At 36.9% G+C, this 71,000-nt stretch overlaps 7 protein-coding genes across 17 annotated transcripts; 4 read left to right on the forward strand and 3 right to left on the reverse strand.

Moving 5' to 3' along the window:
- The first annotated feature begins 8,603 nt into the window (after positions 1-8,603).
- Positions 8,604-11,171, forward strand: LOC137940238 (G-type lectin S-receptor-like serine/threonine-protein kinase At5g35370). Its single transcript, XM_068785185.1, has one exon. The coding sequence runs from the start codon at positions 8,604-8,606 to the stop codon at positions 11,169-11,171; it is 2,568 nt and encodes an 855-aa protein (XP_068641286.1).
- A 1,843-nt stretch (positions 11,172-13,014) lies between these two features.
- Positions 13,015-18,407, reverse strand: LOC137941996 (uncharacterized). Of its 2 annotated transcripts, XR_011110459.1 has the most exons (13): positions 18,249-18,407; positions 18,058-18,157; positions 17,852-17,960; positions 17,680-17,768; positions 17,328-17,384; positions 17,040-17,148; positions 16,864-16,965; positions 16,564-16,628; positions 15,149-15,252; positions 14,971-15,035; positions 14,385-14,439; positions 13,833-14,098; positions 13,015-13,247 (listed from the first exon to the last, which is right to left on the reverse strand). XR_011110459.1 is itself a non-coding variant. In XM_068787652.1 (12 exons), exons 1-12 carry the CDS (start codon positions 18,304-18,306, stop codon positions 13,938-13,940), a joined length of 1,074 nt encoding a protein of 357 aa, XP_068643753.1. In that variant the 5' UTR covers positions 18,307-18,407; the 3' UTR covers positions 13,743-13,937. The 2 variants fall into 2 exon arrangements, 1 of the variants encoding a protein (XP_068643753.1); XM_068787652.1 differs by lacking the exon at positions 13,015-13,247 and having other exon boundaries at positions 13,743-14,098.
- Positions 18,408-19,809: 1,402 nt separating this feature from the next.
- LOC137941035 (uncharacterized) lies at positions 19,810-27,669 on the reverse strand. 5 transcript variants are annotated; one of them, XM_068786247.1, is made up of 4 exons: positions 27,494-27,669; positions 26,092-26,136; positions 25,272-25,382; positions 19,810-20,453 (listed from the first exon to the last, which is right to left on the reverse strand). In XM_068786247.1, the coding sequence occupies exons 3-4, from the start codon at positions 25,316-25,318 to the stop codon at positions 20,195-20,197; spliced, it is 306 nt and encodes a 101-aa protein (XP_068642348.1). In that variant the 5' UTR covers positions 25,319-25,382; positions 26,092-26,136; positions 27,494-27,669; the 3' UTR covers positions 19,810-20,194. The 5 variants fall into 5 exon arrangements, with proteins under 5 accessions (XP_068642348.1, XP_068642349.1, XP_068642347.1 ...); XM_068786248.1 differs by lacking the exon at positions 27,494-27,669 and adding an exon at positions 26,805-26,825; XM_068786246.1 differs by lacking the exon at positions 26,092-26,136.
- Positions 27,670-31,980: 4,311 nt separating this feature from the next.
- LOC137941980 (FAD synthetase 1, chloroplastic-like) lies at positions 31,981-42,478 on the forward strand. The gene is made up of 5 exons (XM_068787631.1): positions 31,981-32,369; positions 33,776-33,828; positions 38,291-38,426; positions 41,494-41,669; positions 41,742-42,478. The coding sequence occupies exons 1-5, from the start codon at positions 32,158-32,160 to the stop codon at positions 42,248-42,250; spliced, it is 1,086 nt and encodes a 361-aa protein (XP_068643732.1). The 5' UTR covers positions 31,981-32,157; the 3' UTR covers positions 42,251-42,478.
- A 374-nt stretch (positions 42,479-42,852) lies between these two features.
- On the forward strand, positions 42,853-47,729 carry LOC137941200 (F-box/kelch-repeat protein At5g15710-like). Its single transcript, XM_068786512.1, has 2 exons — positions 42,853-45,645; positions 47,505-47,729. Exon 1 carries the CDS (start codon positions 43,043-43,045, stop codon positions 44,147-44,149), a length of 1,107 nt encoding a protein of 368 aa, XP_068642613.1. The 5' UTR covers positions 42,853-43,042; the 3' UTR covers positions 44,150-45,645; positions 47,505-47,729.
- Positions 47,478-53,279, forward strand: LOC137941202 (uncharacterized). 6 transcript variants are annotated; one of them, XR_011110374.1, is made up of 6 exons: positions 47,478-47,729; positions 51,209-51,286; positions 51,404-51,610; positions 52,031-52,135; positions 52,752-52,830; positions 52,951-53,279. XR_011110374.1 is itself a non-coding variant. In XM_068786513.1 (4 exons), the coding sequence occupies exons 1-3, from the start codon at positions 47,484-47,486 to the stop codon at positions 51,560-51,562; spliced, it is 483 nt and encodes a 160-aa protein (XP_068642614.1). In that variant the 5' UTR covers positions 47,478-47,483; the 3' UTR covers positions 51,563-51,610; positions 52,951-53,279. The 6 variants fall into 6 exon arrangements, 4 of the variants coding, with proteins under 4 accessions (XP_068642614.1, XP_068642618.1, XP_068642615.1 ...); XR_011110375.1 differs by lacking the exon at positions 52,031-52,135; XM_068786513.1 differs by lacking the exons at positions 52,031-52,135; positions 52,752-52,830.
- Positions 53,280-54,589: 1,310 nt separating this feature from the next.
- LOC137940239 (protein NODULATION SIGNALING PATHWAY 2-like) lies at positions 54,590-56,056 on the reverse strand. The gene has a single exon (XM_068785186.1). The coding sequence runs from the start codon at positions 56,054-56,056 to the stop codon at positions 54,590-54,592; it is 1,467 nt and encodes a 488-aa protein (XP_068641287.1).
- Between the last annotated feature and the right edge of the window lie 14,944 nt (positions 56,057-71,000).

The raw sequence follows: 71,000 nt of genomic DNA on the forward strand, positions 1-71,000 counted from the left end.
AGCAAACCAGTCACCCCTACATTTATGTTTACCTTCTTTGTATCCAATCCATGGCTTTCTTTGTCCTTCCTTGGAAACATTTTTTCCAATGTGATTCAAATCGCTGGAGATGGAACAGACATTTCTATTTTAAATTAATACGACACAGAATCATAGATATTTGATGTAAGAAAACATAAATTGATTGTGTTCCATGATGTCTACTGCTAGTTGTTGCAACACATACGACCGTAGATCAATCTTCATTTTTTTGTGGAAGTGCTTGTCCACCGCTTTGCTGTTACTTCTTCCTCTTCCCGTGATACATCGTCTTGTCCATTTTGAAATGGTGACACATATCTTCCTTAGGGGGTTAGTGCCCCAAAGTGGATTCTTGAAGATCAAGTCATGTCCAACATGAAGATCATGTCATGTCATGTTCATGAATATCAGGTAAGAATTTGTGTTAGGGAGGGGTTAGTGCCCCAAAGTGGATTCTTGAAGATCAAGTCATGTCCAACATGAAGATCATGTCATGTCATGTACATGAAGATCAGGTAAGAATTTGTGTTAGTGTTGACGACTTCATGTGCACTGGAAAACAGTTTCCAGTATTAGTGCCCCAACATGAGAAAAACATAAAAAACAAGAGAATTTTTAAACCTTTACGGTGCACTTAATTACAACATAATCCTTAAACCCCAAATTAGGTAAAACAACCATTATTACTACACGAATAAGTTATTGAATGTATAATTAAATATACTAATATATTTATTAATTGAATTAGATATTTTATTGTACATTAATATGGTAATTACATGAGCCAATGAAATACGTATATGATTAATTAAAAATAATAAATAAATAACATTATAAATAAAAAAAAGTAATACATTAAGTTATTAATTTATTCATAACATATGATATATTTTAACCTAAAAATGAATAATTTAAGAGAAAAAATTGATCTAATCATAACTTTAACACACTATATATTTGTACATAATATATTTTATGTATTATTAATTAATAATATATTATCACAAAATTTAAAACCATTGGTTTAATTAACTATAACAATCGGATAATTATGCCAAAATAATTTATCAAATATTTATTTTAACAATATTTTAATTATAACTATTAAATCACTATTTTAATATAGTAATTTATAAATAAAAATTATAAATTAATAATTTTTATGAAGATAGTTTAATTTTTCCTAACTTAGGAAAAATTAAACTATCTTCGTCTTCCTCAACAGCGAGCCAACAGGGCGACGGGGACGGCTAGGCAAAGGCAACGACCGGCGACGGCGGCAGACAATGCCGACAGAGGCGGCGCTCCGACGGTACGCCGAGAGGGAGAAGAGAGAGAGGCTGAGAAGCTCTGTAAATGCTCGACCTCCCGTGCTCTGCGGGAATGAGAGAGGGTTGCGGAAATGAGAGAGGGCTGCGGAAATGAGAGAGGGAGCAGAGAATGAGAGAGGGTTGCGGGAATGGAGACTAGAGAGGGTTGCGGAGACGAGAGAGGGCTGCGGGAACGGAGACGAGAGAGGGTTACGGGAATGAGAGAGGGTTGCAGGAAAATCGGAGAGAGGGAGACCGGAGAGAGACGGCGGTAGTAGAGAGGGAGACCGGAGAGAGACGGCGGAGACGAGAGAACGAGCAGAGAGCTTGGGCTTCACGGAGACGACAGAGGGCTGCAGGAACGAGAGTCGCTGTGTGCGGGAATGAAACGATTAAAATGAAAAAAAAAACAGAGACGGTCGAGCCAGAGAGAGCCCGCGCCAGAGAATCAAGTGGATGATTCTCAAAATCGGGCGGAAAGCACTTTCCGCCCGTTACTCTTTACACATGAACTCTTGGTTCATGTATATTCATGTACATGACATGAATTTTGGCGCCCCCTAACGACATCAGGACATGAACTGCGTAATGCGCTTGAATATCATGTCCTGAGTCATGTGCACTAACCCCCCCTTAGGTGGAGTGATGCCACATGTCATTGATGTGCCACCTTCTTTACTCGGTTGATACTCTCTTGCAATGTTTATATCAATTATGTGTTACCTCCTTTACTTATGTGACATTTAGGTGTCATTCTCTTTTAACTTGATTTTTACGATAGCCATGTATAATTGATTTCATCTAGGTTGTTGTTGGTTAGAGTTTGATCTCAATAATTAATTCAAATCTTGGCCAAATTTTTGACTTTGATTGTTGATCGTCTTTTTGAAAAAATCTCTATACTTTGATTACCGAGAATTTCAATTGAGACCATTGGTCAACTAGTAATCAAGTTCTTTTAATCGTGGTCATTGATCAATGTGATTGATTTGGACTCGATGATCAAATTCTTATATCTATATATTCCCCCTTCGAAATTTTGTTCATCAAGTGGATAGATAAGACTTGAAGCCTTTTTTTTAAAGCAACCAATGGTTCTCTTTGCCTGTCTACCATGGGTGACTCAATGGATCTTTGATAACTTGAAGAGTCGCAAGTTCACCTTGAATATCCTTTCGGTTAACTTGCTAATGTTTGCTTGTAATTAATGCCCTAGATTTCAAATTCTTGAATAGATGCCAAGTAATGGAACACTTGTGTGAAGTTCATTGCCTTAATCGGGAGAAGTATGTGATCTCTTTGTTTATTGAATCCCACGCAGAATTGATAAATCTAACCAGAACAAACATGGGTCAACATGACTTGTTGTAATTTCTCATGCCACCAACCATATAACTTTATCTCCTATAACTTTCAAATTCTAATCGAACTCAATTTCTAATACCACATTATCCACTTCCTTTTTTTTAAGAGTCTAACAATCAGAGATGATGCAAATACTCCTCTTGGCACCAAACTAAAGTTTCCAGACAGTACTTAAAATTCCACTTAGTTATCTTGAAACCTTATTGTGAATCAAGGAAGGATTCTATCAAGCATAAGGAAAGTTGCTTGTTGCTGCCATGTTAAAACCTTAAAACCAAGTTTTCGAAAAGTTGCTTGAGTACCAAAGGAAACTCATCAAATTATGGAGAGATAATAGGAGAGGACAACAAGGAAGGATTTTCAATAGAATTGACCTTTGGTACTTCTGATATTGATATCTTTCAAAATATAATACACGATCACAAACAATTTGTTGTTCAAGATACTAGACTAAAAAATCTTTAATTTTATACCCAATTTGACATACAAAGAATCATTCATGAATGTGTTTATGACTAGTTGATTTGCATCGTTTTATTGCAAGACCCTTGCCGACTTCAATGAGAATATCATCTTCCATATAGATCAGATTGATATGAAAGTTGATACTTTTGAAACTAGATTTTAATATATTTTTTTTAATTATAATATTTATTTAGAAAGTATACTTATTTTGAGAGAAAATTTTGATAGATTTCAGACTCTATTCTCTAGCCGAATGAGTACTCTTTCTTTTTTGGCTAACATGACCATTGACTCTTCCGATATTGATATTTCCCTCTAGAAAAATCAGATTGAGACTTGGTTTGATGGATTAAAAAATAGATATTACATATATTACTCCATATTAAGTTTCATTCTTGATTGTATAAAATGACCCAAAAGTTGAAACTTTCTATTGTTGCTTGAACCTCTCTTGCAGTCTAACCTTTTCTACTTCAAATATTGGTTTCTCCTTGTAGAAAACTTTGATTGTCAAAAATCATTTTTTGGTAAGTAGATTCAAATATCTTTCTGTCAATTTATAATTTATAATATTAAAATTTTAGTATGGAGGTACAAACACCAAAGAAACAATGGGTACATGGATAAGAAAGAAAGAAAAAGGTAGAATATGAACCCTAGACTACTAGAGATGATAAATCAGAAAAGGATCACATTATCTCTACGAGTTGACGAGTCAACTCACAAAACCTGTTGTGATACCAAGTTGAATTTCTAGTAAGGATAATACTTCACTTGTTGTAATTTCAGTACAATGAACCTCTATTTATAATTGAGGAAACAAGTAGAATCCAATTACAATTAAACAACAATTGTCCCATTTACACACAAAGTCAAACACTAAAAGATAAGTCCTAGAACAATTGAACAACTAAACATAAATAGAATACTAATATAACTAAAACATCTTTAATTGACGATGAGACTTCAGTAAGACTCCATATTAATTCAGCATCTGTGAGACTTTTTTTTGTGAGAGTCATGTAAGACCCTTTCATACCATCTATTCAACTGTGTATTCTTTAAGCCTAAAGGGGTGTCTATTTATAGTATGGTAGGGGTGGTTGAACCATCCACTTTTTTCACTCCTTCTCCCCTTGATTAACAACACATAAAGGGAGTGACACATGTGACAAGACTTCTTCTTCTTCCCACGAGAGCATGACACTTCATCTCAACTATTTTAAAATGGTGTCACTTATCTTCCTTAGGTAGAACTTTCCTAGGATGCAATTTGTTATTGATGTACCACCTACTTTGCTCAAGTGATACTATTTTGTTGCCATGTGTCAACAATGTGCTATTGGTCTCAAAATCGTCATGGAGAGAATTTTGATGATAACAAACATTCAAGTTAATGATGAGTGTTAAGTATATTGTACATTTCAATAAGCCCCAAAAGGAAATTTCTAGTAGCTTATCTGTTGGACCCATCATGGTTTTTCCTAACGGTCCACTCAAGAAGGGAACATGTAGCTCATGCTAGAAAACATATCATCCAAACAACCTAGCAACACTATTTGCTTAACAAAGAGAAATGAGGAGTTATTCTTTTTTAAAACATCTAGCTCAGAAGAGGCAAGAAGATTAAAATGGGCAAAAGGAGTTGACTTTATACCAAAGCATTCGAGCCACTTGCTTGAAAAGGAGTTGAATCCCACTTACAATGAGTTTTGAATTTAAAAAGGGAGTCGACCCCTGTACTGAAGTTATTGAAGGAGTCGACTCAATTAGATAAGCACAAAAGAAAAAGGAGTTGAACTCTACTAATAGTAAGTTTTGAATTACAATGAGTCAACCCCTAAATGGAAGAGCACACAGTAGGAGTCAACTACATGGGATGGAGTCAACTCTATTTAAGGAAGAACAATAAAAAGGAGTAAACCCCAGCTAAAGTAAGTTTTGAAATTAAAATAGGAGAGCAGAAGCTAGAGGAGTTGAGCCCAGGAATGGATTTGACTACACAAAGAGCTTTTGGAACCAAAACGTTTTGACCCCAAGCACAGAATCAACCCCATCTGACACAAATGCAAATATTTAGAATGTTACAAGTAGATTCAAAAGTTATAGGTCTCAAAATCTTATAAGTGACCTACCAACATGTTCAGCAACAATAATAGGATTTATTGATTTTTTTAATAATTTTTGCCCAATTTTTAATTTTTTTAAAATACCAAAAATGACTTTATCATTCATAACAACAAGTTTTGTAACATTAGTAATCGAGTTATTTAACCCAAAATCACCTCAAACAAAAATTTCTCCTTGCTATAGTGAAAAACAAGACTCCCAAGCCCTTCCACTCGTTTTGAGTAGTTTAACCCTCCTCCAAGCCTTGGAAAGCTACCAAAATTTGAAAATTTTCTTCAATGAGTTCAATATTTGAGTGATTATCCATTTAAATCTTGATTGAATACTTAGATATCAATTTGTTGAATGTGTATTACAGTATTTTAAGGTCAAATTTGTGAGCGATTGTGTGATTGATTACCACTCAAAATCAATATTAGTAGCCTCCTTTATTTTCAAATCATATCTTAAATGCAAATATTTTGACTTATTGAGGCATTTGAAAGGGTGTTTATAAAATATTAAAATTGGAGGATAAGATTTCAAATTTTAAGTATTTATATGCTCATACTTTGAGATAGATTGATTATACTTAGTCAAGTACACTGAACTAGAGCCATAGTACTTTGAAATCACTCATTAAAGTTCAGATTACTACTCGCGAGCTATGCTTTGAAATTAAATATTACATTAATTTATTTTGTGTCCATTCCCCAACTTGAAAAACCAATCCTTAGATTTACATTGAATCCAAATTTCCAAATCAAATCATCTTCAATTGCATATATTTTCAAATCTGGTCATTGAGGACTATACGAGTTGTCTTTACTTTAAAATTAAATCATTAAAGACTATTTTATGATGTTAATTACATTGAGCAAGTACTTAAGATTGGTGTCCCTATTTGTTTGAGCTTTAACTTATATTGGCCTATTGAGAGGCAAATTACATTAGGCTATATTATAAACAAGTAATCCTTCCAATTTGGGTCAAACCTTGAGTATGCAAATTACATTGGGCTATATTATAATCAAGTAATCCTTTCAATTTGGGAAGAATGCTAGATTGTTTACACCCCCAAAGAATTTGAGAGAAGTTGTTGTCATTGTGGAGTAAGGGCTAGAAATTTTAATTTGTCATTTTTTGAGTTGTAACGCCTTAGCCTATTCACCCCTTACTCCTTCCCCTAGGTTTGTTCCTTACCGGGCCTAACATGTGCCACTTTGTTTGCTTATGTGGTACGTGGGTGTCATTCTCGTCTAACTTGATTTTGACGATAGGACTGTAGAATTAACTTCATTTTGATAGTTGATTAGGGCTTTATCTCAATAATTCATCCAAGTCTTGCCTAAAAAAATGACTTTGATTATTGATCTACCTTTTTATAAAAAAATTATACTTTGATCATCGATTTTTTTTACTTTGACCATTGGTCAATTGGTTATCATGTTCCTTCAGTATTGGTTGTTGATCAATGTTTATGATTTGGACCATCGATTGGATTGAGGTTTTAACTTTGGTGATCAAATTCTTATGTTTACAAAGATAAATGCATTTTTGTTAATATAATGATGTGAATAGTATTTTTATGCAAATAATGAGATTTTTTTTTGTAAGAAAGAAAAAAACTGGATGCGACTAAGGTCGACTAAACTTGAGTTATTTTTATTTTTGACATATACATTAAATCGGTTATACTTGTTTAGATTTAACAATGGGTTTGATTGAAATCAAATGCCTTATCTATTTATTATTATATTTTCAACTACAGAACAATTCTCCTTGATTTGCTTTCATTTTTATTAACAAAATGTTACTTTAAATCAAATGCCTTTATCTCCTTCTGAATCTGAATTTGAAAGGGATTATGTAGATAAAGAGGTAATCAATGGCTAAAATAAAAAAATAAAAAATATAATATGTATACAATAAAAATATAAAAAATAATATTAAAAATGAATTTTTTTAACAATTATTGTTTAAGGCAATCCACAAACAAACTACACATGAGGCATCTAGCAAGAACTTTAAAAATCATTAAATAAAAAAATAAAAAAATAATAAATCCCAAATTGCAGCTCCTCATCTACTTATCAATAAACAAGAAAATAATAGTTTACACATACTAATGCCTTCTCCAAACATGCTGGCTAAGTCTTGAAAGGACTTAGTTGTTCCCTTCTCTCATCACCTGCCCTGTCCCATTCAAAGTCGGCAAATGTTAGGTCTCAATTAGGGGGGGGGTTTGACCCATCTAACCATAACAAAGTCTTAAGGGATAAAGAAGAGTCATGTTCACATAAACTTTGTGTTCAGACTTGACATGATTAATGAAACCAAAGACTAAAATAATTAGATATGACCTCCACTACATAAGGCTCTACCACATTGCTTAAATTATCATAAGTCAAGTGCACCATTGTTGTTGCCTTAATTGTTTAACAAAAATACTTTCTCCTACTCTTTCTATATTGAGGGTGACGGCGAAGGAAAGAATTAAGCCGCTTTATATTTTATGGGTGTACAACTTCAAATTGCACTAAAAAAAAGGTCAAGCGCCTATCAAAACCACCCGGCTGCCATTCGAACAATGTCTTCGAGCTTAGTAGAGTCGTACTTCTTCTCCTTACCTTGCACTTATAGAATTAATCCGCCTTTTTCCTTTATATTTTGGATGTTAAGCAGTAGATTTAGAAGGCATCTACAAGCTAATTGTAGTGGATATAGGATGAGGATATCGTATCCTCATTAAGGGTCTATTTGAAATCTTCAGAAAAGAAAAGAAAATAAGAATTTCAATGAAAATGAGATAATGGTTAAATTTTTGTTTTTACTAACTATTTTTAGGAATAACAATGGTCGAATTTAAGTATCACGTATGGATGATACGAATCGCATTAGAATACCCAATTATAGGGGTGGGTGTCATCAAAGAGGTATTTCCTCCCCCACACCATGTCATTCGCTATTTTTTCTATTTTTTCTATTTTTCAACGTTGACTTGTATGTTGTAAGACGAGGCACGATCGTATGCATTCACATGTGTCAACAACCCGAAGTCAAAAGTCGAGAGTACGACTGCTCGGGAGGTTCCCACTTCACATTTCTTCTTCTCTCTCTCTCTCTTTTGCTTCTGTTTTACTGAACTTGCTTTTGTTTTTCTCGCTTCAGTTTTTTCTTGTAAAAGCCGTAACTGTCACATTGAAAGATAATACGTGAATTCGTCTCCCCCTTCCAAGTCAACGCCTTCCCCTGAACAGAACTCATCGATGGCGGAGGATGACCAAACTAAGAACAAAACCAGTGCTTCCAGGAGCCGTATTTGCCTCTTCCATGGCGCGTCTTCTCTTATCAGTCGCCACCCTTCTCCTCTTTTTCTCTATCGCCACCGCCGGCCGCCTTTTTACTGAGATTCAGCCCAACTTCACTGCCTCCAACTTCCGGTTCGTCGACAACAACGGCGCCTTTCTCTCTTCCCCTAACGACACCTTCCGGGTCGCCCTCTATAATCCTCTCTCCCAGCAGTCCCGTTTCTATTTTTGCGTCCTTCATCTGATCTCTAACGTTATCGTCTGGGCTGGCAATCGAGACTCCTCTGTAACCAACACGGGTACCTTCAGTCTCTCCCCTGCCGGAATTCTCGTCTCCCACGTCAATGGCAGCATAGCTTGGTCTACTCCGCCTCTGCGGGCGTCGGTGGCAGCGGTTCGACTTGGTGATAATGGGAACTTGGTTTTGTTTGATGCCAACAATCGTTCCCTCTGGGAGAGCTTCGATCACCCGACGGACACCATCGTTCTTGGGCAGAGGTTGCAGGTGGGAAACCCTGTTTTCGGCTCCGTTGCTGCGTCTGATCTTGCGACGGGCATGTTTTCATTATCTTTGACTCAGAGCGATGCGTACTTGCAATGGAAATCTGAGTTGTCGTACTGGAGCTTGTCGACGGATGTACGCGCGTTCAAATTCTTGAACGCCGAGGTTTCATTTATGGAACTCAACAGTTCCGGTCTCTTTTTCTATGACGGCGTCCGGAACGTGGTTGTTTGGCACTTAGCGTCTTCTTCTCCTGCCGGATTCCGGGTCGCCGTCGTAGCTGCCGACGGGAGGTTTGTCATTAGAAGCTACGATGGACGAGACTGGAACGAGGATTTCGCGGCGCCGGATGATAACTGCCGCCTCCCGCTTTCCTGCGGACCTCTCGGATTATGTAGTGCATCCGGCTGCGTCTGCCCGTCTGGTTTTCATGCTTCGGCAGAATCTCCGACGGCAGGTTGCTCTCCGGTTGATGGGTCCAAGCTGGCTTCACCTAAATGCGATGGAGGTGGGTTTGGCACGTCAGTTTCTTACATAAGACTCGGCACCGGATCGCAATATTTTGCCGGCGACTACCAGAGCCAGGTTGCAGCCGTATCAACCTTCGGTGCTTGTCAAATTTTATGCTCGAGAAATTGCTCTTGTCTGGGTTTCTTCTTTCAGAATTCTTCATCTTCTTGTTACCTTCTGAAAGACGAGCTGGGGTCTCTGTTCTATAGCACCACAGAGGACGCAGATAGATTAGGCTACGTAAAGGTGATTAGAAATCCAGATGTCACTAATGATGATAACAAATCCAAAAAGAATTTCCCAACAGCGCTGCTGATCCTCTTACCCTGCATCGGAGCTGGATTGCTCATCGTCCTAATGACTACTCTGTTTCTCTGGTGGAGAAGATTGAAAGATGCGAAAACTCGAACAGTGAAACTGGGTCGACCCAACTCTTCATCTTCAGAAACGGATTGCATCGACATCCCCGGCATGCCCGAGAGGTACAAATACGAGGTACTCGAAGCAGCTACTGACGATTTCAGCACCCAGATTGGAGTCGGAGGATTCGGTGCAGTCTATAAGGGAACACTTCCGGATAAATCCCTCGTCGCAGTGAAGAAGATCACTAATGTGGGTGTTCAGGGGAAGAAAGAATTTCTAACAGAAATCGCCATTATCGGAGGCATCCGTCACGTCAATCTGGTGAGACTACGAGGATTTTGTGCACGGGGAACGGAGAGGCTTCTGGTTTACGAATACATGAACCGGGGTTCATTGGATCGAACCCTGTTTGGTTCAGGCCCGGTTTTAGAATGGCAGGAGCGGGTTGACATCGCTCTTGGGACCGCGCGTGGGTTGGCATACCTGCACGGCGGCTGCGAGCACAAGATCATCCATTGCGACATTAAACCAGAAAACATATTGTTACATGATCGTTTTCAGGTGAAGATATCGGATTTCGGGTTGTCGAAGCTGATGAGCCCCGAGCAATCCAACCTCTTCACCACCATGAGAGGAACGAGAGGGTACCTAGCGCCGGAATGGCTTACCAACGCCGCCATCTCCGACAAGACGGACGTCTACAGCTACGGGATGGTTTTGTTAGAGTTGATCAGCGGAAGAAAGAATTGCAGTCCGAGAGGAACAAGTGGGAGCACCGATAACGGGAGCGACGAGGGATCGGTGTCGACAGGCTATTTTCCTTTACAAGCGCTAGAAATGCACGAGCAGAGGCGGTATACGGAACTTGCAGACCCAAGGGTAGAAGGGAGAGTGATGAGCGAGGAGGTGGCGAAGTTGGTCCGTGTGGCTCTGTGCTGCGCGCACGAGGATCCAGGACTGAGGCCGACGATGGCGACGGTGGTGGCGATGCTTGAAGGCAGCGCGCCCGTGGGCGAACCACGGGTTCAATCTTTGAACTTCTTGAGGTTTTACGGGAGGCGGTTCAGTGAATCAGTCGGGGCGGAAGGGGTTGACGAGAACCGGGTGTTGTACCAAGGGTTGACAACCGGTTCGTCCAACAGCTCAACGAGCGGGACGCAGACGTCTGTGGGTGTCTCTTACCTTTCCTCACAGCAAATATCCGGTCCGAGATAATCGAGCTATGGACGGTTTGATCTACCACATGTGCTCGGTTTTGGTTTTAGTTTTGGTTTGTAAGTTTGTAAAGATATACAAATAGCTTTGGAGTAGATTGGAAGGAATGTATTAATTAGATTATTATACTTAATCAATAATTATATTCAAGATATGACCCACCTGTTGGGGTAACTATTAGTACCATAATATAAAATTTCAAGAGCACCAATTGAAGCTTGGTGCATAGTTGTTGGTTTTTCTTGATGCCATTGTTTGACAAAGGTTATTGTCCTATGATCACTCTTCAAAGCTATTGAGAAGGTAGTTCCTCCACTCCTGTTCTTCATATGGATTGGTTTTTGTTTTATCTCTTGAGCTTCATGTATCAAAGGAGGAATACTCAATAGTGATGGAAATTTTGAGGTTGTTAGAAGACATTTTTTAGGGGATGTTTTTGGATCATTCTTCCCCCTTTCCTTCTCCTAGCTCTCTTCCCACAAGACCATGCATCTTCTCTCTAAAACCAAATCATCCATAGAATATCTCCTAGTATTGTGTCATCCCTTCTAATCACAAGGAAAGGATAAAGGGACCTATTTATTCATGTAAATAGCCCCATTACATGTAATAGATTGTCTAATCTCCTTTTATGGCCTTTGGAATCCCAAAACTGATTACAAGACAATATTTAAGGTGGCCAACAAGTTGTCACCTGAATCATTATACAAAACCCAATATTAAATCCATTTCTTAATGGGTATTCATTAATAATCTTAATATTTTTTCAAATTTTCAAAGAGTGATTGTGAATTGTTGATCAAAGTTGTTAATCATAGTCATATTTTCTAAGGACATCCAAGGGAGAGAATAGAAGAAAATTTGTTGTTTATTAACAGTGAAATGGTTTATGATAATAAAAAAATAAAATAAAAAAGTTGAAGCAAGACCATTTGAAGTTGACACATGACCAAAATTGTGCTTTATGAAGAAGACCTGAAGACCTATGAGCTGATTTGAAGACATAATCAATAAGTTTTTTTGTCTCTTTATTTTGGCATATGCTGTATACACCAAGTTGAAGTTATAAACTATAACTTCAAAACGAGTGTTAGAAGATATAATATCTATTTACTTAGAATTTTTTATAAAAAATTAATAGAATGATGTGAGAGGAACATGGACATTATGTTTCTATATAAATTTTTTTATGTTATAAATTAGAGAGAAGCAACAAACCTAACCCTAACCTCCTTATTTCTTTTCTCACTTGAAGTCTCTCTTTGAAAAGTTTGATTTTTGTAAAGTTTGATTATATGTTTTAGAAATTTTTACAGCTATAGCATCAATATCATGTTCTTCTTAAGATAACCAGGGAATATACGTTGTATAATATTTGGTTGAAAAGATAAAAAGAAATCATTTGATATTAAAACACCAGTAACCTAATCCATCCAGGACCTGATAAGATCAATTGCTTAGAAATGAAAACCTTGACAAAAATAACAATATAAATCAAATAGGGCATAAATCTTTTCACATCTTAATAAGATAAGAATTCAACATTGAAAGGAAATTTGCTAAACTACAACTAATTAAGGAAAATGAGAAAAATTTATTACACTCATCCACATGTCTACCTATGGGAGAAGGGTTACCAGTTTTTTTAAAGAATTTTCAATCTTTAGCCATAATTCTAAAAAGTTGAGAAAGTAAATAACAGTAAATAAAAGAAAACCAAGGCAAGAAACTAAAGCTTTCTCCAAAAAAGAAATCAATACAAAAGCAAAAATTTACAAATCATAAAAATCTCTAATGCAAACAAATATTAACAATTTCTTGAAATGTTTTAGGATTTTAAATTTGAATTTTTTTCGCAGACAGATGTACTTTTAATAATTTTTCAACACTATCTTGAATATCTGCAAATGAATAGGCAAAAGTGTCTGATCTCATTATAATATTAAACTTTGTGCAATAAGATGAGCGAAGAAATGAGGTCACCCATTTTTGGGTAGCTCTGATTGGCTTTGTCTACAATTGATCTCCTAAAGCCCAGGCCCCACCTGATTATGCCAAAATGCACTGCAAACAGTACTACAGAAAACAGACAAGGAACGATCAACTCTGACAGAAAAATATAAAGATTACCCTAGAGTATATAGAATTCTAATTTGGTTATGACTAAAGTGATTACTCTGATTAGGAACATTGTCTGGTATAATTTGTATTTAGAGTTCAATTAAGTTAGAATGTCTTAGTTTCATTAAGTCCTGAGTAGACTCATCTTTGATAGAAACTCCTAGTAGATAATGTCCAGGCTAGGCATATTTAGCAATGACTTTGACTTTTTATCACCACATACTCGACTTAATCCCCCCCATTTTTTTTGCCAGATTGAATTTTTCAATAACCACTGAAAACTTAATCACCTAATGGACAACATAAGAACTATCTCTAACAGAACCTGTTATTTGATGTACTTTATTTACAACCCCCATTGCATGAAAAATATTATCACGTGTTCAAAATTCACAAGCTTTCACATAGAACCATGTTTTGAGCACTGAAGCATGCCTTTAGAGACTTTCCTCCCCACACAATATTAGGTGACCAAAATCTTTACTACTGTCAAATAGAAATTTCTAGCAGGCACAAATAGTAAATATACTGTCAAATTACCAGATATAATTGACTGTCAGCATCCTCTCACATAATGCAGAACAAGGTACGACTCAGATGATCTCTGATGTGAATAATAAAGGAGAGTATCTAGATGTAATTTTCTCAAGGGCAAGGATTTGGAAAGAGAGAATGCACTTTATCAATCTCACATAAAATTTCTTCAGTGAGCTCAACGCTACATGCATCAATGACCTCTCTCAGCTGCCATGGTTTAGTGACTCCAAAAATGGTACTGGCGACTAGAGGGTGTTTCAAAACAAAAGCTGCCAACAAGAACAGGAGGAAGGAAATAAGAGAAGAGGAGCATTATAAGATAACCATTCTCAAAACTATCAGTTAGTACCTAAAAGATTCATGCATTTTCAAGATAGTTGGGACAAGGCTCTGCCAATGCCGATGATGATATACAACAAACTATTAATTTCATTTTGGGAAATACTTAAATACGTAGGGCAACATCATAAAAAGATACATCAACAGTACATCTTGGTTTTCTTTTTCTGTCAAAATAGATTTTTAGAACATAATAATTGAGTTAGACCTTCATACCAATGGCAAGAGAAACAGGACTGAGGTTGTATCTTTTAGCAATGTCAATATATTCCTGAAAAATAACATACAAAGAGAACAGAGATCAATGCACATATTTCAGTACACAGCATCACAATTAATAACACATTTCAATTTTATCTTCAATGTTTAAAGAATATAGACCCGATGTAATAACTTAATCTTCAAGAAAAAGCAGCTTAGACTTTCAATGTTTCTTCATACATCTAAAATGTGTTTGTATTTGGCATTTCTCAGCAACTAAGAGAAAACATCCAAGAAACCTTGAATAAAGAGCATTAAATTTTCTCTTCGTCGACCTCAACACAAGAAAATTCTCTCTTCGTTAATCTGCTTTTCACTTTGCAGTTAGTCATCCTCTTTTCAGAGTGAAAATGAGAGAAGACAAACCAAAGTGACAATTGACAAATAGGATTATTTATCATTTATGAGTGGATTTTCCCTCATTTGTTCATAACCAGGACCTTGACATTCCACTAAAGGATAAAAAGTGGATCAATTTATTTGCCTCATAACAGATACCACAAAGCAGTCTGCAGATTAATGAATAAATAAAGTATACTACCATAGTGGCAGCTCGAATTGTGGCATTGGACAAGTTGTATCTGGATTCCCCTTCAGAATACTTCCCTGAATGAAAACTCACAAAGCAAAAACCAAATGAATTTCAGCATAATATATTGTATGCGCTATGTAAATTATTCAGGCAAATTGTTCAACAAACTAAATAATCAAAGTGAAACCTCTAAAAAGATTCATTCGGCCATCAGGTGGACCCCCATCAAGAGAGAAGTATTTTCCGGTAAGAAGACCCATTGCCAAAGGACTGTATGCCAATAGGCTGATGCTGAAATTGAAACCAGACAAATTAGCTAGGATATTTCCAAAGTATATATGACACAACAGGGAAAAATATATAAGTATGATCGGTTACCTAAAAATGAGTAACACATATGATTGGAGGGTAACATTTACAAGCACAAAAATTCGACAGAGTTATCATAAACATTGAAAAGAAAAAGTAGAATCACAATTTTTAGTAGCTAGAACCAGTTTATGAAGTGCTTCCAGCCCAAACTGTATTTGTCATTGTTTTAAAAGGTCTAAGGCATAATAACGGTCTGGATAGTTTCCTGTTCCTGAATGTAAGTTACATAAACACACATGAAAATCCATACTCCTTTTAAAAAGTATTACTTGTCTAAGTGCACTGTGAACTAAATAGTTAAAAAAAATAAATGAAGATATTCCAGAAAAGTAATAAAAAATCATATTCCCCTCACACACCTTACCAACATTGAGGCAAAGGATATTCATAAAAAAAAAAAAAAAAACATTGAGGCAAAGGATTATAAAATGCAGCTGCATCTCACTGCTTCTAAGGCGTTTTTGGCACAAAACTTTTGCTTTTGTGCCTGAACATGTCTGTAAGTCTGTACTTGTGAGTGTGATTTCAAAGAACTACATGATGCTAAGAGAACTCTCCAGAGACAGATATGACAAAGGGCAGAACTGTATTTACTCATAGGCTACGCGCACAATCCGTTTCTTTGAACTGTCCGAACAAAATCAGTGCCAAGTGAATCTTTATGAAACAAAAGGCCAACCTATAACATGGGAAAGTCAAGGCACTTTATAAAATGGATGTCCAATTAAGGAGGACAAGCTTCTAGATTTTTTCTATTTGCAATTAAGCATGTACTCTTGCCAGACCTGAAAACATAGGCACATCCTATGAGGGTTCCAGTGATAAAGGAAGTTGTGGTACTTAAATATAACAGACAAATATAACACTAGTTTGTGATCCAGTAAAATCCAATAAATGGAGAGATAAATAACCGCATTATCTTGACACTGATTTGGTGCATCTAGATACAGCACAAGAACTTGTCAAAGTTGAAAAGAAAATCAGATGTTTTTCTTTTTTTTCATTTCGGTTTTATCCATTGGTACCAGGGATTTTACAGCTTAGAGACAGAACTTCTGTCCCTCTCAGACACCTCTAAATGTTAAGTAATTGCAAGACAAATGTGCTGTATGTATCACTTTGGAGTCTCAAGAAGAAATAAACAGAAAATTTCTCATAGAGATGGAATGTTAAAAAAATTGAATAAATTACCACATAAAACAAAATCTGCGCTTAAGCAGATAACCTCACCTCTCACAGTGACAGCATTCAGCCAATCCAGAATCAAAGGTCCGACAAAGTAGGCTATAGGCATTCTAAAACAAGAAAATTTTTTAAGTCAAGAAAGCATTGATGTGTTTGGTGTGCCCCATTTGCATCGTTAACAGAACTCTTTGAAAATGAAAGCCAGTAAAAGAGAGCAGATACCATGACCTGATGTCAGGTCTCGTGAAATTTCATTATGGGAAGATGTTAGGTGCAGTCAACAGCACAAAGACCTTAACAGTACAAAGAAATACCTTTATGCTCTGCAACTAAATGGATCCATACCTGCACAGAGACTATGCGAGGATAGCATCCACCATGGTCAGCGAGGTGCAGAAACTTCATAACTCCATATGGTGTTTCATTACTAAGTCCAACATATCTGATCTAGAAGCAAGAAAGTTAAAATATTAAAAAATATCTAATGTACAACAATGGCAAAAGCGTATCTCCAACTGTACCTTTCCGGCATCAACAGCTCTTCCAAGGGCATCAAGTTGTTCTTCTATAGGTACTGACATGAACTGTCTGCTTGGATCATACTCAATTTCTCCAAACATGGGAACATATCTGCAGGCACATGCACCGACAAAAGTTATCATAAAAATGTGAAGAAATTCACCGAAAACACAATCAATTTAATTGGATTGTTTCTGGCTCATGATTTGCTAGTACTTAAGTTTTATCTGAATTACCAACTTATAAACTGCAAGGTTTGTCCAAATAGGAATTAAGAATATCATACAGACCGATCAGGCCAGTGAATCTGATGAAGATCAATGTAATCAATTTGCATTCGCAATAAGCTGTGGAAGCAAAAGAGGAAAAATGTAAGAGAGCATAAATGGACATAGATTCAGTAACATGTAACAAATAGACCTGTAATCAGGTCACAAGGAAAAAATAAAACCTTTTAGGGAAAAAAAAAATAAGAATCTTATCGTATCTAAGCCTGTAAATTTAATATAAAGTAGAATATATAGCATAGCATAAGTTTTGGCAATCACGCACTTCGTAAATCATAGAAAGATAATAAAAGGACCTTATTTGAAGGGAATAGAGATAGAGACAAGAAATAACAAACAATTAACAGGTTCAAACCTATCATCAATAGCCTGCAAGATGTTTTTGGCATCCAAACACTTTGGTCCACCCCGGATCCAAGTCATTTGCCCAGAAGGCCCGGCGACCTGTGTATCAAACCTCATAATCAGCAACAAACCTTGAAAAAACAAAAAGCTCATGAAACATCTGTAAAGGCAAAGAGAAAGACTTTGGTAGATAAGACAACTCTATCGCGAGAAATCTTCCTATCTTTCAACCAAAGGCCCAAGTACTCCTCGCTCCTCCCATGCGTGTCCGCGCGCTGAGGCACGGGATACCTTAAAACAATACAGCTTCAAAGTAAGTAAATCAACTATTAAAATATAAGAAGTTATGCTTGGAAAGAGCAGCAGCGAGCAGCAAAGGGGCGAATACATCTCTGCCGTGTCAAAGAAGTTAATTCCGGCTTCGAATGCCTCATCCATGAGGCGGTAGGATTGCGTTAACGAGTTCTGCTCTCCAAAGGTCATGGTTCCTGTAAACATAAGGAGTAAATTGAGTCCAGAGGAATTACGGATAATCTGGCAGGACGTCAACGAGAAGAAAAACGGAGGAGAGGAAGGAACCTAAGCAGAGCCTGGAAACATTTAAACCAGGGGCGAGGTTGAAGAGAGGAACCGCCATATCCAAAACGCCGAGGAGAGATGCTGCACCTGCATCTATGATTCAAAGAAATTGGGAGGGAAAATAAAATAAAATAAAAAATTGGAACGTTCGCGGCGGCAATCTGGATCGAACCTGGGGATTTTCTTGTCGATTTAAAATCCAGCACAACAACCAGGTGGGGGTATGGAATTTGAAAGTCTACGTGGACAAATTTGGAATTATTTTCTATAAATGCATCATATAATGTTAAAAACACATATTAATTATTTATTTGAATTTTATGGAGGTCCAAATGTCATCCACTCCTTGCAAGATATGGTAGAGGTATGTGTCGAAGAAACTATTATTAAGAAATCGTAAAAAAAGAAAAGGAGAAGAAGAGTATAGAATCGATGAACATATCTCTCTCGTTATTCTTTCAAATCAATACTAAAATGTTTTCTATTTATCCTCTCTTTTTAAGGTTTCAAGTGATGTAAGGTTCATCTCTAAAGAGTCCTCTGTTATAATCCTGGGGTTAAGTATTTATGTTTTTCGCTCCTATCAGACCGGTCTTTTAGGTAGTATTGGCTAGGTACACAACATTTGGTATCAGAGCACTTTGAGGCTGCCTCCGGTGTAGGCCGTCGTGGGCATTTGCTCGTGAAAGTGGGTGTGATGTTATGGTCCTGGGGTTAAGCACATATGTCTTCCGCTCCTATCAAACCGGTCTTTTGGAATTGGCTAGGTACACAACATCCTCTAATTCCATATCCACTTACGAACTTAGTTTGTACTTAATTTTGTAGTTAGCCTATACTTGATACTTGGTAGAATATTTGATCTTATATTACGTCTAATAGCTCCAAGGATAACAATAGAGTAGTAACACAGAAAATTGTTTATTGCTACAAATCCCATAGCACTTCAGGTTGATTTGAGATTTGAGGTGTCGGAGTAGAACTAAAACTCTTCTCTTTTCATGAATAGTATTTTGATGCACTGAAACTCGGAGAAATTCTCAAACAATTTTCTTTTCCTAGACAATTTTTCTCTTCTAAAGTTTTTCCAAAAGTTCTGCCAAGAATTCCCCCAAACACCCAAGAGGTGCCTCTATTTATAGAGCGGTGGAGGTGGTTCACCACTCCACCTTTTTCTCTCCTTTTTGCTTATTTGAAATCCCAACTCATTTTACGTATGTGACATTAAGTGGCGTTTAAGAGGCCCTCTCCTTCAAACCAAGACATAGATCCTTGATGCATAAAATATTTTGTCAATAAATTGGCCTATCTGTTTTTGAATCACTCATAACCCAAACTTTCATTTGGGCTACATCTAACCATTTTCATTTTTGGATACTTTAATGTGGCTACTCACAGCTCATGACATCAAATTGGTGTCAAATAATGTTAATGTTACCAATTTAATAGATTATGGTTGATCATTAATTTGTAGGGTCAACCATTTTTGTCAAGTAGCCGAGTCAAGTTTTAAAGCCTTGGTTTCAACATTAAAAAAAAATGAAATAATCACATAAACACATAAAATTAAGCTTCTGGTTTTATTTTTGTACCTGAATATGGACATTAATTAAGTTGCATATTCGAGTCACATGGTATGAAACCTTCACTTACTCTAAACTGTTGGGACTACATAAAATGGACAAGCCAAGATTGAAATTTTGCTCAAAACCTTTCAGCTTCATTAGGAACTAAACGGAGTAAAATCCTTGGGAGTACCTGCCTACCTCACAGCCATCATGGAGGATGAAAACCTTATGAAAAGGAAAAATCCATGGGAGTTTACTGAAGAATCAGATTTACCCATGATAATTACTGGATGGACAAACTCAACTAGTCCTTAAATTCCCCAAGTAAAGTTACTTTGCTTTCGTTCAGATTTTGGGTTTTTAGAGCTTCATTTGGGATCACTGCATCTTCCCATCTACAGATCCTTGGAGTTCAGATTCAGTTTCCAGTGATTCTGTTCTGTTGAGATTCTGTTCCTCCAAAAGCTTCATCTGGCGTTCCGCATGCTCTCGTTCACATGCAGAGATCCCCAATATTATATCAATCATGGTTCCAGTTGTTCCAAAGAACACCAGAGGTGCCAGAGATTTACGCTTTATTCCAACTGGAATTGCAATCAGAGCCCCTGCTATTGAAAATACCCATGTACCTAGTGCACTGAAGATATTCCAACAAATTTCAGAATATAATAAAAAATATAACACAGTCGAATCCAGAGGATGCATGAGTAGCATTTTTTTTTTTTTTTGTCAGTTTGACACAGATTTTGGGTGGGTCTAGGCAGCCAACTCTGGTCTAAACCATTGAATGTAATTTGCTTCTAGACAGTATAACCAGCATCACCCTCTCTCTGGATATTTTGTTCAAGGATGATAACAATGCATAATCAAAGGTGAATTGTTTACACTTTTCTATGGTGGCCTAGCTTCTTAAAGGTCTGTTTGGAACCCCTAGAAAAGAAAATGAGAATTTGACCATTATTATTCCAAAAAATAGTTAGTGAGAATGAGATAATGATCAAATTCTCCTTTTCACTAACTATTTTTGGGAATAATAATGGTTAAATTCTCATTTTTTTTTCTTTTCTTTTCTTTTCCATGGGGTTTCAAACATACCCTAAATCTATTGCTCTACTCTCGAGTTATAATTCAACCATAAAGAAACACTCATTCGACCAATTTAGTTATGATTTCATGGCAAGGGATGGATCATGGAAAAGTTTCATGCTCAAAAGTGACTCAACAAGACATTAGTTTCCATCCAGACTATATTGGTTTTCCAGTACTTTTTAGTTTCAAACTACCCCTGCCAGTCTTCCCATACAGTAGGACGTGTTGACTCAATGACCATATTTGGTATCTCTATGGTGAGGTCTTAGAGTCTCACTAAGGTATGGTGTTCAACATTCATGAAAAAGAATTAAAAAAAAAAAATGAAATTTCTCGACTACAATTAAGTCAAAGTTTATACACAGGTGGATTAATCAAACAGTAAACAGTAACTCCACTATCTCAACAAACACAAACTCCTACATATGCCAATATATAAATTAACTTAAATAAAAGTACTTCTCAACTATAATTAAGTCGAAGATCACACAGGTTGATTAATCAAACAGTAAATAGTGGTCGTGTGCGCAAGTCTTTTAGAACTAATTGTGATGCATATATATATCACTGTTTCCAATGAACAGACAAGTTTAGAGTAGCTACTGAGAGGTGAAAGAGACTGCCTAAAATCACTTAACATGGAAGGCAAACTCCTTATAACTCCCAATCTATTGGAGACATTGGACCATATTGCAATTGGAAATTTGCAATGAAGGAGAAAGTGAGTCGAGGTTTTTTTTTTTTTTTTTTGAATGGAGTTTTATTTATTTCAATGAAAGAATATGGCTAAGGAACCTTCCAATGCAATGTTCGAGGCTCCCAATTACTATAGAATATAGATGGGTGAGAAAAGTTCTCTTTTGCCAAACTATTAGCTATACAATCCACTTCTCTGTGTGTATGCAACCATGTAAACTTTGGATCTCCTGAAAAACTTAATGCAGACAGCAGGGGGCTTAGCACTACCCTTCATCCAATGCACCACCATTGCTGAGTTGCCTTCAAACCACTAATGGGCCGGAAACATTTTGGAGATAGATGTTTATACCATCCAGTACTACCCTAATTTCAGATTTGGCCAAGTCTTTATGTCCAATAGGTCCCTAGAAAGTTAATAAAATTGTTCCTAGGTGGTCCCTAACAACTCGTCGCATCCCTGCAGGTCCAGGATTTCTAAAAGAGCTCCCGTCAAACTTATGCTTATTAAAACCAACTAGAGGAGGGACCAAGCTTAGGCAAGAAGTCAGTTGGGAGACCATGAAGTCCTTTGCATGCCTTCATTCAAGGTACAGTGGTCTGCAGTATTTTCTCAATTAAGCCCCACTTTGTCATGGCTGAGTTGTTGAATGTCCAATCGTTCCTCTCAGTCCATAAGCACCATAAAACTGCTGTCATTGCTGATTTCCAAAAGATCGAACCAGCATAAGGCCTCTTTTGTGACATTTTTTTACCAATGAAGTCTGTTATTGATGCCAGGAAGAAACCCTTGAGCCCAAATTTCCAATGGACAGAACTCCAGTGCATAAGCGAATGATCAACCTCCTCTTCATCAGCTCCACAGAATTTATAGAAAGAATTAACAATGAGCCATAGTTTCAATAGTGCCCAAAAAAAACTAGCATACATTAGATGGCAATGCCATGCACCTCTTATATCAAGATCATCATCAGTTAACATCTTCTCCAAGAAACCAAGATTTAAAAGCTAGACAAACAAAATTTCTCAACCCCACCTAGTGGAAGGAGCTCATCTATAAACACCAGCTCAATTAAGGACAATTCTCCACCTCCTGTGCCACAATCTTCTTCGTCTACGGCTCCTGACCTAAGTGATTTAGATCTTCCCATTGCTCTTCAAAAAGGAGATTGTATGTCAAATAGACATCCTCTTTCCTCAGCTTATTACTTGAATTATCCTCAACTTATTACTTGGTGCATAGCTTCCTCATTCAAGGATGGAGTTACTGCAGATTATCTTATAAGTCCTTATTGCTCTTAAGGACTTTTACTACCTATTGGTTATCCGCTGCTATATAACTGCCCATTTGGTACGTGTTATTTGGTCATTGCCTCATTACCGCGGCTACTATTATGTCTCTTTGATTGAGACATTATTATTGAAGACGGACTTCTCGGTTGTTGATTGTTGTAAGCATTGATTATTCTGATGAAGAAGAAAGCACATTGTGGCCCCAGAATGTTATCTTCCGGTGATTACCTTTTACCCCCCTTATTTGGCATTTTTAATCTTACCATTTGAGAGTAGGTGCCTTGTGGAGGGACATCGTGATGGAAGAGTTTATTACCACACTTCTGAGCAATGCCTATAGACCCACTATCAACAAAGGATAGGAGTGTCCAACATCTAGCATGAGTAAAGTCTATTATTCACCCAAGAGGTGTTTGTTTGAGCTACCCTGAGAAAGTGGGTAGACTCTGTGCCCCACAGTAGGGCCATTTTTCCACCTGTAAAATTGAGGGAAAATAGTTTTGACTATGACCATTTGATTGGAGTATGGAGCGATATCTTACGGCTAGGAGTGATTTTACTCTCTTTTATATTATGCCAACTAGGTCTCTAAGAGATCACCAGCTTGAGGGGGAGTGTTGGAAGATATAATGGACTACTATTTTATACAGGAAGATCGTATACACCATTTGCAGCAGGCTACGTGTTCATGATGTTCTCTTACCCCCAGCTTGAGGGGGAGTGTTGGAAGATGGGCCCAAGCCCACACGACCCAAGAAAGACCCACATGTCCAAGTGTGTGTAAGATGGGCTCAAACCCACAATACCAAGGAAAACCCACACATCCAAGAGAGGTGGAAGATGGGCTCAAGCCCACTAACCAAGGAGAAGGCCCACAAGTGATGGCATGATGGTAAATAAAGAATCATCTCATAAAAATGGCATTGATGTAATTAGTTTAAGTTCTAGGGGCTAAATTGTAATTTTTAAGGAATAGTCCTACATGAATTAGTGAGTACAAAGATCTTGAATTTATTAGTTGGCAAAGAGGATTCCTACTAGTCATTTTGGGACGAGCCTTGGACCCAACTTCACATGGTATCATAGCAGGTACTCATATGTGGGTCTCCACCTAAATTATCCACTTGTAGAGCCACGAAAGAGGGCTTACACCTAAAATTATCCACTTGTAGAGCCACAAAAGAGGGCCTACACCTATATTATCTACTAGTAGAACAAAAAAAAAAAGGCTTACACGTGAAGGGAAGTGTTAAAGAATAGTCCCACATGGATTAGTGAGTACAAAGATCTTGAGTTTATTAGTTGGGAAAAAAGCTTCTTAAGTTAACTAGTAATTTTGGAATGGTTTATTAATCTATAAATAGAGTTTCAGGGGGAGCGTAAAGACACAAGTCTATTACCCTAATCTTCCTCCTCTTTTCTCCAAATTCGTCAATTTTCCTCTTCTCCTCTTAAAACCTTCTCTCCACAACTCTTCTTCTTCTTCTCACCTCTTAATCCTCTTCTACTGTGATTATACATCATGGAATCCTAAGTTTTAACACAACCCTTGCACATATTTGGTCACAACTTGTGTAAGCAAGACCAAATCCTCAAGTTACATACATTGGATAGCTTTTGTGGTTGTGGATGAGTGTTGAAAATCCATTTGTGGGTCTAGGCTTCTATAGCCTAACTAGTTGTTATAAAACTCCTTTTGTGGGTCTAGGCTTATGAAGTCTAGCACCTCTATTGTAAGTCCCTTTGTGGGCATTGCTATAATTGGCTTTTGTAGCCTTTCTTGTAAGTTTTGATGGGCTTTTCTTAGTAGATTTAACTCCAAAGACTCGAGTCATTTTGGGAGAGGATGTAGCAACCTAATTTTGGGTTGTAAACCACTATAAATTGGGGTGTCCTTTGGTGCATTGTTTATTTGCATTGTATCTTAGTTTTAAATCAATTAGCAAACAGAATTTATATAGAAAAAAGGCGATCACATAAGATTTAATTGAAAAACTTTAAACTTGACACTAGAGTATGCACACCTATTCAACCCCTCCCCAATACACACACACACACACACACACACACATTCAGGACCTAGCAATCAGGATTTAACACACTGATTGCTATATTACAGAAGATATTACTTTTTCAACACTTGTCGCCAGTGCATGAGGGCTTCTATTTTTAGTGAGATAACAAGGCCCCTACAGGCTAGAATGGAGTATGCGCTTGTAGAGTACACAACAAAGAAGAAGGGAAAGAAGATATGAGTTAATACTTCCATCCAAGTTTAGGATCTGCAAAACTCACAATATAGTGGTTTCAGGTCCTGAAAGAATAAATAAGAAAGGACAAGATAACACACTGCAAGAGGGCAAAAACAGATACTCACTTGGCAACAGAGCATTCTTCCAGCTGCTTCTGATTCTGTTGAGCCATCAGCTCTCTCCTCCAATTTTTTTGTTCTATTCTGTAGCCTTTCTAGGAAAATTGATAGCTGAAACTGGAATGAGCAGCAAAAAAGGCAAACTTAGGCTGTGTTTGGTACGAGAGAAAATGGATAGAAAAGAAAAGAATAGAAATGAGGTTTCTTTTCTCTTGTTTTGTAGAAAGGAAAATGTAAGAAAAGAAATAGAGGAGAAACATTCTTTCTCTTGTTTGGATGCACGAAGTGGAAAAGAAAATGGAAAAAAACTAAAAGATTTTAAAAAAAATAAAAAAAAATCAACCTAAAAAAAAAAACACTCATTCATCACTGCAACATTGTTCGTGACAAACCCCAGCATCCCAAGTTGTTGATAACAAAGGAGATGCTAACACAATCGTAGATGATTGTGGATCAGATCTTAGATTCAACGCCAACCGATCTTCACCAGCTTCTCAAACAAAAGAAAATAAGGAAATAAAATAAAATTGTAAAAGGAGCTTGTAAACAATAGTACCTAAGTCATGAAATGTCATTTTTGTCATTGTTGCCATCTTTGATATCTGCTAGTATTATAATACTTTATATGCTACGCAAAGAAGTGATGTTTGTTGAAAAAGATCCCAAAATGTCCCCATAGTAAGTTGTAGTTGGTGATTTTGGATTCACAGACACATTCATAACATTCCAATAGAATGAGAAGTCAAGGAGAACAACTTAATGAAACTAACAGTTCTCTAAAGAGTAACAGTCATGAAAAAAAAAGATAATCATATCATATTATTACATTTAAAATTCCCAGACTAGATCCAGCGTCAACACCTGCACCAATCTGCACACTACCAACATAATTATCACAGGAAAAAATGCCAATTCACATTCTTTTCAGTATTTCAGGGTACAGAAACATTTTTGTTTTATGAATATCTAAGTTTAAAACAACATCATTTTTTACATGGGCTAATCAATAGAAAATAAGACAAACTGTACTTATTCCTTGACCTACACTGGCAGATGAAATAAGCTCGTGATCGCTTCATTTCCCATTACTAATGCCCAAAGCAAAAGAATTCCTTTCTTATATTAGAATAGCTTAATATTGTGCTTTGATCCACAAAAATGGACCAAAAGTAAGCTAAATGCAAACATGAAAAGAGCTCTTAGAACAACTTCAAAAAACAGAAAAAGTGGTCATCTTCTTTTAAAAGCTCCATTGAATTTTTTGCATTCATTAAAAAAGAAGTTTCACAATTTCAAGAAATATCTTCTGAAGAGATGGAAACTTAAAACAGCCGTACATCAATGTCTAATGAATGACAACCACAGAGCATCTGCTTGCATAAGCTTTAGCCAACGTATACTACCAATTACACAATGTAAAAGAAGGAAAATATATACAGGTAATGAAGTTTAAATCGTGGAAGAAGCGGACTGGAAATCCTAAGATTCACACAAAATATAGAGAACATGAACTTGCTCAATAACAGGACAGTGTCATACCCCTCAAGTTCAATATGAGAGGGAGAAGTCATTTGCCCCCATGATTGGGACCCAAATATTTTTTTCATACAAATGGAACCCATAATCACATAGTATACTGAAAAGAGCTAAATAAACTCCCAACTTATTCTGTCCAAGGTGGCTGTATTTTTCCTCTGTTGAACTTTTTGCACTACCCGCCGGTGGGAGTAGCCTTTGCACATTCCTTTCTTCTTAATCTCGATGATACTATTTCAAAAAATATAAATAAAAAATGGGTTCATCCATAATTCTGCCAAAAAAAAAAGTCAGCATCCACTTACAAATATTTTCCACCTAGTAAACTGGAATTTTTTTAAGCTAAAAGAAGATGACATAAGCAAAAACCGAACTGCCTACTATCCATAATTTCAATTGACACATAATATATGGTAATAACTTTTATCCATCCACAGAGACCAGCAATTTTCACTTCATGCATCCAGCGACAAATAGTAAAGGTTATCAATCTATAAACCACAAAGTCGAAAATAAAGTGCGACCAGGTAGGGCAGCCTTCCAAGTTAAAAGAACAAATAAGGTAGATAAACTCTTGAGTTTGCCAACCAAGACAACAGGGAAAAGATAAAAGGCAAACAAAGTCATTGGATTCTAATGAGGATTCCACCTAGAAGCCATTGGGGTGCCTTGTTTGAGGGAGAGAGAAGCACCTGTAAATCAGTGGAAATGGACACAAGATCGCGTGGCGAAGAGGCCCTCTTCCTTATATTTCAGGTTGGGTTATTGAATACTGTAGCTGGTACTAACAACAGCAACAGGATTTCCCAGCCCTAAAATCAGGATTTCGGACTCTGGGATCGGGACACGACTCGAGAACCCCAAACTGGATTGCCCGGCCTGGATTACCTTTTCATATTGGTTCATCTCTCGTATAATACAACATGTTTCATTAGCTAAATATTTAAATAATTTAAAGGGCATAAACTCATTGTTTTGTGAATCTAATGGGCGGTTAGTGCACATTGTAAGTGCGGAGGGAAAGTGGATTACAATGTGAAGTACTATCCATGTGGAAAGTGAGAGGGAATGTAAAGTATTTGTTTGTGTTAGTGTGCATAATTGAAAGTGTAGTGTAAAGTACTTATTGTATGTATAATATAAAATATAGTGTAAAGTATTTGTTTGTGTTAGTGTGCATAATTGAAAGTGCAGTGTAAAGTACTTGTTATATGTACAATATAACATATAGTGTAAAATACTTGATTGTGTTAGTGTGTACAATGGAAAGTGTGGTGTAAAGTGCACATAAATTATTTATTAAATAAAATATTTTGATATATCTGACTTTCAAAAAATTAAATTAATATTAGTTAATACATTTCACTTACGTTGCGCACTAACAGGGTCTATAAGTGATTTAACGTTTAGTATTAGAATATATTAATATTATTACTTAATAATTATAGTTTATTATAAATTAATACAATAATTATGTGCGACTAGGATAAATTATTAAAAATAAATAATAACACAAATGAATATAATAAATAAATAAAATATTTTTTAATAACATAAGATATATTTTAACATTAAAAACCACTAATTTAATACAATAATAAAAAAATATAATAAATAAATATATATTGATCAATAACATAATATATTTTTATCTATTATTAATTAATAATATATTGTCACAAAATTTAAAACCATTGCTTTAATTAATTATAGCAATGGGATAATTAAACCAAAACAATTTATCAAATATTTATTTTAACAATATTTTAATTATGACTATTAAATCACTAATTTAATGTAGTAATTATAAAATAAATTCATTTTCTTAACTTAGGAAAAATTAAACCATCGTCTTCCTCACGGCACGCACCGTCTTCCTCAGTGGCGGGAAACTATGGCGGTGGGCCAACAGGCAACGAAGACGGAGACAAATGGCCAACGGGCAACGAAGACAGAGGCGGTGCTCCGCTTGTACGCGGAGAGGGAGAAGAGAGGGAGGCCGAGAGGCTCTGCAATAGAGGTTCGACCTCCTGTGCTCTACAACGGAGGTCGAGAGGGAAAGGAGAGGGAGGTCGAGAGAGAAGAGAAGTTGAAGTTCGCACAACAGAGGGCAATTGAAATTGCCAAAGGTCGCAAGCGAGCGAGAGAGAAAAAAAAATTTCTCCGAAACCCTCGTTCGACATAGCCTCCTTCCCAACAGCCCGAGCCCGAGATGTAATTGACCGATGGTAAGTGAATTCACAGCTCGACCCCCATGAATTCACTTGCCATTGCTTTATGCCTAAAATGGTGAGAAGCGAAATACATCTGTGTTTAACTTTCCCCCTGCACACTGCGCACTAACAAGGCCTAAGTATATCTTTGACAACAAAGAGAAATAAACTTTGAAAAACTATTTATAAATAGAGGAAATACATGATAAGTTGATTAATTTTTAAATATTATACAAACATCATTGTCATCAGTTTAACATTAGAAATAAAGAATTAAGCTTTACTTGTACTTGTCATTAAGAATTAAGAATTGACCTGGTTCTCTGGTTAACATCAAAGTAATCAACATTAACTGCTAATGCATCAAATTGGTAACCCCTTGTATGAAGAATGTAGTTTCTCTAGTGCATTTGATATTGTATTAATGATAGAAATCTTATAACCTATGTTTCGAACATGAGAAAAGCAAGCCAGAGGAAGAAGCTACGACAGAAGAGTCCAACTTTGTAGATAATGCAAAGGTGATGCAAATCCGAGCAGGATCGCCCAAAAAATGGTTTTAACGATCGAGGAGACTCTATACTGTTGGGTGTTGGGATATCCCTAATTGCATCATCTTCATGACTCATTGTTTGTGTGACTCGTCACTGTCCCAGCGGCAATAGAATTTCCAACTACTATAGCCAATTTTTCATATAGTGGAGAACCTTCCCGCCTATACTTATAGGCTTCTCTATGCGCCTACATGAAAAGTTATCGTTTAAAATACTAAAAATCCTGATTAATAAAGCAAGAAACATAACATTTTATGTTACATTTACAAACTTTTATGTAGTCTTGCCACACTATCTTACTTGCAGTGACTTTCTGGGTTGTTGGATCCCACCCAAAACCGCTAGTGTTGAGGCATGTACTCACGATCAGATATATTTTTTTCCAAGTCCTCATGAGTTTTTTCAACTGTTCTATTGTCTTTTGGTTCATTGTGTCCAAATTAAACATACAGACACAATCGTTGAAAACTTCATGATTCCAAACTCCATTGGGTAATTTGTTACCCAAATTAACTTGCTCAATGAGCAAATCAAACATTTTACTGTCTTCGTCACACGTCCATATGTTGTATGCTCTCTTTATAGTGTCATCCATACTGTCTTTACCTTTCCTCCTTCCAGCCATCTAAAACTCATAACAAATAGACAATGAATCAAAAATAAAGGAGCGGGGGAGAAGAAAAAAAAAATAAGAGGGGGAGGGGAGGGGGGTGTGGTAAGAGATTTTCTAGCGAGAAGTGGAGGGATTTTAGTGTTAATGTGAGTTTTGGATTTAGATCTAGATACTTACTGGATCAAGACCTATGCATTCCAATTTTGGATACAGAATTATATGAGATGTAAAATTTGATCCCATAATTTACATTTAGTTTTTGATCAGATTCGGGTCCGATCTGTTTGCATCTCTCTCTCTCTCTCTCTCTCTCTCTCTCTCTCTCTCTCTCTCTCTCTTTCTCTCTTTTATACATTTTGCTGATTTTCATTTCAATCATTTTTGCCTCTTGGAAATGAAGACAGGGGCTGGGGTGGTGGACCCCTCTCCTTCCTCTTCGATTTACAGAGAATCAACACATTCTAACAGTTTAGAATTTCAATACAAATTTTTTGATAGTCATATGTTGGCTTATCAATAAATTTTTTGCTTTGTTCCACAAGTAAACTCACTTTTACTGTAAATACTTGCTTCCCAAACAAAATTACTTCCAGATCACTTGTTTTTGACTTGCCAAATTCAACAATTAACCTTCTTCTAAAATTACTAGTGTTACACTTCAACGATCTTTCTACAGCCATGGATGGCTTCAAAAAAAAATTTGCTCTGAATCTCTGATTGACAAGCAAACTCATTTACACAGCAAATGAAGCATCGGTACTTATATGGTAAACAAAAGTTACCACAGCGAAACTTCTTATTCCCTATTCAGTCAAGCCAACCGTGGACGAGGACTAGGGTATTGCAAATGAGAGACATACCCCATATACGCTTAACTATGTAAAATATATTGTTTTTATTAAATACTAATAATATTTTTTAATAGCTAATGCTCTAAACAAAGACATATAATGACCAATTAACAATCGATTTACAGGAGTAAATTTTTACCCTACTTTCTTCCAAATCGAGTCGGAGAGGTTGCAGAGAGGGGAGAGAAGTGACCGACAGTTGTTGGTGTTGGGGATGACGATAGGAAGAGAGTCAAGCGCTGGGAAGAGGCTGCAAAGGGGGCGATTGAAATCGCCGTAAGTCGGTCGCGAGCAAGAGAGAAATTTTTTTTCTCTGAAACCCTCGTTCGACAGAACCTTTCTTCCCGACAACCCGAGCTCTGAAGTCACTTTCCCTCCTGTTATGCCTAAAACGAGGAAATTGAAATATATTTGTATTTTACTCTCCTTGGCACTTACGTTGGATACTAACTACTTTTGGCATACTTAAGCTAGGCACTAACAGGGCCTACATTTCGAACTTGAGAAAAGAAAGCCCGAGGAAGAAGCTACCGCAGAAGAGTCCAACTTTGTAGATAATGCAAAGGTGATGCAGATCCAGGCAGGATCGCCCAAAAAATGGTTTTAACGATCGAGGAAACAAGGAAAAAGGAGTAATTGGTAGATCCACTCGGAAAATGGCAGAAACATACGGATTACCTTAATTTCTTTCGTCTCTTACCATTAACAATCAGTTGTTTATTAAAATATATTACAGTAACAAATTGCAGTCCTCGAAAACAAAATTCACGGTCACACAATGGAGCAGGGACCGTTTCTCTACCCATATCCAAGTCCCATCATCCCCGATACGTATCGGAATTTTGCCATACCCGATGTCGCATATATTTGATGATTCAGGGTTACCGTATTGGCCGAGGCATCCGATACGCATCGGAAATTCGAGACACGCCCATCACTTGTGATTATCGCCTGGGTTCTTGGTTAGAGATGCAACGCCAGCCGCGTTGCGGCTTGCTGCACTTCACTGCTTTCGACACCCCACGACCCATTCCCTCCTTAACGGAAAAAAAACCCAGAAATTTGTTTGGGTTTTGGTTATCTCCACACAGTTGAGAAGCTTTTCTTCCTTCCCAAGTTCTTGGGATGGAAAGCGGTTACCGTACATCTCAATATTTACGGGGCTACCACCTGGGCTTTATAGTCCGAATCCCAATTCGTCCCTGCTTTACTCCAGGGAAGTTTGTACAAAAAACTCATCCGAGCTCCGGCTTTAGGGGTTTGGAGAGACCTAGACTTTTCTTCTGTTGCTCCCGACTGTCTCCTGGAAAGATGCCTCTGCTTGGCGATTGTTTCAGGTTGGTTTTATCTTCTTCTTGGGTTTGAAATTATTAATCTCAAGTTAAAAAATTGAAATTTCGGTTCCAGCACACTTTCACTTACCCGGGCTTGTCTTTTCCTTTTAAGAATGAGTAGAGACGCAATGGAAAACGGATTAGCTGCAATCTGAATGACTCTCTCGCTTGAACTTGATTACTGTGATTTTTTCTTTTTAATCTTTGCTTTGGATTACATATTATTAAGAATTAGCTTTTGTTTTTCCTCCTTTTCTAACGAGTAGTAGAACGAGCTTGAACAATGTGGTTAGAAACCCGAATCAGTTGACATTTTAGAAATTAACATTTTTACATGCTTGCGACTTTGCGGAGGCTGCATGTCTGCTCAGTAAGGCGTGTGGAGGATCTTTTCAGTTTGGCTCCTGAGCAAAACGAACTTTCAGAAATCCAAACAAGAAAAAGAATAACGTTTTCTTCAATTCCTTTAAGTTTGTAAAGATAAACGGAAGGAATTCGTGTGAGCTGCATGTGGGCCTGTACGGCACTTCTATTATCTCTGGAACTCCATCATTTGGCTTGGAGAAGGTGATGGTTCACACCCTCATTCAATTATTTTACGACAGACATATGCTTTTGTCTGTTTCATGCATGGTGGATACTTGCATAGATCCTTTAGTTCTGCTGTTTTTCCAATTTGATGCAGAACCTACCTTTATAAGCGATAGCTGAATGTTTTTCCCATATATGGCTCGCTTGCGTTCAATGTTACTAGGTGTCAAAGATAGAACTGGAGGTTAACAAATTTGCTTATGTCAATGCCATGGGAAACGAGACCATCTATATCAGCTCATTAACAAATTTGTTTATTGTAATGAGCTTGCGATTGAACAGTGGATGGTTAGTGCAAATAATGGCTACTTGTAGTTTTAACCGCTGTTCTTGAAAAATCTTGCTGAACATGTTTTAGGTGTCGCTGATGGGTATGCATTGCTAATAGGTATCCAAAGCAAGCTTTCTGCAGGAAATTCTAATTTGGATTTTGGATCAAAACTTTGTTTGTGTTATTGCTATAGTCTGGGGATGGGGAGTGCTTATGAGCTTTTATATCTTCTGGCTCTTTTTGGTGTTTGAATATTGCAATAGCTATTATGTAGCTTTTATAATTTACGTTTTGTTGCTCTCACAGTCGTTTTTTGTCAATTATTACCAATTTGTTTTTGCTTCTCAAACAAGCCATTTTGAAAAAGATCTAATGATAAAGACGACTGTCCAAGAGATATGCAGATGCCATACCTCTGTCTGTACTTCATGATTGAGATCCTTCTTTTGCAACACTTTAAGATGTATCAATTGTGTATATGTCTCTGTAGCCATTCTTTTTTGTCTTGTGCTTAAATATCTGACTTTTTTATTTTTATTTTGGAAAGTCAACAAGAGGATGATCAAGAGTTTCATTCTGCTGAACCGTGCCAGGTGACAGGTTCAATCTGATTCCCATCTCGTATATATTTGTTTTCTTCCCCTTTTCGTGGGAATCATTTTATATTTCTCCGTCTTATGTTGGATCATCTTTGTTGTCCTCATTGCCCTAGACTCAACTATGGGCCTTTCTCTGTACTGCTTTATCATTTAGTATATCTATTGCTAGGTTTGCCTTTTTTACCTATTCTTTGCACTGCATCAGTCATCCATGGGTGACATTAATAAAAGTCCATTTCTTGCTAATCCCTGGTCTGACATTAAAAAACCCTTGTAACCACTTCATTGAAAATTCACAAAGCATCTAAAGTGACTATAAATCTTCTCTTTTAGTAGTGCTCCTCCTAATTGTTGTTTGAGAGGTATGTTTCTCATATCTTCTTTCTCTCTTATTAGAAGAAGTATCATACACTCAGCTTATATGTCTTCTTGTCTTTCTTTGATGCATTGAAATTCTATGATTAAGTATTGTGAATGGGATGACTGATTCCCTAGCTAAGGAAGGTATCTCTAGGCAACATCTTGTTGTGGGCAACTCTCTCTTCATATTTGAGTTGTCCCACTATTTTTTCTATTTCCTCCTCTTGATGTTAATTTCTCCTTTTGGGAGGAGTTCCATTTAATGATTGTCATTGCTATAAAAAAGATTAAATGTTTTTCTAATTCCTTTTTTTTATGTTTGTACTAACTATAGATGGTATAATTAGTCATTGATAACCCCCTTTTATTGAGCCTATTATCATATTTTATTTTAAATTTATTTATAATTATTTTGATTTTCCTTCCTTTTTTGTGATAAAAGATTTTGGCTGCCAACTACTCACACTCTACTTGTAATTGATAGATAGTGTATCAACTCATTTAAAGTGGAAGCAATGTTATAAGTTTCAAAACTGTGGATCACAAACTATATATCTGTCTGAAACAATAGCTTGAAATTTGTTTAAGAATAATAGGAATGCAAGCTGTATGTGTTTCAAAAGGTAATTCTTAATCTGTTTGTATGGCCCAGTTTTTGAAGCTTCTTTCATATTGAATTTTTTGGGGGGATTAGTGAGGTTGGATTTTGAAAGCAGAAAATTAATTGAATTTTTATATTTATGGACTTATAAAATCCTATGATTTTTTATAGATTTCAAAAGTTGGTGTTAATCGGATTCAATTGATTTCAAAGATTTCAGAAGTTAGGCATTAGCGAGATATGGTGGATTTAAAATTTTAAATCATTAATGATATTAAATCAAGTGGATTTGATTACATAAATTAATAATAATAATTAAAAAAAGCAAATGATACTATGAATTAAATATTTATAAATTTTAAGAATTTATGAATTAAATAACATAAGTTGTAAATGTGTAGATTTTTATAGATTAAGTTCATTTATATTTTGTTTAAGTAAATAAATTAAGTTGTGCGTATTTTGTTTAAATAATATAACTAATTTTATAATTAATTAATTAAATATCTAGATATGTTATTAAAGTAACTGTTTAATTTATTATTGATTTACATAAATAACATATTTGTTTCGGTTATATATTTTTAATTAGTTATCATATTTTTAAATGAATGAATTATTAATATATGCAACCAAGGCAATGTTATAAAAACGCAACTGGTTGGTTGAACAGAGTTTATCAGGTCCCTCATCCACATCATATTTTTGTTAGACTTGGATTGAGTTAAAACCTAGTTGACTATGCTAGGTTTGCCATTCAACCCATGAATCAGCTAACTAGGCCTGGTCAGTTTGGTTACTTGTGGAGCAGGGGAAATTCTTCCCTCTCTTTCAGCACTAGCAGGGCAGCCGCCCCTCTGCTCTCACATTTCTTATGCTGGCGATCGTAGATAGTGGGAGGGGTGGGGACTTCTCTTTTTGTATGCCAAAAATAGGGAGAGGGGCGCCAGGAACTTGACATTTCAACTCACTGTGATCCATGATATTCGAGGCACTTGCTACTGTATCTCCCAGTTGGTAGCTGGCATCTTCTTGCTTGAGTGGCATCTCCAAGCACACTATATAAGGCTTCAGATGGAATAAATTCTTAAACGCCATCGTCGCTTATCGCCCTCATGCCCTCAATCTTAGCCCTCATCCAGTGGCCCCTCCCTAATCCACCCCTCACACAACTCCACTCACTTCCACCACCACCACTGCCACTCACTCTCGCTAGCCACGAACCACCGCCCTCATCAAACCCAAATCACCGCCCTTATCAAATTTAAACTACTGCCCCCTTATCAAACCCAAACCGCCACCTCTTATCAAAACCAGAACACACCACATGGCCTCCCCACAACAACCGTCCAATGAAAACACATGACAAGCCCCCATCACCGCCACCACACCAGTCAATTCCAACCATACACCTCTGTCTCACAACTCTCTCTCACCACCCTCATTTTTCTACCAAACTACAATCAGACACCTACACCCCCTCCCACCCACCATAAACATTGATCCATCCATCAAGATTGTGAGAGTTGCGGCCTTGCAAAACTGCCTCAGTAGATCAACTTTCTCATCAAATGCTGAAGCAAACACGGTCCAAGTGTGGATCATGGCTCATTGACTCTCCTTTTCCACCTGAAATCTCTTTCTTAGGAGATAATAGGTGGCTCATTGCCATTAAGAATCAAGAAATTCTGCAGCAAATCCTGAGTTGCGAGATGTATTCCTCAGGGACTTCCTGATAGAACCTTTGAGCTGGGAGAAGAGTGAAGGGTAGATTGAGTGGAGAAGAGAAGAGAAAATAAGAAGCAGAGAGAGAGGACTCATGAGGAGAGAAGTGATTTGGGAAGAGAGAGAGCTAGTGAGGAGAGAAGAAAAGAGGGCAGCGAGGAGCCAAAATGAGAGAGCACGAGTTGGAGAGAGGAAAAGAGAACAAGAAGGAAAAAAAAGGGCTTTAGGCATATCCAACCCATACTCATGCTCTTCTATTTATAACTTTTGCAACTACATCACAAGGAAACTTCAATTTTAACTAGGACTCTTAAGAATTATGAACTCCTAAGACTATACTTTGCAATTACAACATATTAGGACTCTTAAGAGTTATGGACTCCTAAGACTCGAACTTGTTAAGACTCTATATCTCTTGCAAATATATTAAAAGGGAAACTTCTACTTCAACTAGGACTGTAATAAGCAACTTTAACTAAGACTCTATAGCTTTCTCTACTTTAACTTGGACTCCAATAAGCACCTCTTAGAGTTGCCTAAAATATCCTTGGAGGCTGGCACCTCCTAGGACTTAATAAAAATAAGTGTTGCCCTTTGGCCTTGCTTGGGGATCACTGTTACATTTCAGAGAAAAAGAAAAGAGGTACTTCATCACTTAAAACCTTTCCTGACTGTTCTGGACACTAACATGAATCCTTCTTCAAATCGCTCTTATTTTTTGGCTAGTCCCATTACTAGTTTGGGATTCTTATCGGCTTTCAAAAAAACGGCATGTTTATTAAAAGAAAAGGTTAATTCCTTTATGCCCCTTGAATGCGATATAATTACCAATTTCGCTTGGGTAAATGCACACATGTGCAATTTCATACAAAATAAAAGCACAGATGGAGCAGGGGATGAGACCAGGGGACTGTGGGGCCAAATTTATTTTTTTGTAATTTTCAGAAGGGATTTTGTGTCTTTTAATATACCAAAATTAACAGAAGTTAGGAGAGGGGTACATCGATAATTTTATTAATTTTAATTAACCTCCAAAAGGATTGGCCATCTTCAGGTCTTTTTTCACTGCCTTCATCTATGTTACATATGCATTCTCTATTTTATGTTGGTCCTCAAGTTTCCTTTGATCATCCACTCTTGAATTATGCATCGCTTGGTCTTCTTCAAGCTGTCCGGACTACCTCAAACGACTCTCACCTTTTATCTTTGTAATGATGCTATATAATGTCTCTGGTACATTTTTTCTTAATTTTCTATTTTCTAGTTTTATTGCATATCCACCTCAATATTCTCATATCTATCTACATTCAACATTTACTGCATAAGGCACAGATGCTTGAACACCCATCATGCAGAATATCGGCAACCGTTTTTCTTGCCTTTGACACCCCTATCTCCAGTCAATTGTCCAGCATTTAAGAATGTTTGACATCATTACACAATCCATTCTTTTGAATCTTGGTACTAAATCATTATAAATATCATCGAGGAGACTAAGTTATGATCCGTGATTGAATCTATCTACTAACTTTCTTGTTTCTCATACATTATCTGAAGATCTGATGATATCTAGTTGTTCACATTTTAGAGATAGTGCAGAATGAAAGTTTTATAACTTTCCATTGCTAAAGTTTCTATATGCCCCTCTTCTGTAGTCTATGTGTTGTCTTTAGTGCATGGAGCTTAATGAATGTTAATAATCATCTCTCTCAGTCTTCATCAGTGTATATCATTTCTTTTGTCAATATCTTAGCATGTTTCTTGATTAATTTTTTAGGAGGTGTAGTGGCATTGGGTAAGTTTGATGCCCTTCACATTGGTCATCGAGAGCTTGCAATACAAGCATCTAAGGCTGGGAGTCCATATCTCCTTTCCTTCGTGGGAATGGCAGAAGTTCTTGGTTGGGAGCAGAGGTACTGAAGCTGTTGATGCCCTAGTAAATGCTATAATCTGCTTTTCTTCTTTTGTTGTTTGATATGCATAATCTATGCTGGAGAACTTTGCATCAAGGTATGTGTAGGAGTATCTTTATGCTTACATGTCCGTTCTTTTCCTAGATTTCTTAGATATCATTTTAGAACTTGCTAGACCTGGTGCAGTCATTCTTGTTGACTTTTATAAATTTACCAGAAGTATTTATCAGTTAACTGAAGGCATCTTTTTGCATTTATATGTGTAGTTCCTATAAATTTGTTAAAATCAAGTTTCTTTAGGAAGTTTTACGAGTCTATGCTATGTATCATAGTCCATCTTTTATGTTTCATACTGAGTGTTACTCCACATGTAACAGCTATTGTTACTTTGGATATTTCAGCTATTAGTATCACCTTGACAACCTTGGATGCTTTCTGATAGTGAGAGGTATTTAAAATGGGTGTTCTATGGTTCAATCTTAATCAACATTTGCTAGTTCTTGATGTCTATCTTGTCTGTGATGTTGAACAAATAGTGATTGCTCAATTTGTGCAATTCTTACTCTCTTAAAGTGCTTGATTGAAAGAGAACTTCTATAGATGAGGGGGACTGTAAAACATTCACGTGCAATAAGTTATTGCATCCGATTCATTAAATACTTAATTTGAGGAGATTGTGGATATATGTCAGCCTTTGACCACTTGATGGGTACATGTTTCTCATAGCACTAGCCATCTGGCTAATTCCTCGGCTAGGCAGGGCATTTCCTTATAACATCTTTGCATTGGAGATTCTTTATTTTTTTTGAGAAAGTTGAAGATTGTTTTTACTGCCTTTTTAATTTATGTTATTCTATTTTCTTGTTGGAAACATTTGATGTTCCTCCCTTTAAGGAATTGTTGTATATATTCTGTATAAACCTTTTTATTTTCAAAATCTCATTGCTTACAAATTTTCCAAAAATTTCTTTGCAACTACATTAATATTGTACGGCAATTAATATGGAGAGCACATTTAGCATGGAATCATCTCCAGATTACTGGTGGCTGCACCAAGTATTTTTTCTCTTGGATGAGTAACATTTACACTGTTGCTAAACATTTCTTTGCAACTACATTAATATTGTACGGCAATTAATATGGAGAGCACATTTAGCATGGAATCATCTCCAGATTACTGGTGGCTGCACCAAGCATTTTTTCTCTTGGATGAGTAGCATTTACACTGTTGCTTTTTTTCTTTATATTTACTAGATTATTAGTCCATTTTATCATTTGTTTATTAAATATTTATAGATCAAATGGACATCAAACAAACAGGAGGGGGGGGGGGGGGGGGGGCATGTGTCGAAGATGCAGAAATGGAATCTAAAAGTTTCTACAGCTGAATATATTAGACTTAGTAACTGTCCCTCCTTTTTAGGTACAAATGCTAGTTGATCCTCAAAGAATGCATTTAAAAAAAAAGGCTATCGAATCCTTAAAAAGATTTTTTTGGGTGTAATGCATTTATGGATTTATACATATATATGCCATCTATTGTACAGTTTCTAGCCAATTTCAACAACTGCAAATCATGCATGCTGTTTGGAGACATGGGTAGAGTTGAATTATCAATTTACTAAAATGGATCTTGACCTTGATTGCTGCAGCCAATTAGGTGGATGAAAATTTGTTTATTAAGAAAAAACGATAAGGAGAGAACCCTGTAAATGGCTGATAAGTGTCTAAATCTCTCATCCATTATCCTCTCAATCACTGGTGCTAGTCTCCCAAAGCTTGGAAAGATGCTTCTCTCATGTTGCATTGGGCATATAATATGGGGATTATGGAAAGAAAGAAACAGGAGAAAATTCTAATTTAAACCTCCCACCACCAACGGGCCATTTCAAGCTAAATTTCGATGGGAGCGCTCTTGGCTGCCTTGTGTTAGGAATTCGACACCCTAATTCCAAACTAACGAGAGCAATAATAATAAATGCAAAAAAAAAGGGAAAAACAAGCATGGAAAAGCACAACAAGACTTATAGAGGTTCGCCTCAAGGTGAGACTACGTCCTGTCTTTCGCCGCTACTGTAATCCACTATAAAGATGAAATATTTTACAAGAGAAATCGCACACATACAGGTGTTTCTCTCTAACCTCTCGGGCTGCAACTCGAGATGCTCCTAAGATTAAGATCATCAAACCCTAATTGCGGCGCCCCCCAATTTAAAGAGAAAGCTGGGGCAACCGCATTACAAGAGTGAAATTCCCAAACTTCCCCCCTTCCAACCCCCTCGACGACCTAACTACGAAGGTCGATCCACGACCAACTCAGCGTAAGGCGTTAATTAGGCTCCACAACTTAACACCCTAGTCCTGCGGGTTATGGAGGAGTTATTAACGATGCAAACATTTATCTCTTTTTCTCCTTTACGGGGCCAATGGAGTCTCCAACTTCACAACAGCAGAACTCTCTGGATTACTGAACGGAATTAAAGTATTTATTAGCCGGCTCATGGGTCCCCTTTACATCGAAGGGGACTCAAAGACTGTCATTGATTGGTGTGCAAAATCTATCAGACCTTCATGGCATCATTGGGATATGTATTCAGAAATTTGTAATTTAATTTCTTCTTTAAATTGTAATTGGAAGCACATTCCTCGCTCTGCCAATCATTTGGCAAATATTCAGGCTAAGACGGGTATTTCACCCCAACACCTTGTTGTGGAGGAAGACCCTCTTAGCTAGGTTTGTTTGTACTCTTCACTTTCTTTAATAGTTTATACACCTCGTTTAAAAAAAAAAGTGTCTAACTTCTTTTCTTAACTTTAGTTTCAACTGTTTGATGTAGCTTGATCTCAAGTTCTTAAATCTAACCAGATAGTGCCACCAAGATCTCATCCCACAAAACTCTACTGAACTTCTTAATGAAAGCTTAAATTTTTAGCCATATGCAGTGGCCAGATTCTTATCTAGGTACTTCTGTGGTAGTTTGAAATTTAGTGCAGTCATTCACACTAATTGAAAATCAGTGTCTCCTACAAGAACCATGATAAATTTGAGACTTGATTCTTCATACAGATCCCCTATAGTTGCAAAATGTGACCGGGAACGTGTCCTAGCCTTGTGGGCTCCATGCTGTGGAAATATTATCCCAGTTGAATATCAGATTGAGTTTTCGAATGTGAGACATCTGTCTCCTCGGCAATTTGTTAAGAGGTTATCAAATGAGCTTGGAGTAAGTGGTGTTGTGGCAGGTATAGAACATCACGTTGCTAGAGTTTTTTTTTCCTTCTCTTTATCAGAGTATTAATGTGCTACTGTTGTAGGGGAAAACTATCGGTTTGGGTACAAAGCGTCAGGCGATGCATCAGAGTTGGTGAGGCTCTGTGAAGAGTATGGATTGGGTGCCTATATTGTTAGTTCGGTGGATAGAAGACAAATCTCCTCCAAAACTGGAAGTAATAGCGATGGTTTGAGGGAAAGTGAACAGGTATCTTCAACGCGCGTTCGCCATGCTCTTGCCATTGGAGATATGGAATATGTGTCACAGCTTTTGGGGAGGTCCCATCGTCTAGTGTTTGCTGTGGACTCAAAGTTTCTTATTACTGGAAATAGGGTTTCAGCTCCAAAATCATGTTTGTTGAACCAACCTCCCAGAGATGGGCAGTATGAAAGCTACCTTGCGGTAGCTGGTAATGTCTGTGTGGAACATTGCAAAGTTACAATTGATACCACACACGTCCATATTGAATTTCGTGGTGATGTGAACTTTCATGTCCTGGAGCTGTTTCGGAATTGTCATGTAATGGGTATTGAATTTGGTCACTCTAGATGAGATTGGGATGATGGATATAGGCAGTAACCTGCCATTTCTTCCTTGAGGTCTGCATCACAGCAGGAGGTTGCAGGGACAAAGAAAGCCATAGATGATCCAGTTAAATGCCTTGCTGATTATCATTTGTCCCTTGTAATTTAATTCTTTCCTCGCCCCGCCATGATATGTTTTTGTCTGCTGCAGCTAAAGATCCATTGAAAGGCTCATCATAAGGGTGGCCTAACTCAATAGTTGAGTCATCGCCAGTATCTGCTCATGTTGGCAATGAGAACTTAAAAAGAACTCTTAGTTGGCCTTCTCAGGGATGATTAAAATTGAAAATTGGAAGCACTTGAGCTTATATGGACTAATGCCAAGACGACTATTTTTCCATCGATTAAAATATATTTTTGTTTTCCAGTAAATAATAATTATGTAACACGGCTGATCTAATATGAAAGGTATGTAACCGGTTTTGTCAGCAACTCTGGTTGCCACGTACAGGGTCAGGTGGGCGACTCCACAAAAGGGGTAAAAGCGTAAAAAAAGTCATAACGCGCGAAACGGCAGATATAACGAACAACTACGATAATGCGCCTCGTGCGACCGAAAAGAATGGGAGAAAAGAGAGGTGGCGAGTCTGGCTCTGTGATTCTTTCCTTCTAACAATCGCTCAGAATCGCCATCCGAATTCCCTTCCTGTTGCAAAATATCGACCCGTTCTCTGTTTGTAGAAGCAATTTATAGACGAATCTATAGCTAGGGTTTTTCTCCGTTTTGATTTTGGTGTAGTTTTGTTTACAAAAGAAAGGAATGGTGGAAAGGAGCGTTTGGTACAAACTGCCGGATGAATTGATGGAGCGGGTCCTTGCGCTCCTCCCTCTCTCTTCTGTCCTTAGCTGTCGTTGTGTCTGTAAGCAGTGGAATTCGCTGCTGAAATCAAATTCTTTCCTTGATCTCTGGGGGGAGATCTCACCCAGGAACCTCTGGTTCCTCGTCTACCATACTCACTTCTCTGTGGCAGCCTTCAGCCCGGGGGCACACCGCTGGAACAATCTCCCCCTCTACGAGTGGTGTTCCCTGGATCCCACCCAAGTACTCCTCCTTGCCTCCTCCGGCGGTCTCCTCTGCTTCCGTAACCGTAGTTCCGATCACCCTACCTTGATAGTGTGTAACCCTGTCACCTCGTCCCAAAGGGTTTTACCCTTGATGTCCCAAATTCGCGAAATTGACATTGTCGGCATGGTTGCTGACAAGGATTCGGATTATTATCAGATACTCGTCACGGGGACCACCGAGCCGGCTTCCAGTGAGAGCATCACGGAGCTTTACGATTCCAGAACGGGCCGGTGGACCTATCACTGCCGTTCCAGTGAGGAATTCTTGCAGTTCTGGTTCGTGGTTCACGCAATATGGTACGATGGTTTCTTCTATTGCCTGGCGACACCTGTTAATACGTCCCAAGGTTACCGTCTGATTGCATATGATATGGAGAACCGGAAATGGATGGATCTAAATGTGAAAATGCCTTCGGGAGATCTGAGGTGCTTGTCGTTGGTTATATGCAGGGGAAGGTTGCTTTTGACTGGAAAGATTGTGGAGGATTATATAACTAGGAACATTTGCATTTGGGAGCTTATTTGGGGGAGTTTGGAATGGGTTGAGATAGGATCTATGCCAGACTATATATTGAAGGATATACATTCACCCCACTCGATCTTGGTACAGTGTCAGGGTCATGGAGATCTTTTGTGCTTTAGTACACACCGAGGGTGGCAGTCAATTCTGTACAATTTGTTGGACCGGTCTTGGGAGTGGGTGCCGGAAAACAATGCATGTGGTGGGAGTCAATGCCAGGCAATAGGAAGGAATAATCTGGTTGGGTTGCCCTATGAGCCGAGCTTGTCAGCAAGGGTTTGAGTCATCAGAGTGGAACAGTGTTTTGGGATTTATCTTTTCATGTCCGTAGGTCCATATCCTCAGTCCTAGCCAACATAAATAGACTGGTGCATGTGGGGCTGATCCTTTTTTACTTGCCATTTTGCATTCTATCTGTTACATATATAATTTAACTTATGGGTGAAGAACAGTGTAGGTTGAATCCTTTAATTGTGTTCAAAAGCTATTTTGTGCATAAGTTTTAACTTGTTCACCGTACAAATATTTAGGTGCATATGTACATAGGCACACACATCAGATATTGACCTGAATAGGCACACACCATATATTGACCTCGATCCATTCCTCACAATGCAATATATGAATCTGTTGACTTTTTTTTTATTAAATAACATCTGGGATATAAGGGGATATTAGTATGCAAAATAAGTTGCACTCACATGTTCCGCCGTCATTTTTGGAAGTTTTGAAAATCCACCGATCTTTGGCAGTTTTGGATGAATTATTTAGTTTTAAGGTATCTCAGAAGCCTTTGTGTAACAACTCTTGACAGTTCTGCTTAGCTGTTTGTAGTTGCACTGAAGCAGCTGTAAAAGATTTGGTTTTTATGCTTTTCTCAAGGACAGTGAATGATTAGGAAGCCTCTGGTGGATAAGACACCAAAGCTATGAGGATTTTGGCACTTACAGTGAGAGCTACTAAGATGATCTGGGTGAAAGCCTGAACAATAACAACCTCTCATGGGAAAATTAACTTTTAATATTTTAAATTAGTTTACCAAACACAGACCTTAAAATTCTTTCAGAAGCTTATTGACGCATCACAGGGCTTCCGATAAGGAATCTCTGACTGTTGTTGGTATGGACTTTGAAGACTGGAGAAATGCAAAAGATGGCATACCATTCCTTATTATGAGATAACCTGCTTATATTGGATTTGAGTTTAAGACTTGAATCATCAGTTAGATAAGTCATAGTTATTTAGGGTTTCTTGAGTTAACCAAGGGCAAATACGTTTTGGGTTGATGTGAGGCTTCCCTCAACTTTAGGACTTCAATGGGTGTTTATTTGAGGTATTGAGAAAAATTAAACTACCAGTGTACAAGTTTTAATTATAGTGAGTAGCACTGGTTCCTGATGCTTTTTTATGTCTCTGGACATGGAAGTGAACAAAGGTGAGGTTTAAAAATGCTGAGAATTGTCAAATATGAAGGCACAAAAAGAATTGTCACTGTTGGTGACAAACAGTGATGATCACTCATCTGCTGGCTGTCAACTACATTGTAAGTTGGAGATTGACCCGAAATTTTGTGAAAGAAGTCTGAAGGGATGCTGTTCATGGTGATCATCTAGTAGTCAGGCTCTGACATGTTAGTGTATTTGGAAGTGGAGATATTACCTACTGATGGAGGTATGAACCAGTTTAAGAACATTGCATTGTTCCCGAAACTGAAATGAAGAATACAGAAGCTTCTGAGGCGTATGGAGGTGTTTACTTGGGTAAGAAGGTGGTGACTGGTGAGTCTTACTCAATTGGTTTGAAGAGTATACTCATATCTTTTTTTTTTTGTGGTGCACGTTTTTTAGATGTCAGCATTGATTGGGTTTTCTTTGACAGTTACTCATGAAGTAATAGTGTTTTTGTGTTAGATAAAAATGCAAGCTAAAAATGAAATTGAGGTGTTTGAAAGTAAATTGTTATTTCCTGGAGGCAAGCCTTCCAAATCATGGGGTTATATGCACATGGTTCAGACTTTAACAGGACACAAGGTTCATTCAACATTAGGTACATTTGCCTGGAATCATCCTCAGAGGATGGGCAATAAGGTTCCATGGAGGTAGGGACCATATGACCCCCAGATTTGTGGTATTTGCATGACAAACATGTAAAGAAAAAATATGGGCTTTCTTTTCTAAAACACTAAGATATGATTTTGGAGAGAGCTTAGTTGCTACTTGTTGGTTTGGACTTTGCTTCCGTCCTAGATATATTTGCTCTCTTTTTTTGGTAGACTTGTTTGTGAAATTTTCTTAGCAGAGACCACTGCTTATTGCTTCTGCCTTTGCATGGAAAGAAGCAGAGAGCCCATTCACCTCCTCCTTTGGTTAAACCCTTCTCTGCTCTGACTGACATTGGAGGGCAGGAGCGGGGCCGTCCCTTCCCTGCTCTTTTCTTGCTGACCTCCTCCTCCTTCTGATTGTCTCTCTTTCCAGAGAAGCTAGAGAGGAGACCCATCAACCCTCTTCCTGCAGAAGAAAAAAGGGGAGTGGGCAAGGTGGTGGGAGGGCTTCTAAACTCTTCTAGCTTCTTCTTGAAAGCAAGTTAGGTTTTTGGCCTCTCCCCTCTATTCCCATTCCCCAACCTCTCTTTAGCCATCTCTATGGATGTCAACCTCTCAACTACTCAATAGTTTGTTAGATAAAAGAGCATTTTTTTTCTAAAGCACGAGTTCAACTAAAACTCACTAAAGTTAACTTTTCAAGATGATTTCGAAGTATGAAATGCTTTGGAAAAGGGTTTGGGTTACATTGGTTAGTTGCTATGGTGAAATGATGTGGAGAATCTCATAAAAAAATAAAAATCTATTTTTTTTAATTAGGTTTAGAAATCAATTTCTCTTGAAAAAATCATCAAATCCTCGATAAAAAAGCATAAGAAAATACTTAAAATTCTTGTTTCGAATTATTGATGAAAATGGTGGATCATTTACAAAGTTTGTTGAACTAACTTGGTGGGATCAAGACTCAAAATTCACCAATTCATTTCTAAGCTATCAGCATTTGATTGCTAGACTAGTAACATTCCAATGCCAGGCCTCTTAGCAATTGAATCCCAGCCACATCGACATTGGAGGCCTCTACATTTCTTGTTTTTTTGCTTGATTCTTTTCTTCCCAACTTTGAATGCACTTCCTCCATTGGAATAGGGGTGTTGTGGGTCCAAACTCTGCCAAAAATATATTATAAATATCAAATATTTATTATCTTCAAAATTTAATCAAAAAGGATTTTGAGGCCAACATCCATTTATAATCATTATAAATATACACTCTTCTAGTTGCATATGGCATTTAAACCACTAATAGCCCCAAAGTCACTATAGTAACTAGATGAACCCTTAGAAAAGAAAAAAAATGAGAATTTGATTATTATTATAAAAAATAGTTAATAAAAATAAAATAATAATCAAAATTTTATATTACTAACTATTTTTTGAATAATAATATCCAATTTTCGGTTTTTTTTTTTTTTGTCTTTTTCAGGGTTCCAAACAAACTTCACCTTATTTTTTAATGTATATACTAATTTTTAAATATATATAAAAAAAAGCTAGAACCAAATAACCCTGCTGGTTGATGTCAGTTCTACTGGTGCAGGACCAGCCATCGAATCGAGTACCTAAAAACCAAGGAAACGCAGCGGGACGAAGAGAGAGAGAAATAATGAGGGGTGTGGGAGGGCCGCTGCTTTGTGTAGGAGATCTATTGGCTGACGTTGGTGACGCCAACGAGGAGCACCAACCTTCTTTTCCTCCTCCTCCTCCGTCAGCTGTAGATCACAATGAGCCTGTTTCACCGTCTCAACTCCAACATCTATTTGAGGTACTACGATTGTCTTCTCATTTCCAGATTGAAAGAATGGTCTTTTCTTCTTCCGTTTTGACTTAATACTGTAAAATCTCATGGACTGGTCACGCCATCATAGTCGGGGTAATGATAACGCCCGATTATTTTGTTTCTCTCTTTTGCCTGTCTCAATTACAGTTCTATGGTTGAAGTTGTTGTACTTGTTTTTGTTAATTCTATCCCTGTCTTGATCCGTTGATGTATTCCACTTCTGCCTTCTACCTTCTACCTTCTACCTGATGGAAATTTAGCCGGTTGAGATGCTTTTTCGTTCTTGCTTTCGTGGAGGTAGTTATCATTTTAAGTGTATGAGGGTATTTTAAATTCGAAATACGTCCTATTTGAATGGAGAAGTGATCTGTGCATAATGATTTTTAAGTGCTTCTGTATTGAATTAACTCAACTAACTCAACCTAGTGGAAAAGAATTTTAAAACTTTTATCTGATGGGCGAGAGGGGCTAAAGGATCACTCACACATTTTTTTTTTTAATCATTTGTTTGGCAACCTCTTATCTCTTCCTTCTGGGGCTTGAGGTCTTGCTTCTCCCTTCAGTGGTGGTGGCGGTGGGTGGGTTAGTTAGCAAAACTACTCTTCTGATCAGGAGTATTACTGTGTATAGCCAAGTGTTGTGTATGAGGACTATAGGTTAAGGTGGTGCTGCTAAAGTTGTATACTTAACTAGATCAATGCAGAAGATTAATCCAAATGGCTAGGAATTCTCCAGTAAGGTCTCAAATATATATAGAAGAAGGGATTTTTCAGCCAAGATGGCCATGCTTGTTTGTCTGGATATTCATTTTGATTGTCACCATAGAAATTTCTCTTTGTGCATAGCTCAGTTAATTGAGTTTATGACCCACATTTGGTTGTCACCAAAATTTTATTTAGACATCTAAGATTACCATGTGACATGCATTGGATTATTTTTTGCTTTAAAATCTGTTTGAGCTTTGAAAATAATTTTATTGGTAACATTAGTCTTTACTTTTCTTTTCATAGGCATTAATGTTTTATAATGAGAGGTTCAATTTATTGTGTTGTCTCTGCCCCGTTAGTGAACCATTTGTGGTTCTATAATTAGGAACTCTAACATATGCTGTTATTATGTTACTTATGTACTGCTGGAAAATCAGCCATTTATATCTAAGTTGATATCTACTTGTATATGCATATATGTGTAAGTATACATGTAACTTGTATGTATCTATATATGGTAAAAAACATGGCATCAAGGAAAGCAAGAGGCAAGAAAAAAAAAACCAACTTGGAGAGGGAGAGGGATGCCGACTGCGAGTTGCTTGTAAGCCACCCTTTCCCTTGCCAATGTGTCAACTGTGCTTTTGGAATGCCTAGGAGTATGGGACCAAGTACTTCTCCAGTTTATACAAATATCTTCAATTTCACCAAAAAAATACAAGTGGCCAGCGGGCATTTTCCCCCTTGGCTCAACTAATAGCCACTGCAGATTCCCCTTCTAAAACAAAAGGGGCCTGGAATGTTCTAGTGTAGAGTTGCAAACCCTGGAGAAGGGCTCTCAATTCTGCCACTGTGACATCACATTGGCTAAACAAGAAAAATCTTGCTCCACGAGTCCCCAGTGGCTCCCCCTTCTAACTGGGCTGGGGTTGCCTCATGTGCTGCCATCAGTGTTAGAGTTAGCCAAGCTACAGGATGAGGAGAAGATTAGAAATGTTCTGGTCAACTTAGTTGATGATATCCTTCCAACTTCTTATAACTGTGCTTGGAAGATGGGAAGTGCCATGAAGTTTGTATGCCCAAAATAAAAGACAGTTAAATGTTGCTTCACTAATTTTCCCCATGGACGTTTGCTTATCTCAATGGTCTGTCAGTTTCTTTCTGTCTAGATATTCCAAATTATGGCTGTAAAGGATAGCATCCAGAAATTTTTCCCCATTGTTAGCCATGTTGTTGAAATCATTTTCTCAAAGAGGCAAGGCAAGGACCAAAAACATTTTCATATGCTCCAATTGTTTTGATCTTTTATAAAATGCTTGCATGCATAATGATGGCCTTGATCTGATAATGTTGTGTTTTTCTAGGTTTCAATCTTATTGATCAGTAGATGTCAAAGAAGCATGTAAAGTGCTTATTTTTTCTGTTATGGCACATAAACAAGTTTGTGACCATCTGTATTTCAGTTAGACTTCATAATCATAATCTTCTTATAAGAAGGTCATGCATATGACATTTTTCTTTCCTTCGATCTCTAAGCCTCTGGGCCCAGTAATTACTTTTCAGCAAACTTTTTGAAAAATAAAAGGAATTTTATCTTGTTAGATCAGTTGTAAATTGTTCAAAATACTTGTATCTATCTGTTAATGCTAAATGTGTTTGTGAAACTCTTGCTGACTGCTCTAAGAGTACACGCACGAATGCAAAATACTTGCACCAATGGATTGTCCAGGAGGTTCATTGAAGGAGACTCTCAGAATGTGATCCGCTGGTGCTCCACAGCCGCTGAACCTCCTTGGCACCTTTGGACGATTTACCACTCGATTTTGGACATTGTAGCTTCTATTTGTTGCTCTTGTTCCCATGTATTTCGTTCAGCCAACTCTTTGGCTGATTCTTTAGCTAATCGAGGCACCTCTCTTCAATCTCTCTTTGTTGAGAATGTGCCTCCTTAGTTGTAATGTAGCTTCCTCTTCTCTTAATAAATTTCTCATTTTCATTAAAAAAAAAAACACAACAAAGATATTTACGTCTAATAACATGTTTTGATGCTTGAGCAAACCCACTCATACAAAGACTACAGGAAATGGTATTTTGGAGCTATCGTTCTTTATAAACAACTGATCTCATTGTTTTTATGCACACTTAGATTGAGCTTTCTGAGAACTGTTTAGATATTTTCATATTTCTTTCTATTCCTTTATGCATGCACAAGTTCTAGAACTCTCAGGAGTGGTATCAAAGATGAGACACTAAGTGAGATATGTATGAGGTGGTTTGGCTATATTCAGTGGGAGTGGTTAAAAAGGGCAGAGCCAAAGTATGGGGAAAGGGAAATGGCATGGATGGTGGTACTGAGAGAAGAAGTGAAGAATGTGGCCTTAATAAAACGATAAGAAAATGACAGATCAACATGGAGCAAAATGATTCAGGTGATATGATGATGATGATGATGATCATCAAATGGCGGAGAGCTAAAGAACTTGAAAGCTAAACCCTAAGCTCGAAAGAGACAGATGACTTTCTTAAAGTTTTGTACTGGGGACAGAATGGGTGTCTGTCGTGATTTGCTGGCTAAGATTTCTTAAATCATTTTGCTTGTTTCTTCACCAAGTGGGCTTACCAATTCTGGCGGGATGTGCCTTGAAGCTGACGTGGTCTTTATGTTTCAACTGAATAAAACTTATTTGCTTATCTACACTCTTATGACTTCCATTTTATTTGTTTTTCTGATTTTTTTTCCTTCTGTTATCACTCTAGAAAAATTATTATGAACTAAAAAAGGCATTGACTGGGATGGAGCCCTCTGATCATTCATGGACGGCACTAACCCTGAAGGTAAGTATGCTGGGAGTGGATCTGTTTAATGTGCTATTCATTTTCAGTGCTTTTGATGCTACAAGCCTACAAAGTGTCTTTGTCTGTAACCCATGCATATGTCCTTGAATTTTACAGCTATGTTCTGCATTGGAGACTGCTGACAAATTGGTTCAATCAGCTAATACGAATGTTGAGGCGCTGGCGGAGAAGGTTGATTTGCTTGAGACCATAATAAAACGAGGAGATTCTTCTGTAGAAAGAGCCAGATCTATCATTTGTACGCAGAACAAGTGAAGGCATTTCAATTTATAGTCAAGTTGGTTGTTGCTTTGTGTTAGTAAGGTGAGCACATCACCTTTCTGATTTTCCTTTTAGAGCAGGTGTATATTATTGTTTCTGATTGTTGCTGAAGGTGAATTAGAGGATGCATTTGCAGCCCCCTGGAACAATTGTATCGATCTTTTTTAGATCCGTTCCACTGGATATGGTCTTCAAAAATCTTTAGAAGCATTTATTTGACCCTGCAATGATATTATGCCAACATTTTGAGTGATTAGCATCTCCTTTTGGACTTGAAATAGGTTTTGAAGGGCTCTAGCATGTAATCTATCCCACTGAGGTACTGCTTAGAAGTTCTAATAACCACTGTAGCACCCATAATATAAATATAATCCTGAATTTGAATAACACGAATGCAAATATACCCTCTCATGTTTGCGGTTGCTAAAGTTGGTAAATCGGTGCTCTTCGTTGGTGAAGCAGTGTCCACAAGCCAGCCAGGGAAGTGGGATGAAATGATCTCAATGCATTTCTTGTCATTGATTTTAAAGATTCTCCCATTCGTCAGAGAAGGGTGTTTTTTGCAAGGTAAAAAGCTACTTCTTGCATTTACGGGGATGAGGGAAAGGCCCTTAGTTAATATTTGCTTGGGAATAATGTAATAATGGAGAGTGTACACATTCCAGTTTTCATTTCAATATATGTAATAAATTTTTTTTCTTTAGTTTCTTAGTTGTAGCCTTAGAAGTTGGATCAGTTTGTCTCAAAATTATTAGCCGAAATCATGAAATTTCTTCCCCACTTATGAGGATTTTTTCAAGCTAAAACACATGTGAGAATGTTCTCCTCATGGAAGTTACAAATTCTTAAAATCAGTCTTGTGATATTTTTCTTCTGAAGAGAAATTCAATTAAAAACAGCTTTTTATCACCTCTAACGTTTTCAGAATAGTAAAAAACAATTGTATCTAAAAGCTGTTTATGTCTTCAGTGATGTTTTATCCCTCAGTGTCCACTAGGATATCGAGAGGATGAAAAATTAGGGGCAAAAGAGAACCCTGAAGTCTTCACTGGTAAAGCTAGTCACAATTGCAGTATGTGTCTTCAGGAACCTTCTGTCACCATTCATATTTTAACACAAAATGTTTATTCCCTCCCATAAATGAAAAAATCAGATTGATATTGATTGCACTTTTTTTGTATAGAGAGGTCCCCTTTACCCATCATGAAGAAGATCCAAGTTTTTAAAGCATCATGGAAATTTCAATGCACTTTAGATCAGTGGTATTCCTCCAATCCCCTTCAAGTAACATATTGATGGATGTTGGCCTCTTTTCTTGTGCAAAGTTGTATTAAACAAGTGAATTTTTTGGCTTGTCATGCATTAAAGATGGTTTGTGGCAGATGCAGCAGAATAAGTATATCAGTTTGGATGTTTAATCATTTGCTCATTGAGCAGATGAGTGAACAATTCAGTTTGTGCTGACAAGGATGAAGATTCAGTCATTGTGGTTAAACAAGTTCATAGGCAACTTGGCAGGGAGATACAGGAGTTCTCTTTCTCAAAGTAGAACTTTGCTTGATTGTTGAGAGCTTGTTTGTAATGAATCTTGTAAGCTACTTTCGTTTGTTACATTGAACTGCTCTTCTATTTCTTGAATAGCAACTCTTTTTTGCCTTTTTTGTTTGCATTTTACCACCATGTACAACAGGTGAAAAGACAAAAAGTTGAAAACAGGAAACCTCTCTTGGAAGTTAAGGAAGTACGAAAGTTGTTCTATCAAAATCCAAAAGGTAGCTCTCAGAAGGTAATCCATATATGTCCGTACAAAAGATTCTTGAATCTTAAAAAGTGATATAGAATATATTGTGTTTATATCACCAAATTGTTTATGAAGATATTATCAAGTTTCTCTTTTTCCATACATAGGCCCGAGTGAAAAATTTCTGCTAGTTCCCACAGATCTCTATTCCTTTCAAACTGATCTGTTCAATTTATGTTCACCAACTTTACATAAAGGAAGTACAGCAACTGCCCCACAGTTACTGAAGCGGACTTCACCCAATTGAATCCTGAGCAATATGATGTAAGAAGAGACAAAGCAAGTGCCTTCGTGTGCATGTCTCTCTCTCCACGGACTAGACCCCAAGGAGAGCTGAAAGTGAGTTTTCCTGTCATTCTCCCTGATTATCTTCACCATAAACAACGGAGTTATTATCCTAATATCATGCCACCTCTTCCCTGTTTGATTTTTTTCTCAACTCCAATGACAACACCAGAATCCAATATGTGAGTCTCTCTTTCTAGTACCTTCACTCTATTGGGAACCTAAATTCGATATCAAATAAAAACAAACTAGAGATATCAATTTGAGTTAATGATTCTGCTTTCTCATTTACCATCACATTTCACCTTATTGTGACTCTTTAATCTGTTTTTGAATCCCATGCTGCATTTGGTGGAGACACCAGTATGTCCATCTTAGTGGACCCACCACATACGATTCAAATTATTTTATAATTTATTTTTATTTTTAGTTTATCTTTCTTGATTTTATTGAATTTGATCAAATAAATTTTAATTTATTTTTAGCTTATCTTTCTTGATTTTATTGGATTTGATCGTAGAGTGATCATTAGGACACTGCAGGAGAGTAAGCAGATCCTATCTCTAACCAAGTAGGAGACTAAAAGTTTAATCTTTTAATATGAACTTGCTTGTCAAAGCTATGAGGACACTGCAATTCAGTAAATTAGCAGAAGAAAGAGATAATAATGAGGCTTTAACTGAAGATTATCAGCTTGATTAAACTCCCAAATACTAGGCAATCTGCATCAGAACTAGATTGTCGAAGCGGAATTTTATATAACCAATGACGATCAGAGATGATTATCAGCAGAAGCTTAAATTATCAAAAGATGAGCAGCAATGGCGGATTACATGTCCCTCCCAAGTTGTTTCCCAGTTTTCTTTTCCTCCATTTTCCTTTCTTATAGATGATTCATAACAGACAAGAAATGTCTGTCTCCTCTCCGGCTCCGTCTAATTAAGAAAATCGGAATGAGGAGGGGTAGTCTGTGAAGAAGTGGGACTTACTGGAGCGCCCCAAACCGATGCCGAAAGCAGCCGTCGAGATTTCCAGCCCAAAACAAGTCTATTGGCTCCCATTTCCTCCACTCTGTATCCGTCATTAAATAGCCCTGCTAAGAGCTTCGCCTGGCAACGATTGAAGTAACTGATCCCAACCGGTCTAAACCCCGACCTCGTCATCCACTCTGCCCAGCATTCTTCTCCTGTCCGGCTCCGATAACTCCGAGCCAACGTCCCCGCTATCCTCGGGCCCAGAAAGACCCTCTCTACCAATGCTCTCGCCCGCCCCTGCATCGGAAACCCCGCCTCCAGCGAGTCATAGACCGATGAGTAATGGTGCAGCGAGTCCATGAATCGGGCCACGAACCCGGCGTCGCCACCCACGTTGGGACCCATCTCCTCCTCCACCAGCGTCACCAGCCTCGGCCCCAGTTCCCGACCGCCAGCGAGGAAGTTCCCGACGGAGTCCGTCGAGCGGAAGGAGACGTGCGGTAGGTGGAGCATGCAGTTGATCACTAGCGCCTCCCCTTTCACCACCTTCACCGCAGAAGGCCGGAAATTCTCGTCTGGGTCGAGTCGGCATTGGTGGAACGAGAACGGCTGCCCGATCGACGCCGCGAAAGCTGTAAGTCTCCTGCCGGTTTCTTGCACTGTGGTAATCGACTTCCTCCCCGCCCCGCCGCCGCGCGTCACCGCCGTTATCCGGAGGCGGGGCGCCGGTGGGCCGTCTTTCCTTGACACGAGGGCCTGCATGAGAGACGCCCACTGGACACCCTCCATGATATCGTAATCGACGACATGGATCCGCCGATCGTGCGTTACCGCTTCCAAGATTGCCTGGTTTGCCGTGAAGTGGCCGAATTTGACGTACGGCGACATGTCCTGTAAGAGCTGGAACGCCGCCAGGACGTCGCTCTGGTTGTGGTGGGGCTCCGAGGGTTGTTTTCCGGAGGGAGCGGCGGCGCCGTCGAGCAGGCCCTGAAGGGCGTCGGCGAAGTAAGCCGCGAGGCGTTCCATGTTGGTCCCCGCGTTGGGAGAAACCAACTCCTTGAGCCGAACCAATATCACTCGAGCCAGATCCCGGCTCTTGTGCACCCCTGTCAGCGCCTCAGCCGCCGCCATCAACAGATGAACCAGCCTCAACCCCTTCACGTCCTCCTCCTCTTCCTCCACGATCTTCTCCACTTCCGGCATGACGACCGCGGCCGCCATCCCATTTCCATCAAACAACGGCCACTCGTCCGTATCCTCCATCTCCTGATCACCCATCATGGATTCGATCAAGCCCAGGAAGTCATCGGGTCCAGAGAGCGCCTCCCAATCGACCAAGGGCGACCAGTCATTGTTCCAGGCGACATCCTCGTCCATGGTGGTGGTGGTGCTGGAGCCGGACAAGTCCAGCTCAGTTGCTTCTTCCATCTCTTTTTCCTATCCTTGAATTACAAAGAAAGATCCGCAGCTTATATAAAGGCGGGAAGAGAGAAGAGGTCGAAGAAAGAGACGGATAAGTAAAGGCGATTAAGAAAAACAATAGCACCAAAGTCCAAATGAAATGGACTACTTCCTAGGCTCCTTATCTTATTCGTCGTGAGTAGTGAAGAAGAGATTAAATTAACAGCAAGTTAGAAATCATCAAAGTGAAATCTCAATCCGCTTAAACTACACTTTGCTCTTTCTTTTTGTTTCTAATCAGTTACGTGCATCACGTCTTGGTGGCCGTTAGGGGAAGAGTTCCGGAGGTTGACCGGAGCGGAAGTGACATCAGCCGGCCGGCAGAGGGGGGCTGTCGGCCTCCGTGGATGTTTCTATGATCCGGACGGTTGCTTGCGTCTGTTTGGTGGGTCGGAAACATGCAGAGAGGTGGAAAGAGAAGAATTGCTGCGGTCAATCGGCCGGCAGACGCAATCTGCTACTGCAAAGTCCACCATCTCTTCCACTATTTCCATGGTCGATCGTTGCTCATCTGATCATAACCTCCATGATCAGTTCAATGTTCTGGGTTTTTAATTAATACTTCCTTCACTCTTTCATCAAAATTTAAACATAAAAGATACCTTACTTTCCACTAACCTACAAAAGCTTAGCTAATTAGAGCTTCCTTCACTAATTTTAGAAGTGGAAATAAACAACTAGAAACTGAAAGTGTAGATTATACTCCCAAATAATGAGATTGTGGCATATTCTTGGAGAATATCATGGTTCTGTTAATCAATTTCTTGAAGGTTCAATATTTTTAAAGATTAAACCTAATAAAAAATTAAGTCCTAGTTTTAGTCTTAATTTTTATTAAAATAATACAAATACCTTTGTATTATATCAAAGTAAATCTACAAAGATGCTCTCTTTAATAACTGACACCTGCATGGTTCTCTCTATATCCATATTCCATTACAGTTACCCAAAAATCCATATTAGGTTTTTGGGAATAATAATGGTCAAATTTTTATTTTATTTTTATTAACTCGCTTCCGCTTGGTGATTAAAAAACTGATTTGTGGTGGACAATGCTTAATTGTTAATATTATGTCATGTCTAAGCCCCTTATTGGTAGGTAAAGCAACAACTTGGAAATCGAAGATTTTTAATTCTTAGTGACATCACTAAACTAATTTAAGCACTCTTGTTTTGAATTAATCACTCTGCATATTCTTGGATATTCTTTGACATCAGACCTCCAGCTTTGTGTCTGCCAAAGCCTGCATTAAACCCCATTCTTGTATATAGCATGCGATATTGTTTTTTTTTTTTTTTTTTTTTTGACTTTCAAATAGAATACAAGAGACCTGTCATGGTATGAACCTATTCATTGGTCATTTATTCTTAGTTTAGAGATCAAATTAGAGGGAGTCCAAGTTGTGAGAGCAAACATTCTGTTTGTGGGTTTCATTTCTATCATCACTAGGTATTGTTTGTTTCATTTGGATGTTCTTGAGGCAAAATTTTACTGTGTTTATAAGACTAGTTGCTTATGTTTTTTATTGATTAATTAGCAAATCATGGTTCGGATTGAACCCTCACTTGATGGGTATCCGCCCAAAAAAAAAAAAAAAAAAATCTTATTCAACTGATGATTAAAGGAATTGTGATCTTGACAGGACGATGTAATCATACTTAATTATTCATGAACTGCAAAAGAAAGGTCAGTTAGTGAATGTTTAATCCCTAGATGAGGGAAGATTGATTTTTTACTAATTGGAACAAGGAACACGACGATTGGACATTTTTCTTCGTATGATTATTTTTATTAATCTCTTCTTTCTTACTAATAGTATTGGCTTTTCTACATCGGAGATTGATCAAAACGGAGCAAGGACAGAGTTAGAGACTAGAAATGGGTTAGAGAGATCAATAGTTTATGCCAGTTTTTCCACAGTGATCTGAGGATTATAGAGATGAAGCCTCTTAAGAAACCATCGATGGTCTCTCTCTCTCTCTCTCTCTTTAGTTTCTTTTTTCTCTAAAATCATCACAATGGAACTTAGAGTTTTGGTGGAGAAGATGATAATGACCCATAATCAAATTTTAATCTCCATTCCTTCAATATTACAGTGTGAACCCAAAAAGTACATGGTTGGCCTGCTCACCATGGTGTACTATCATGGATCAAATCACTCTTGTGCAATATGGATTATTAAAATCATTAACTATGACCATTAAAATCATTAAAATAAAGATCCCATGTGTCATGTTAAGAAGCCTCTCATAAGTCTCATTCTTGTGAGAGTTGACTCCTCACTCATCTTCCTCCATTTCGTCTTCCTCCCCACATTTACCAGGTATTGAAAGTGGAAATCACCTTGTTTCTTCTTTCCTTTGCAGGGTTTAGTGAGTGATTAAGTTGACAGATCAAGTTGCAGCTTTTTAGTTCATATATGAGCAGAAAGATGCTTGCCACTAATCTAGAGCTAATTTAGTGTTAAAAAATGAAGTAAGTTGAGACAAGATGAAAGAAAGAATCTTTCTTTTGATATTGGATCAATTGTTTTGGAACCACTAGCATTAGTTTAAACTTAATCCCAAGACATAATTGCCATCCGCCGTGAATCTACTCTAGTTTTTTTATACATTAATGAAAAATAAATTGGAAGAAAAACGATAAACCCTAAAACTTACTTGGATGTCAATGACATCCATGAGATGGGTTTGATCGTTCTTCAATTTTTTATTTATTTATTTATTCATGATCAAATGAACGAAAGAAGAACATTATCAAGAAAAGGGCTTCCAACTGCTTACTCTCAAACTTTTAAAATGAAGCATCTTTCTTGTATTTCTTCTGAAACATTCTGGAAGTATAGAAGATGTAAAGAACTGAATCTAGTAAACAAAGGACTATAAAAAGAGATAAGATGAACAGTGTTTTGTCGATAACTTGAGACCTATTTTTAAGATTGGAGTTTCACTAAAGGCCGGCAAGAGAGACAGATTGAAAGGTTGAGAACACAAACTATCGAAAAACCCTAGCTAACTGACAACTAATGCTCCATATGGCTTAACAAGACCCCTTGCAACATCCCTCAACTAAATCACATTGTTCCTGCTAAATGGCTTCTTAACAAACGTCATTATGTCACCAAATCCTCCAATTATAAGTGGTATTGGCCGTCTTCAATGATCGGGAACACGACATTCGAACTGCTTGGCATAACAGAAAGGTGACACTTGAAGGTTCTTGTCTACACAGGCATATTCTAATGCCTGCACTTCAAATGCATCAATGGGGGAAAGAGACTGGAGACAGTGATTGCTACATGTTTGTGTCTGTTCATAGAGAGGTCTTTTTCAGGTGTTATATTAATAGGAGTGATCTAATGCTCAAGTGGTTTGAAGCTCCCCATGATGATCACCTCCCTTGGAACTTCTTTCTCAAGAACAAGATTGACGTTATTGTTAAGAAAATAGTGAAATGAGGTGTTGCAAAAACAAAATGCAAGGCTCTTATTAGTGTTATATATTATTTAGAGCTTTCATATTCCATGAACTAGGGTATAGGGACCTGGTAGATCAAAGGACATGAATTTATTTTCTCATGGTTTTTTACCCTTCTAGCCACTAATTTCCATGAAAAACAAGTTCGACACGTTTAGATGTAGACAATAGTGGACAGTTGTAACTACATCAGCTAGCCGATCTCCGTTCTTCCGAAATTTGATCACCATGACTAAGCGACCGTTCACATTTCCGTTTACAAATTATGAATTTCATGATGTATTAGAAATTTATTTATACTAACAAAATAGTGTTATAATCGCATTGGGTAAATCTTCATTCAGTCTGGTTCTATAAAAACTAGTAAAATTTGAGGTCCAGTTTGTGCTGGAATTTGGAGACATCTAGAAGTGCTTGTTGATTAAAAAAATAGATGAGAGATATAAGAGAGTGACATTTTGAATCAGTAAAAATTGGTAGTATTTGGTCTAATTTTCTCCTTGTTTCTTCTTCTTAACCCAGCTATATCATTTTCAGATAACTAAATTGGATTTCTCTAGTTGGAAAAATAATTAGAGTAAAAAAATAGATTTGCCGTTTATGTTGTGGATTTAGGCAATGGTTACAAGCAGATAATCGATGCAATTCAATCTTGTTTTCAGTTATTTTTGTTTGGGCTTTGTTGTTGTTGAGTGAGAAAAAATTTACATTAAAAAGTGTTAAAAAAATTAATGAGTTATAAGATTGAGGAACAGACTTCCTAATTGGTTAATTATATTTGGAGCTCTAATCGTTTCCGAACAGCTTTGAACCGAAGACTAGAAAACCCTCCAACAACCTATCTTCTTCAGTGTTCGATAGTGAACCCAGAAACCATTAAAATCGTTTTCCCTTGATGATGTCTCTTTAAATATCCAACTTTGCACTCTTTACATGAGACCATGCATCCCACAGTGGGTGTGATCAAGTAGAAGAAAGAAAAAGAACACAGAAACACCAAGAAAGTTCAGGAGAGCTTACTTGTCATCTGCGCATTATCAGTTCCATACCATGTGGTTTTGGATGCAAAATGAATGAAAGAAAAAAGAAACAATAAACGAGGGGTTCAGGAGAGCGCTCCAGCAGATTTCTGTAACTTTCAACCGGAGAGGCACGTTGATTTTTTCATTACGTGAGGACTTAGTCTAACAGAGAGAGTGACGAACGGAGATGGCTTTTCTCCATCTTCTCCGGTCACCCTTCTCGAAATATCCGCCGGAAGAAGAAGCCCTTCGTCGAGAAAGAAGGCCCTCCCGTTGTCCGTACTCTGTCATTCTCCAATCTCTATGGTAAGGGCATGAATTTTTTTATTTTTTTTCCTGCGTTGGCCATTTGAGTTTATCCTCAGTTGTGTTCTTCCATTCTGAAAGGAAAAGGAAGCCATCCAAAGAGCAATCAAATGGTTATGCATGATTTTTTTTCCTTTTGTTCACTGACTTTAAGAACTATTAATTAGCTCCCTCTTGGTTATTTTTTTCCTCTCTGTTCACGTATATAAATAATTTTTTAACTTATTTGTATAAATACCCAACTTTAATCAGGAAACTGCACATATGTATAGTCAAAGTTAGCAAATAAACTTTGACCGTTTACGTGATGCCACATCAGCACCCGAAGAGTCTTAAGCCATGTTGCCTGCCACATGTTGGATGCCATGTCACCCTATAAATATATAAGAAGTATTAAATATTTTTTACCAAAAACCAAATTAACAACACTTAGAATCATCTAACAAAGATGTGCATAGAAAAAAACAACACATTTTGAACCCTAAAGACAATTTTTTTCAAATCTTATAATTCCAAATTAGAGAACTCAAAGAATAAAATTTATTTATTTCCAATTAGATGCCCACAAGGGAGAGTTTGCCAAATAAGCTATGATGACTAAAGTATAATGCTCATGGGAGATTCAAATTCTTGTTCAAATAGAAAATTTTAATCTTTGAGTCCTACCTGGCTCGAGTGATGCTCAACATATGAGTTTAAAAAACTCTAAGATAGAGCACCGATTGAGATACATCACTGGTCTCAGACCTTTAGGCACACAAATGTAGCTCATATTCATTCACACCGTTCAAATCAACATAAATCATAAAGACAATCATGGGTCAACCACAATATATCAAGGCTGAGTAAGTCAAATTTCGATGCCTCAGGGGGTTTCAAATTTTATAGTTCAATCCTAGAGAGAGTTCAAGGATGGCTGTCATGCAAATCATAATAGCACACACTTAATATCTTGCCAAATTCTCTCATAGGATGTGCAGACTAATTCTATTTTCTTTTAGGCTAAAGTCTAATACTTATGGCAATTTCAAATTTTAGTCCAAAGCATTTCTAGTATATTTTGACCTATGAGTTTATAGAAGAGATAAGCTCCAAAACACAAGTAATTGGCTAAATTGGACTATTCAAGTGCTTGAATTTGATTTAACTATTTGGCTCCAGGTTAGGTTTAGTGTATAAGATTTTCCCATCTTAACCTAAGACTTATGTGCTTTAGAAAGATCTATCACAAATTTAACAGTGTGACTAAAATGTTCCTCAACTTTATAGGATGGTGAATGCCAAATTCAATTTTACATGGTTAGGCAGATTTGAATTGCACCAAGCATATTAAAAACACGATTTAAAACACATTAGCCAACTTAGATATAACTTATGCCTAGACCTCAATACAAAGTTGAGGATTAAAGTTATAGGGTGAAGGCAAAAATCAAATCATGGGACTTTACTATAAGATGCAATAGATAAACTTTGCCATTAGATGAGATTTTCAAGGTCTTGAATGAGAACCAAAACATAATAACCTTTGGTTCCAAAGTATGGTTACAAAGATATAGAAGCCTATCATGTATATATTTAAGCATCTTGACTCATTGATTCAGCCAAATCATTAGCTTTTATTAACAAGATGAAGCTAATGAATGTGCAACCAACTTTGCCTGTACCAAGTATTTCTAAGAAACATTTTTTTTTTATCTTAAGTTCAATTTGTGTGATGGAATGTGTAACTCTCACACCGTAGGGATGAGGCATCCTAAGTAGTCACAATTCACCCTTAGTGACCTACTTAGGTAATTTTGACTATAGAACCTATGAATTTCAGAATTTTGAGGCAAGTTTTTTTATCTTGGAGGACTTATGACAATAGAGTAGCCACATTTTATAAAGAGTCCAATCTCTATGGGGTCCCAACACGTCCCCATGATTCTTCATTATAAAATTCAAACAACCCATTGGTTTGCATAGAGCACATATGCAACTCTCACACGTGCAAACACACTAAATAAAAGAAAATCATACATCTAAGCAACAAAAAGATTTAAATCTCTTAAGGATTCAACTACTCGAGTCCTAAAGTTAGAATAGTTCATTATGAATTGACGAGGATTTGCTAATCCTAAAATTAAGTGTTGACACCAATTTTTTTCATTTCAAGAGCATTTTGAGTTGAGTCAGAATACATCAACTAATGACCAAGGAAATATAATCATGTAATTTAATTCTCAAACTATGTCTCAATGAGTATGCCTTTTCCCTCAAAGGCAAATTGTTTAATTTGGTCAAAGAGAAATTTTATATGAATTCCATGTAGTGATTGAGAATAACATAAAATTTTAAACAAAAGTTTAGAATACCCATATTGATAATAGTCAACCACTCTGCACATGAACATTCATGAATTAAGGCTAACCACATTCAAACTCTAAGCACATGGCCCAAGCGAAGAACAACCCACGTTGTTTTCAAATTCTTGTTAAATATATTTATTGGAAGATATGAATAAGTAGGAGTATCATTGATGTAATTAGTTTATATTTTTTGTCTTTTATTCACTCTTACTAGGGTAAAGGGCATACTTATAATATTCGTACTTTTAACATTTGTTAAGGAATAGTCCCATATGGATTACTGAGTACAAATATCTTGAGTTTATTAATTGGGAAAGAGGTTTCCTAAGTAGGCTAGTCATTTTGGGATAAACCTTGTATTCAATTTAACATGGTATCAGAGCATCAAATTTAGGATCCCCACGTCAAAAGAATGCTCTAAGAAGTTAGAATCAAAGTTACTCATAGAAGGCTCTTTGTGAAGCAAAATTGAAGTTTGTGAGATAAGTTTTTCATTCTTGTTATTATTACTTCATACTCTTGGTTTTCAAATCTTTAGAACATGGTATTAGAGTAAAAACTCGTACACGGGCCTCCACCCAAATTATCCACGTGCCTACACGTGAGGGGGAGTGTTAATGAATAATCCCACATGGATTAGTGAGTACAAAGATCTTGAGTTATTAGTTGGGAAAAAGGTTTCCTAAGTAGGCTAGTCATTTTGGGATAGGTCTTGGACCCAATTTAACAGCATCTATAAATAAAGCTTAAGGAAGAGGGTTAGGACAAGTTCATAACCCTATTCTTCCTCACGTATTCTTTCATCTTACTTTCTGTCTTGGACGTTCCCTTCTCTCTTATCTCTTATCTCTTCTTCTCTTCTATTCTTCCTTCTTTTTCGTCCTTCTCTCCTTCATCAAGATCATAATGTATGGAATCCTGACAGCCAACAATATTTAAATTTAGTTGGAAAACAAACATATTGTTTCATGACATATCATTATCGAACACACATCAAGCCACTGGGTACTTAAATCTAGTTTATGTTAAAAAGGGTTTACTTAATGGGAGATCTAAAACCACATAAGACCAGTCAATGTCTCAAAAATTATTTAACTAATGAATATAATGTAATGACACAATTTTCTCAAGTGGCACACCTTAGTATGTTCAAACAATCTCAAATTATTTTCATGTAACTTAGCATGGAGATCTGGTGTCCCGTGTTACCCAAAATGGAGATTAACCAACCTTGGGTACCCAAACTTGTATAAATCTCATAAGGCATACATAAGAAGTCAAGTTTAGACTATGCTTAAGCACCTAAACTTGCTTTACATCCTCAAAATAAAATCTACTTGTTGAGTATCCAAATATATATGAGCATGATATCCACAATAGTAGCATGCATCACAATGCAAGGACTCCTTTGTGGCCTTTGCCGACAAATCTTTTTGACATCGGTCTAATTTAATTTTCTTAAGTCCTTTAATCTAAATTTTTGTTTTTCATGGGAGATGGACTTTTCTAGAGAAAATCTTTCTAAGGCATAGGGAAAATTTTGGCCTTTTTATCCGAATTTGCCAAAGATAAAACCTTTCAAATTATCTTCTCTCTTTTCCTTTTCCTTTATTTACCTTGGCTTAGATTTAAAAATATTTGTGCTCAAAGATTATCCATGGAGAGGAGCCACATTTTGAGCTGCAAACTTCTTTCATTATGGTGGGTTGATTTCTTTCTAGTGACCCAAACTTTGTTTTCTAATTGACAAGAGTAGGTTTCAAATTTTTGTCCCAAGTCCGTAAAGGGGCACATAATGTCACTTTCTTCGTCTTTTGATGAAGAGGACTTTTGGGGGACTTCAATGACTACACTTCATTCCTTAATGAAGGCAACCCTTGGGGGGTTTCAATTTCACTTTCTTTCTCTTCTTTATAGAAAGATGAGCTGACTCAAACTTGTTGTCAATGTTTCCCAAATATCCTTCCTTAACTCTTGTGTATTCACCAATGAGGTGAAAGTTCTCATCTCTAATTGCACATGACACAAAGTACATAGCTCATGCATTTAATTGCAAACATTTCTTATCTTCAATAGTCAATCTCCTACTTCTGAGAATGATTAACCCATTCACTATTACATTCCAAATGTCCTAGCTTTGTGTTTGGATGGATATGCTCATCCTCTCTTTCCATTTTAAAAATTTGAGAATAAAAAAGAGGTGAGTTGCTAATTACCTCAATGGCCACAATTTCTAATCTTAATTGAAAGGGAGGGAGCTACTTGATTATCATCCTAGCCCTCACAAAGGATATTCAACACAAATACCAGGCTACTAGAGTACACTTGCTTTGATAGCACTGATAGATTTTGTGACATAAAAAGAGGTTTGGAGGGTGGGGTTTAGTTTATTCTATATGTTAAGCAACCTAACAACAACTATAGTTGGAGACCACATCAGCTAAATTATAGTGTTGCCCTAACCGAAACTTAGGTAACCCAATTGATCACAAAGGACACCCTCACACATATTAGGGCACACTATGCTCTCTAACTTGGACCTGCACATGGGATTTTGAATAACTAACTACAAATTCTTACCTAGACCCTCAAACGGGTTTTCAACAGCTAATTAAACACTCTTTCCTAGACCCTTAAAGGAATTCTCAGTAGAATTTAGGCTTCCAACCTATACCCTCAAGGGAATTTAAGCAACCACAAGCTCAATTGCCTAGAATTAAACAGACTTATCAACAACTAGGTAAACTCAACTGTCTAGACCACAAAGGCTTATTAGTAACCAACTATGCGAACTAGCCTAGACCCATAAAGGACTTCTGAGCAGTCAACTAGGACATCAACTTAGACTCAGAAGGGGTTTATCAGTAACAAACAAGGAAAATTAGTTTAAACCCACTAAGGGCTTGTCAGCGACTCATCCTCAAGCACAATGGTTTTCTCAACGAATTGAAATGAGGAAAGGTCTTGCTTACACAAAGCTTGACCAAATACTGGCAAGAGCTCCTTGTTTACACTTATACCCACATACAATGCCTCTTAATGGGCTTGACCAAATACATGCAAGAGCTACTTGTTTGCACCCCACCTACATAACCTCCAAGTATAACAACAACTCAAGCAAACAAATTCAACCGATTTCATAGTCAAACATAATACACAAACCCAAATAAAGATTTAAAAGTATAAGCTCAATTTTTAAACAACCACCAAAAAAAGATTTGTTTGGCAGCCTAAAATGATTTGTTGAAATATGAAAATGATTTTAAAGTGAAAGATACAAGTTCAACTGAAAATCACCACACACTATTAAGGATTTCAAAGTAAGAGTTTTAAGATACTTGGGTATCTTAGGAAAGCTTAATTAAATAGAAAATATGAAACTCGATGCTCAAAAATAGTTCTTGGATATTTGCAGATGGTTTTAAAATCTAGGAACATCAATTTCATCACAAACTAAAAGCTAAAACAAGCAATAATCTAAAAATAAGTTTCATATTACTTAGCATATAAAATTAGGTCAATCACTATAGGATTTAAAAAATCAAAGCACAAATAGACTTGATGGAAAACGTAATATGATTTAACAATCACTAGGATAAATTTTATTATAAATCTAGGCTAAGACATATAAAAGATTTCAAACTAAAAAATATTATGTACTTCGCTCTTCTAAAAACTCACGGATTGAACTTTTGAACCCCCCAAATCAACCTCCAATGATGATTTTAAAGTACGGGAATGCTTTGAAAATGGTCGTGGTCACTATGGTGAACTTATCTCACAAAAGTGAGGTGAAAATCAAGTTTTAAAACTATTCTCTAACGTTTTAAAATGGAGTTACTACTTTTTGAAAGAGTTTTTTTTGTGAAACTTACCAAATCAATGTTCAAATTTTATGAAAAAATTATGTAATATTTTTATTTTGAGCTACTAATCACAACAGTACTTAAAAATTTTGGGGACCTACAGTGGCTGAATCAAAACTCTAAATTTTCACCCATTGATTCTTTGAGACAACTCATTCGAAAGCATTTCGATTGTTTGAAAATTTTCATAAAATGCCTCTTCCCTTTTCTTCATTTTATTCAATTGATAGACTGGATGACTTTGTATAGGGCCTTTTCTCTCTCTAAATCATGCAAATTGTGTTTGTTAGATGGAATGGTCTCCACAACAACACATTATTTCCTTCAATTGTCTTCTAACCTTCTTTGGGCTGGTCATTCCTCTTACATTCAATTGATAGGTTGGACGACTTTGTACATGAGAGTTCTTCAAATTTTTAGCAGTTGATGATATGAATGGATGTTGCTTGTCCTTTCAAATGAAGTGTTTTTCTACCTGGAGTTGCCTCCCAGTATTTTCATGTAGCCCATTCAAACATTTCTTGGCTGGTCAAATGGATGGTTTGCTAGTTCTTGAATGGGGGTTGAAATGTTGCCCAACATATTTCAAAGCACTAGAGTAGTTTCTAAGTGCTTGTTATCATAAAAAAAAATTAGTATAATGAGATGTTGAAACCATTGTCCTCCTAACAAATGTTACATGAACATGTCTGAGCTAGATTTTGTCCCTATTGGTAATGTTTTCCAATACCATCACAATAAAAAAAAAAAAAATAATTTGAAGTTGAAAGCACATGGAAGAAATAAGGGGTTATCATTGACTATAAAACAAATGCCAAGAAATAATGTCACATAACTAAGCAAGTGAAGAACTTTTTATAAAGTTATCATAGTTGCCAAATGATCTTTTTCATTAGGATACAAGCATGATCTGCATCGTGTATTTTCTTTATGCCTAATGTGTTTCACTCTTTTAGCATGAAGATGGTGATGAAACGTAACATGTTTTTTCCTAAAACTTATGCTCTTTAAGTCTATACACTTTAAGTCTTCATTACACAATTTAATATCCACACCAAGTAAAAAATACAATCAAGAACCGAAAAAATAAAAGAACAATTTAGTAAGCCTTTAGTTTCTTTATGATCTTCAACACTTGTGTTATCAACTAAATCCATTTTTATGATTATTTATACTTTACGTTGTGAATTTGGTAGCATTAATCAAATTGGTACATGGATTTATGCATTGGAAGGAAGCCAACGCAACAATTAGATGCACAAGGTTATATGTTGGGTCAAAACAATATAACAAGTATGTGCACATTAGTTTTTAGACCCTTATTCCCACAGGCAACATGTTGATATTTGTTTTTAGATCCCAAGTTCAACACAAAAGCATCCCAAATGCCTATATTTATATTTTGGTTCTTAAAGTTTGATTTAACAGTAAGGTATATTAGCTTGTCTTCAATTTCCAAATAAAGGGTGAGTTTATGCTAGAAAATTGACATTTGAGCATGTTTCTTTCCAAAAGAAGGGAAAAATAATAGAAAACTGTATTATCTTAATGAAAATTCAAAGTTGAATAAATTGTCAAGGATATGAAAATAACAATTATTATAATAAATAAAAAATTAAACTAGTACAAACATCAAAACTTATACTCTAATAACATGCTTAATTCTATAATTTTTATCTCATTCCTACTTATTGGCGTGAATATGAATTTTTCTTTGTGTAATACAGCATAATATTTTAAAATTTGTAAGTGTGAGAATTCCAAATCATTGTTTAGATATATATTTTTAGCATTCTTCTTAGGTCAAAGCTATAATTTAAAAAGAAAAAGATATTATCACATAAAATTTATTAGACTTGGAATTAATATTGAAATAATATCTTTCGTTTTTCCATCCTTAAACATATTATAGCTAGCATTCTCGACCATCGATAGATAACTTGTATAAGGATATACACATGTTTCTACAAATGTAATGAATGACTAAAAATGTCAATGCGAATAATGTCTAAACTACGAAACTATTCCCCGTATTCCTTGGGCACAATTTTTTTATAGTTCCATTCTTTATGATATTGACATCAATCTTTTCTTCAAGAAAATTTACTAAATAAAAAAATAATATTAAATTAATATATTAAGAACTAAAATTTAATAACTAATAAGTAATATTTGATTACCTCCACATATGTACACAAATATCCAAAATCATCATTTGCTATATGCGATAACTTCTTCACTTGCTTCGATGTATAATATTTAATCATGTAACCTAAAATGAGCACTAAAATTATTTGCATTTGGACCAACTAGTGCCAACTTCTTTATATGAACATTAACAAGGAGTGGTCATCCCTCATTTGCTTAGTTTTTCATCTCAAAAGGTGATTCCTCGAGAAAGGTGTTGCTTTCGTTTGTGTGTAAGTGAAGAACTTGTAAAGTCTTTATTAAAAAAATGCAACATAAATAATGAAATAAAAAGAATAAAAGTGAAAAAATTATATAGTACTTCAAAAATTTTGAGTTGAAACCATATTTAACGGGTAATCACCCAGACTAGAACTCCCAAAATATAACTTCAATCTTTCTTTCTTCTTTTCTTCCTTATGTATATTATCCATTTCAAACTCTATATTCTTTAATGTTATTGATGTCATAATTTTAAACAGTTGTTGAAAATTCAACAATGTCTCTCTACACCACTTATGTTACAATGGTATTATCTATTGATCGTAACATAGGATCATGTTTTATCGCCAAAGTAAGCCACATATAGGCCAACAAATAAAAGTATAAAAAAGAGGAATTAAAGGAGATACAATTAAACCTCATCGACAAAGGCTTAAATTACAATAGTAACAAAATTAACCAAATTGTCAAGTCCCAAACTATCCACTCCTAGAAAATTTAAAGCTTGTGAAAGTATAATAACATTATACACATTGGATATGCTTGAACTCAAAATTGTGCATGATATTGGAATATATACCACAATATTAGGCTACAATCAAAATTCACCATTGTAGACATTCAATAAGCATGAAAAATAAGTTCATGCAACAAATTAACAACTAACATGAATCTTTTGACTGCATAGAAACCATTCAATGACATAATAATAAATAAAATATGATAAAATAATACCTAATACCACTTACTATAAAAAAAATAAAAATATTAAAAAATCATTGTGATATCAAACTATCATTATTTCGACCCCAGCTCATATCACCTCTAATGGGACAAAAAGTTTGAGTTGCCATTATTTCACATTTGGTTGCTTGTTAAGGTCCTCATCACCTTGCCCTTTGTTAGAGTTTTGGTTGTTGAATTTATGGAAAAGAGAAATAATTCATTGACTTCATTAACTTCATTAACTTATTATAATCAGAGTACATGAACCTCTATTTATAATAGAGGAATGTAGTAGAGTCTAATTACAATAAAACTACTTTTGTCCCAATTACACCCAAACTTTAACACTTAAAGATAAGTCCTAGAATAATTAAATAACCAAATATAAATAGAAGATTAACTTGACTAAAATACCTTTAAACTGAAACTCCTCTATGAGACCTGCTTCCATAGTAAATGTGGCTCTGTAAGACTTCTTCTTGTGTAAGACTCATAATGCCATAATTGTATGAGCCTGAGGTTTCTCCTTGGTCTATGGGTCTTGAGCCCATCTCCCACATCTCTTGGATGTGCGGGCTTTCCTTGGTCTTATGGGGTTGGGCTCATCTTCCAACACACTTGGATATGTGCGCCTTCCTTGGTCACGTGAGCTTGGGCCTATCTTCCAACACTCCCCCTCAAGCTGGGGGTGAGAGAACAACATAAACTCCCAACTTGTTGCAAATGATGTATAAAATCATTTTGTATAAAATGACAC

The sequence above is a fragment of the Aristolochia californica genome, unplaced genomic scaffold (genome assembly GCF_029961685.1).
Source record: "Aristolochia californica isolate CCGP_79_NKW_82.1479 unplaced genomic scaffold, dmAriCali1.0.hap1 SCAF_9, whole genome shotgun sequence".
Classification (NCBI taxonomy): Eukaryota; Viridiplantae; Streptophyta; class Magnoliopsida; order Piperales; family Aristolochiaceae; genus Aristolochia; species Aristolochia californica.

Coding starts and splice junctions, on each gene's coding strand:
- LOC137940238 (XM_068785185.1), top strand. CDS start 8,604: ATGGCGCGTCTTCTCTTATCAGTCGCCACCCTTCTCCTCTTTTTCTCT.
- LOC137941996 (XM_068787652.1), bottom strand. CDS start 18,306: ATGGCGGTTCCTCTCTTCAACCTCGCCCCTGGTTTAAATGTTTCCAGG. Junction 17,769..17,851: donor GAGTTGTCTTATCTACCAAA/GTCTTTCTCTTT, acceptor TTTGATACACAG/GTCGCCGGGCCTTCTGGGCA. Junction 15,253..16,563: donor GAATGCTGTCACTGTGAGAG/GTGAGGTTATCT, acceptor TTTCAATTTCAG/CATCAGCCTATTGGCATACA.
- LOC137941035 (XM_068786246.1), bottom strand. CDS start 25,318: ATGGCTCAACAGAATCAGAAGCAGCTGGAAGAATGCTCTGTTGCCAA. Junction 20,454..25,271: donor GAAGAATGCTCTGTTGCCAA/GTGAGTATCTGT, acceptor GAATATCTTCAG/TGCACTAGGTACATGGGTAT.
- LOC137941980 (XM_068787631.1), top strand. CDS start 32,158: ATGGAAAGCGGTTACCGTACATCTCAATATTTACGGGGCTACCACCTG. Junction 32,370..33,775: donor CTGCTTGGCGATTGTTTCAG/GTTGGTTTTATC, acceptor TATTTTGGAAAG/TCAACAAGAGGATGATCAAG. Junction 38,427..41,493: donor GTTCTTGGTTGGGAGCAGAG/GTACTGAAGCTG, acceptor TTCTTCATACAG/ATCCCCTATAGTTGCAAAAT.
- LOC137941200 (XM_068786512.1), top strand. CDS start 43,043: ATGGTGGAAAGGAGCGTTTGGTACAAACTGCCGGATGAATTGATGGAG.
- LOC137941202 (XM_068786513.1), top strand. CDS start 47,484: ATGTCAGTTCTACTGGTGCAGGACCAGCCATCGAATCGAGTACCTAAA. Junction 47,730..51,208: donor AACTCCAACATCTATTTGAG/GTACTACGATTG, acceptor TTATCACTCTAG/AAAAATTATTATGAACTAAA. Junction 51,287..51,403: donor GGACGGCACTAACCCTGAAG/GTAAGTATGCTG, acceptor TGAATTTTACAG/CTATGTTCTGCATTGGAGAC.
- LOC137940239 (XM_068785186.1), bottom strand. CDS start 56,056: ATGGAAGAAGCAACTGAGCTGGACTTGTCCGGCTCCAGCACCACCACC.